Raw genomic sequence first — 69,952 nt, 5'->3', positions numbered from 1 at the left:
TATATCACTATATTTGTTTTTCTCTATGGTTTTTGTCCTTTTGGACTATGATTTTATATATTGGAATATAAATGCCTACAAGTATATGATATAATAATATGAAGCATTGACGCTGCTCCTCAACCGAACGATTTCCTGCAAATTATTTCCACTACAAACTCGTGTGAGATAATAATCAACAGTCTTTTTTATTTATTTATTAAAAATGCCAATAAACAGACAATTTATGGAAAATGAATTTCCCATTCTACATCCTCTCTATTAAGGGAAATGTTGGAACACTTTGTTCATGCCTGAAGAAATTACCAGGATCAACCTTAGTCTTGATTTGGACCAACCTTTTGAAGTTACCCTTAAAGTACTTGATCCCATAAGCACTTCCTTCAATGTAACTTGCCTTTCCATGGTGGTTGATGCCCAAGTCAAGGTCCTTGTAGTTCAGAAATGCAGCCCTTGGATTCTTGGATACAAAGGGAGTCATGTAACGATAGAGCTGCCTTGCCAAATCAAGATGATATTCTACTGCTTCAGTCCCTTCTTCATTCCAGTTTATTTGATACTGAATCTTCCACAAGTTCCCAGCTCTGTGTGGAAAGGGAGTTGCTGCTGCTGAAATCTCACTCATTTTACCACCATAAGGATTGAACCCCATTTTTGGAACTTCTAGCTCTATCATTTTCTTCCAAATCCCCTCCAAATCATCCTTTGAAATTGGTTCTTGCACATAATCTGACTTCCTCTTCAAGTAGACGAGTGATGGAGGTGTTCGACTAAGCATAACATCGATCGGTGTCCCAACGGGGAAGTCTGCCCAAAACAGGATTGATTCAAGCCAACTCGTTTCTATGCAATCTGATTTCAGCAAACCCAATTCCGGGAAGCTTTCTGCTGTAATGGACAGAAGCCTCTCAGAGTCGCCGAGAAAGAAACCTATAAATGAAGCCCTCACCGTCTTTTCTCCACTTGGACTATCTTTTACAACATCCAGGAGTAGCCTGATGAAGAGGTCTTCATCAATCTTATGTGCAACATGTTGCCACTGAAACACAATATCAGTTGCATTCTCTTCAAGTGTTCTTTCAACTCGAAATACAGTGACAACTTCTGCAACTCGAACAAGGTTTAGTTTATATGAAACCACGACTCCGAAGCTAGCTCCACCGCCTCTAATAGCCCAAAAAAGGTCTTCTCCCATTGATTTTCTGTCAAGAATTCTGCCTTCAGCATCAACCAATATTGCATCGGTAATGTTATCGACACTTAGGCCATATTTCCTCATCAAATTACCATATCCAGCTCCAGTTAAATGCCCACCAACACCTACTGTAGGACAGACTCCAGCTGGGAAGCCGTGAGTGCTGCTTTTTTCGGCAATGCTGTAGAAAACTTCACCAAGAGTTGCCCCAGTTTGAACCCAAGCAGTCTCGTTTTCGATATCAACATCAATCGATCGAAGATTGCACATATCGAGAATGAAGAAAGGGACATCCGAAACATAAGATGTGCCTTCATAATCATGGCCTCCGCTTCTGATTTTCATTTGCAATCCATGTTTTTTGGCACAAAAAACAGCAGCTTGCACATGAGACTCATGCAACGCAGTCAGGATAAAGAGTGGTTTTGGTGTTGTTGATGTGTTAAATCGAAGATTTCGAATATAAGCTTGCAAAATGGACGAGTATGAAGGATTGTCAGGATTGTAAATGGCTTTGGAGATTGGGTAAGAAGGGTCAGAATGGCTCAAAAGGGATAGGTAAAATGTTTCATAGGATAACTCTGGAGCTGCCGCCATAGGCCTTAAAGCAACAATTCTTTCTATTGCTTTGAAATATGCTTTACTAAGATATGTCTCCGCTCCTCCTGCGATGTCGTGGGATGGAATTTATATGTAGAAAAGGTACTGGCTTGAAAAGCTAACCATTTACCGGGTGGAAAAGAAATGAATGCCCGTTTCATCTAGGTGTCTGTATCAAATTATTAAAATCACGTTGTCTAGTCTTTTTCCCATTTATTGTCACTGCCTCTTGTGGGACACCCTCCATGGCCATGCCATTCTGTTTGATATTTGACAAGTGGGCAGGAGCCCAGCAATTGTTTAAATATAGACTGTCATCCACGTGCAACAAGAAGAGGCCGGCTATTGAGAGATAAAAAAAAGTACGTGGAACCAGTTAAAAGTACAGTTGTCAATTTTATTTTTTTTCGATTGAAATATCTGAAATATTTCATATCAATTTTAAAAATAAAACAAAATAGAATAATTTTCATCTCATTTAAATCTTGGTCCATTCCAATTCTTTCGGCTAAATTTCAGCCGGAACGTTCCGGTTTTATTTCACATGTTCCGTTTCGCTCTTGAAAAGCCATTGAATCAAATTGAATCTTGTTTAATTTAATTAATTAAATCACCCAAGTATAAAAATCACTTTTTCATTACTATTTTCAATAACAATGATATTAATAATAATATTGAAAATTATTATTACTATTTTTATTAATAATGATATTAGTTTTTTTAAAATTAGATTTATCACTAATATATATGGTTTATATTCACGTTGTTTTTTTTAATGTTTATACTTTGTAGGAATTTGAACAAAACAATGGATGCTTTATATTCCATTAGCCTTGATAACATTGACCTAACTTTATATTTAAAATATTTGTATTAAAACATTTTACTTTCATAATATTTTGATATTTTGTTTAAGTTGAATTACTTTAAGTTAAAGATCTATTTAATCTTGACTATTTAGAAATATTTTAAATTTTGAAATTATATTTGTTTGGCATTGTGTTTGTATTGCTTAATTTATAATTAATTTATCTTGAATTTGAATTATGTTTGTTGAATTTATATATGAATAGTATAACTCCGAAACGGCACGCCGAAACACTCCGAAACTGAAACATTCCATTCCAATTGAAAAAACAAAACACCTTATGAAGTACAAATAGGTAATGAAAAAAATATAAGTTAACTCGGGTTAACTCATAAACCTTGTAACCATGGAAATCATGAAACCCTTGAACCGGATTCATTCAAGAAGCTTAATTCCTAAAAAATTTACTTTTGAAGGATAAAAAAATATCAATTGAAAAAACTTTCTAAATAGAAAAAGATAACAATAAAAAGAAAGGAGATCAAATTTGATTAAAAAAAACATGAAGGATGAAATTATGTATATATGTATCCTTGTTTAAAAAAAAATTGAATCCTTGATTAAAAAACATGAAGGGTGAAATTGCATCCTTGTTTGTAATATATACAAATTCTGTACGCACAAAATGGAAAGGGATTTAAGCTCGAAGAGATCTGTTTTGTTGTGTGCTACAATTCTTGTGCCTCCCAATAGAAGCTCTTAAATAACTCTCTTAAACCATAATTCTTGTGTCTTTTTTACTTTCATTCTGTTTTTTAGAGATTTTTCAGCCTTAAGCAATATAATTGGTTTAGCTCTTCCATCCTACTTAAATTATTTAATTGTCAATTTAAATTGATTCTTCATAAAGAAAATCTTAAATTGATTTGCCTAATGCTAAGTGACTCTGTAAATTATACAAATTATCACCTGTAATCTTTTTCAAAATTCACACATGGCGGCTTTTCGTAATTGTTATCTTTAACTAGCTATACATATACTAAAAGAATACGTGTTTTTATGTAGAAATGATATACTTATAATTTTTTCTATTTTTTTTATTATAACTGATGCTCTAACAGTGATAAATTTGTATTTTTTTTGTTTTTTAAGAAAAATATTTTCTTACATTTTTTTTCCCTTAATATTTGCTATATTTATCACTTTATACTTTATACTTTATACTTGGCCTATTTCATTTTTTATTTTTGTTTTTATCTTTCTTCTTTTGTAATTTTTTTTATTTTTTCTTATATTTTTTTTGAAAAAAAATATTATTTTTTATTCTTTACACTTAGAATATTTATCATTCCACACTAGACCTATTTATACTATTTGTTTTTGTTCTTATCTTTATTATTTTGTAATTTATTCCTCACACTATTGTTTTTTTTTTGAAAAATTATTATACAAAAACTAAAAAGAAATGATATTTCAATATAGCAATTGCAACATTAAAATTTAACTTGAGATCTTACATGTTTTTTTAAAACATATATGGTTTTTGTTTTATTTTATTATATGTAAGTATTGATTTTTTAATTCACAATTATATTTTTTATTCGATGTCAAAAGAACTCATTAATAATACCTACACATTTTGTTTTTGTGTTAAAAAAATATTTGACCCACAATGACATGAGTTGAATAGACATGTTAATATTGTTTTTTGCATTTCTCGGCATGAATAATTTTAGATTTATTTAATTAAATATATTTATTAGCTTTTTAATTTATGATTATGATTTTTGAAACAAAAAAAACAAGCATGTAGATTCGTTTTTTTACAAATTTTTTTTTATATCTAACCTGCGGCAAATTACATGTGAAATAGCTAGTAGTTTCTAAACCTGAATAAGTACGACATCAACAATTATTATATATATCTACTCATCAATTATACTAATTGTTCTTACATAATATTTTTTTTGTGTGGTTTTAAACATTATCATATTCAATTGTCAATGCGGGTCGTCATGTTCTTCAAAATCAAGAGTTGTAAGGTCTTCTTCGGCCCCATTCTTCAAGAGCAAAAACTTAGGTGGGCAGTATAGTATCTTGCAAGGTGGACTTCAGAATATGCATAAAGTTTGAATTCTAGAGATATTGAGCCCGACATAGTTTTTTAATAGTTGGGCCGAAGTAAAATTAAAATGGATAGATTGGATTGCGATCATGGATGGACATGGTAATAACTATATAATTTCTTTTATTATTTTTTTTTATAAGAAGGAAAGCTAAAACAATAAGGAAACAAACTATATAACCAGCACAAAAACAAAAATATTTCCCAAAAAAATTGAAACATATTTTTACTAACCAGTCGGTCGTTTTTTTTTTCAATGTGTAACGCAACTAACAGGATACATGAGCACTATAAATTTTTTCTAGGACAACAAACAAATTAATTTAATAGTAAACACCTAGTCAAAACTAAGCCATATGGAAGAGTAGGAATATTTTGTTCATTCCTGAAGAAATTGCAAGGATCAGCCTTAGTCTTGATTTCAACCAACCTGTTGAAATTCTCCTTAAAATATTTGATCCCATAAACACTTCCTTCCAAGTAGCTTTTCTCCCATATCTTTCCTCCATTAGGATTGAAACTATGCCACAGGCACTTGTAGCTCGACCATTTTCTTCCATATGCCCTCCAAACCATCCCTTGGAATTGGCTTTTGAACATAATCTGATTTAATTTTCAAGTAAGTCAGTGATTGCGGTGTTCCACTTAGCAAAGCATCAGTTGGTGTCTCAAGAGGGAAGTTTGCCCAGAAAAGGACTGACTCAAGCCAACTAATTTCGAAACAGTCTGACCGAAGCAAACCCAGTTTAGGGAAGCTTGCATTCATGATAGAAAGCAGTCTTTTCAAGTCTCCAAGGAGCAAGGCTAAGAAAGTAGTTCTTACAGTCTTTTCACCGATTCGAGTGGCACTGTTTACCTCATCCATGTCAGTCCTAATGAAAAAGTTCATCATCAAGATTGTAAGCAACTTGTTGCCACTGCTCAACAATATCTGTTGCATTTTGGTCGACTGTTCTTTGAACTCGAAAAACAGCGACTATTTCAGGAACGCGAACAATGTTGATTTTATTATATGCAAGAATAACTCCAAAGCTTGATCCTCCCCCAACCTGTTACAGCCCAAAATAAATCTTCTTCCATAGATTTTCTATCAAGAAGTCTTCCATTAACATTAACTATTTTCGCGTCGATAACGTTGTCAACCGATAGGCCATATTTTCTCATCGTATTGCCATAACCTCCACCACTGAAATGACCTCCAACACCAACTGTAGGGCAAACACCAGCAGGAAAGCCATATGCTTCGCTTTCTTCAGCAACTCTATAGTAAACTTCTCCAAGGGTTGCTCGGGTTTGAACCCAAGCGACCTCATTTGCAACATCAAACGTCAATTGCTCGGAGGTTGAACATTTCGAGGAGAAAGAATGGGCTATCGGACATATAAGAAACTCCTTCATAGTCATGGCCTCCACTTCGAATTTTCATGTTCAAGTTATGTTTTCGAGCACAAATGATGGCTGCTTGGACATGAGATTCATGCAATGCCCTGAGAATATGAAGTGGTTTATGGGTTGTGGACATGTTGAACCGAAGATGTGGAATATAGGATTGCGAGACAGATGAGTAAGAATCATTGTTTGGATTGTAAATTGCGTCGGAGATTGGATAAGAGGGCTGAGAAAGGATTAAAAGACATTGGAGAAAAGTTTCAAGAGGTAAATCAGTTGAACTCCTTTTTAAGCCAACTTAAATTAAACCAACTTATGAAACTTGAACTTCTTTTTAATTATTAAATTGAACCAACTTACAAAACTTGAATTCTTTGTTCATCATCTCCTTCAAGTATTTTTCAAGTACTTTATAAACTAATGAAGTCTAAGTAATACTTGAACTTGACTATGCAGAATTATGAAGAAAAATAGAACCCTTGCCTTCCCAACAGGTGTTTGCCCTACAATGGGAGCTGTGGCCACATTAGTGGAAGAGGAACTAGCATGATAATGCATAAATATGGCATCGTTGTAGATCATATAATTGATGCACATTTAATCGATGTTAAGGGAAGAACCCGTCATACCCTTTCGGCGAGAACACGATGTTGTGGCGACAATTCTCAAATGGTGTCTTTTAAAATGGTTTGTGGTTTGGTTGGGGGAGTCGATACCTAACATTACGGTTATTAGAAACTCTAACTGGTTTTTTAGAGGTTCTAGGTAAGGGACTGGTTGCGTAAAGAGAAGATATTAACACCTCTAATATGCCTTACCTGAGATAAACTGCATTATTTTTTTATTTGTTTGCTATGATTTGATGATATCTATCTCCACCGACTTACTATGACGGGTCTGCTACGATGAACAAACCCTAATTTTCTAGGTCAAGAACTCGGTCTGGAGAGGTAAAATATCATCAATTATTGTTAAGGCTTTTTTTTTTTTTGATAATCATCGAGAGTATATTGAGAAGGCCATAAAGGTAATAGCCAAAAAGAAATACAAGAGATAAAAAAAAAAAAAAAAAAACAACTGATCTACTACAGCAAACAACAAGAAGACTACCTAAGATTTCTTATTACACCATAATTTGATGCCATCAGAAGATCTTAAGAGGTCATTTCCTGTATAATTGAAGTTTGAATCTTGAGAATGCAACCAAATAGCAACCCGATGAAGGATGGTGGAGAAACAATCAAACAAGTTTATAGTTCCCTCCTCAAAAACAATTTTGTTCCTCAGCAACCATATACCCCAAATAGTACTACTTGAAATTAATCTCCAAGCTGATCTTTGGAATTTGCCATGAACCATTTCGGGCCACTGCAGAAGCAGCAAGTCAATTGTTCTCGGTAAACAACATTGGATACCCTACCAATCCAAAACTTTCATCCAAACACTCCTAGAAAAGTTACAATGTATAAAAAGATGCTCTGAGGTTTCCAAATTTGAGCTGCAAAAGACACATGAAGCTTGAGTGGCAGACAAAACAGTCCGTTGATGGAGAAAAGCTCTTATTGTTAAGGCTTCTTTCGGGGGAAAACATGAATTCTTTTTTGTTTTTTGTCATGCCATTCCAAATAATATTTCAGATAAAATTTTTTCTGGATTTGATTCTTATATTAAAAGTGAATGAGTTGTATAATTCATAATAATATTTTGAATATTAATTTTATATATATTTTTTATTTTTATATTAAAATAAATAATAAAATTATTATCCTTAATAATATTTTAAAATTTGGTGCTGTGACGAATCCACTTGAAGGGTATTAGGGCTGCCCACTTGCCATACACACTAACAAGTTTCTTCTAAAAAATATTTAACATTTATTAAGATATAAACATGCCGTGAACTAACTTGATATTACACAAAAACCAAAACCATGATAAAAGACCAAAAAGCCTTTGCAGGAGAGTATTTTCAATATTTTTCAAATATTTTATTTTTTTCTTGTTCAAGTGATCTATGCTCCAAGCCATATTTTTTAAGAATTTTTTTAAAACATGCTTACGCTGCTCAAACACTTTTTTTTCTTGATAAATAAAATATTCCGGGCCGCGACAGAGCATTTACCCACAAATCTAGTTATTATCTAAAAGGAAAACAAACCCATTTATCCATCCAAAAATAATCACTTCTCTGAAAATCCTCAATTCCATTCTCAGAAGAAATAATAATGATTAATAAATCATAAATCATTCCGTAAAAGTGTACATTTAACTGTGTTTTTTCATTCAATTTCTTAGCGAGAGGCTTCAAAAATGGACGTCTATATATTATATTCCCCAATAGTAACATCATAAATCCATCACCCAAAAAAAGAGAAAGAATTGCTCTTGAATTCCTCTAGCGTGTTTTATTTTAAGAGAAAATTCTTCGGCATCCGACATTCAAATTTTGGCTGTTAGGTTATTTGACATAATCTTCGATTGACTCCATGTTAGATTAATCCCCCCTGAGTGCACGTAAAAAAGTTTGTCGCACACAACATAATCCCTTGAGTGCACGGCAAGATTGACATACACAACATACATGGTGTTAGTTTAATATATTTTGTAGTTAATTGGTTAATTACACATGATATTATTATATTCATATAAATATATATTTATTAGTAATAAATATTTAATTTATCTTTAATATTCATATAATATTAGATTAATTAATTTAATATTTAATTTATAAATCTAGAGTAAATATAAAGTTCATGAGACAAAAATATTTTGTAAAAGAAATTATAAAGTTGTTATAATTATGAGATTTTTATTGCGTCAAAGTATTGTCCTAATATACTCTTGGTTGATGCTTGTTAGAGAATAATATAAATCATATTTTGAAATCTCACATAATAGCTTAAGCTTTTAGGTTGAATTGATTTTTTGACAAGGTATAAAAGTTTTGATGACAAAGCGGTCACACAAAGTAATGTGGGCCTGTGCATGTTTCAAGTCCAAAAGACTTTCACTTGAGGATATGTGTTAGAGAATAATATAAATCATATCTTGGAACCTCACCTAATATCTTAAGTTTTTAGGTTGAATTAGTTCTTTGACAATGTTCTCTTAAATACTAGATATTTATTAGAGCCGTAGAGACTGATACATATTATGTTATTCCCTTTATAAAAGAACGCAATTATTCTCATAAGCTAAGGTATAAGGGATACTTAGAACAAATATGTAGGTGTTTGTCATAAGACATATACACTAAACTGATTCACGTGAAAATTCTATATGGAGAGATTATCTATGTCTATGAAAATGATCACATGACAGTTGTGTAAATGATTCTTAAACTTGAAATCACTAAGTTATCTTTATATTGAGAATGTTGTACTTTAATCCTATTACATATTATCTTAATCGAGGTAACAAAGTGGAAAAAATTGAGTATAACATGACCTATATAAAGATACTTGAGTGAACAAGAGAAGATTCATCACCTTAGGTGAGTTAAGAAAAATGTTTCATATGTTCTCAAATAGTATTGACTGAAAAATCCTTAGCCAATATAGAATAATATTTGAAAAGAGTTTTAAATCTTATTCAAACAATTAATGATTATTATGTAGAGAACAAACATGATTTAATATAGGAAACATACTCTATGCGTTAAAGTTAAATCAGAATATTATTGATGAGAGGATATTAATTACACTGAGAAACATGACATGTACTGAAAGGTTAAGTCAAACCAATAATTACTTTTCTAATATATGGGAGATCATGACATGTTGTTAGATTATGCATTTGATATTCAAACAAAAATTAATCAATAGTTAAATTGATAATAAATTAAATTATTAAATTTATTTATTTCTATTTAATTAGAATTAGAATTTATATTTAAACCAATATATTAGGAACTTAATGAATCACACACATTAAAAATCATTAGTCAGAAATTAAACTGGGATGATTTAATTAAGTATGACTTGATTAAAATATATTTTAGAAATTAAGACTAGAATATAATTAATACAAAGATTATATTTCTAGACGTTGAAAAATCAAGTAAGGACTTGATTGAGTTAATTTCTAAAATTATTTTAAATTAATATATGGATATTATTCATGTGAAAAATTGATATTTTACCAATTATAGAGTTTTTCAGATTTCCCTATAAATAGTAAGTTATGCCTCTTATTTTTTTAGTGATTGTCTGTTAGACAAAAAAATTACGTAAGTCACAAAATAGGAAGTGTCGCACGTGGATGCGTGGTGTCATGGGGGTCGTTAGGAGTCGCTATCTAGTTGTTTGGTTCAGGGTCGCTAAAAAACCCGAGTGTACTAGTTTTGTCCTAGATTCAAGGGTAAGAGAGTGATTGTGGTTAGAGAAAATATTAGCACCCCTAGCACACTTTACCTAAGGTAAGCTGCATGTATGTGGTCTGAATGTGATTTAGTGGTTTTGATGGGCTTCTAACCGGTAGTCTATCGATGACTTAGGATGAGGATTTATTCATGTGAATAAATTTAGCATTTTGAATTTATTATGGGCTTGTGTAGTCAAACAAATTCTTATGAAAATAATTTTCTGTAATTTATATATTGAGATGAAAAATACTTCTAAAAATTGATGAATATTCAGAATAATTCTTAAAATTTTCTAGTCAATCCCTGATATATATAGATATCCAATCAACCATTTATACCAAACATACCATAATTACATGTTTACAAACAATACAAACTCAAAATTAAAAATATTTCAAACAACACATTAAAATCTTTTATAATTTGCAAAATAAACCCCCTAAAATTAAGGAATAGTGCTGAGAAGCTTTTGGAAAGTGGAGAAATAGTGGATGCGTGTCTGCTCAACGCGCCACCTTTTCTGTCAACGTATAGCACCATGTGCCGCTGTCAATAAAACTAGAAAGACGGGTGGATCTGAAGTGGTTAGTCCTCTTCTTCCTCCCTAGGCCAGCGGTGAACATCACTGTCAACTGCAAAGTAAGGAAAAACACACAAACAATAGATTTTATTTTTTTCTTCTTTCACATATTTGTTTCACTGGTCTGTTTTCTCAATTCCTTTTCCCTTTCTTGTTGCTTCAACCTTAAAAAAGTGGAGGAGAGGCGTGGTAGAGGCCGACGTTAATGTGGGTAGTAGCTAATTGCTACTGGTCTTGTTTCTACGGTGACAATATTAACATGGTACTGTCACCTGCAAAGTAAGGAAAAACACACAAACAATAGATTTTATTTTTTTCTTCTTTCACATATTTGTTTCACTGGTCTGTTTTCTCAATTCTTTTTCCCTTTCTAGTTGCTTCAACCTTAAACAGTTGAGGAGAGGCGTGGTAGAGGCCAACTTTAATGTGGGTAGTAGCTAATTGCTACTGGTCTTGTTTCTACGGTGACAATGTCATGGTGGTCTGAAGGAGGGACGTTGTGCTGATGATGAAGGAAAACTGATTGCTATGGAGATTTTGGGGGTTCTGGAGGAGTAGGTCCTGGTGTGGAGAGAATGGCGGCTCAGAGGGGAGAGGCTTGAAGATGATCCTTTTTTCCAGCAATCCCTGGTTGTTTTTCTTGGCTGGAACAAATGGACGATGTGGTTTGATGGCTGTGTGACTTGCGGTCTGAAACAGAGGAGGAAAAATGGTCTTTCGTGTCATTGTTTTCATGGTTGGTTTCTGTGATAGTGGTTTATGGGTTGTAATGGTGAGAGTGAGAGAAGGGAAATGAACGTGGAAGAGGCTTATTAGCTCTGGTGGTTAATTATTACATCTTCGGTTAATAAATTTTTAAATAATTTTAAATTTATTTAACAAAATTATAAAAACTTTCAAATAATTTTATTTTATTATTTTCATCTATTTTCTCTCTCTCTTATCCGGAACTCTTTTTCTATACCAACTAGATTGTCATTAACTTATTAGTAATTATCTGGTTCTTTTTAATAAAATCTTGACTATTAATTAAGTGTTGTTTGAAAATTAAAACTGCAATATTCAATTTAGCAACAACAAATAAAATGAACCACTATATCCCTTGTGTTGAATTGATTTAGTTTGAGTTTGACTGGTTCCAATTCAACACAAAGGACAAATTTATCCATTTCATTGCAAGCATGCAGCATAAGAAATCATTGTGTTTTTTGAAGTGTCAAAATATATTATGATGATATGACATGCAAATTGAGATATTGGACTGTATATTTAAACTCAGTGACTTGGATAGGTTTGAAAATGTGATTTTAATTGTTTTTTAAAGTATTTTTTATTTAAATAAATATTAAAGTTTTTTTTTGAAATGTAAAAACAAGTGGATGGTCTATTTTAGTAATGAAAATTTAGAATTAGTGATAATATTTTCAGTGTTCTTAAACTCCAGACCTTATCCTTGAATACTTGATAATACAATTGTTGACGAGTAGTGCTCTTGAGTTTTTTTAATCAAAGGAAGTTGGTGTTGATTCTTGGTGGTGCCGGTTTAGGAAAGGCTTCTGGTAGTGTTTTTATTTTTATTTTATTATTATTCAAATTGATATTTGTGGAATATATATATTCAAGAGGCGGTCAATCATAAACTTTCTTAAATAAATTTTTTATTGGTTAAACTATAAAATATCATCTTTAAAGTTTATCCTTCATGATACATTAAGAAAATAGTTCTTATCAAACTTGGAACGACATTAATAAGAAATTTACTCATGCGACTGGTCAGAAGATTTAAATCTTGAATGATAATATGATAAACCGACAATCATCCTTCAAATTAACTTGTAATTCAAAAAACAATTATAAATAAACTATACATTAATATTAGAGAGTAATATATAAATATTAATTGGACTTCACTTAACAATCTATATTTTTTTATTGAAATGATTATTTTATAAAATAAAAAAGCTTTAATGACCCAACAACAAAGTATGCTATATAGTAATATATAATCATTTATTATGCTTGACATAACAATTCAAGCTCTTGAAAGAGATAATGTTTTGAAAATTAATAATATAATCATTCTTAGATGAAATTTATGTATCATGTTTTAGAAAAATATAGTTTGGTGCGACAATCCCACTAATTAATAATTATATTTGTAAGTGCATTAAAAACATAATTAAAATTTTAGAGTCGTTTTCATACCATAAACAAGTGACTCGGGCTATTATAAATTTCAATATTGTTATATATTTAAACAAATTTAGTTTCCGATATAATCTTGCCTACCATTAAAAAATTAGAAATTAATTGGTACGAATTTTTTTGTTCAAATTGAATTCATTGACTTGAGCTATTGTTGAAATTCGGGAACACTGAATTTTAAAAAGAAAATTTTAAGCTTTAATTTATCATTTTAATTATCAATTCATTGGTTCAACCATTAATTACGTACCCAACTATTAAATCAAGAACTAAATTATGATCTAATACCATGTTTGGGACAAGATATGAGCCATATCTAACAACTATGTTCAAATGAGCTTAAATATCAATCTTAACATTGTTTGTTATTTCTTTTTTCCTGTTTAGAAGGTCCACCAGACCTTGAATTAAACAATATATAAGACTAATCCTTCTTTATTATAATTAAAGAAACCACAACCATTTGATAAATAATCGTCAGAATAAATTTGCTTATATGCATCATATTATACTAATTAAAGCATGCAAACACATATGTAGAAAAACTAGCTAGAAAAATGAATCTAGCAGAACAGTTCTTCACATATCATATAGTTTTTTTCACACTACAGTAAGGCATAGAAAACGAAATCTATATCAATCATATTTTGTTAACATGTATAGGAATGAAATGCATGCTATAAATCATTAGCAAGGATGCTTTTATTTATTTGATTAATTTGTATGTGCTCACACTTGATAGACACTGAACGTGCAATTACATTACATTACATTACATTGAAAGATCAAAACAGTGCGTGGGAGCTTTTATTGATGTCTAAGAGAGACGAAACACATCCTTTAATTTATCATATATGCTGTTTTGTACCATTTTGTAACTCTCTCCTATCACCAAGATGAGAGAGGAGGAATGCTTTGTTCATGCCTAAAGAAATTAGCAGGATCAACTGCAGTCTTCACCCGTACCAGCCTATCAAAGTTATTCTTGAAATATTTCCTGCCCCAGATGCTTGCTTGTTTGTAACTTGTGTTGCCATCAAGTTTATTGATTCCAAGGTCAAGATCTCTATAATTCACATATACTTGTCGAGGATTTTTTGAAACGTAAGGAGTCATGTAATTGAGTAGCCTTCTTATCCAACTTATATACCGTTGGGATGCCTCACTACTTTCTTCTTCCCAAAGCACCGCGTATTCAATTTGATATATAATTCCAGCTCTATGTGGAAATGGAAGGCTGGACTCTGATATCTCATCCATCTTGCCTCCATACGCAGTAAATTGCAATTCAGATATCTGGACCTCTAATTGATCCATCCTTTCCCAAATACCCTCCAATGCGATTTCCGGTAAAGGTTCCTTCACGTAGTCTGATTTTATTTTGAAAAATACATCAGATATAGGAGTCCTATCAAGTAAAGCATCTAAAGATGTGTTGCTTGGGAATCCGGCAAAATAGAGAACTGACTCGATCCAGCTCATTTCAATGCAATCTTCCTTCACCAAACCGAGCTCGGGAAAGCTCTCTTGCATCAATGAAAGAAGCCTATCTACCTCACCAATAAATAAGGTAGTGAATGCAGCTTGTATTGTAGTCTTTCCTCTTTGGCTAGATTCAACCTTCCTTAGGAAAATTCTTGTGAAAATATCTTCATGAAGTTTGTTTGATACGAATTGCCACCGGTGGACAAGCTTTGTTGCATTTTGTTCCAAGGTTCTTGAGACATTGAAAGCAGTCACAATAGGTGGAACTGGAACCAAGTTTAGTTTCCATGCAACAACGATGCCGAAGGTGTTTCCTCCACCGCCTCGAATGGCCCAAAATAAATCTTCTCCCATTGATTTTCTGTCATGTATTCTACCTTCAACATCAACTAATACAGCATCGGTGATATGGTCTGCGGCTAGGCCAAATTTACGGAGAATCATGCCGGATCCTCCTCCACTGAAGTGCCCACCAACACCCACAGTAGGGCTAACACCAGCAGGAAAAGCAAGAGTTTTGCTTTTCTCAGCAATTCTATAATAAACTTCACCTAAAGTTGCCCCAGCTTCAACCCATGCATTGCTATTCTCAACATCAACGTTGATCATTCGAAGATTAATAAGATCAACAAGGACAAAGGGGACAATGGAAACATAAGAAAGACCCTCAAAGTCATGGCCACCACTACGCACTCTAATTTGCAAGCCATGTTTCTTGGAACAAATAACAACATCTTGAATCTGGGAAACATTCACAGGGCTAACAATGACTAGTGGTTTCGGGGTGGCGGTTGTATTGAACCTGAGGTTTCGAATAGAAAACTGCAGGACAGATGGATATGAGGAGTTTATTGGGGTGTAAATTACCTCAGAAATGGAGTCACTGTTTTTGTTATAAAGGCAATGAAGAAAATCGTCATGAGTGTGAGCTGAAGTTGCCCATGAGAAAGAAAGCAGAAAGATGGACAAAAATGGCAGAATTGAAGGGATTAAGGAATTCATCTCTGTTAAAATCTTATTTGCCTATAGAAGTGGGCTTGAGGCTCCCTCTCATTTATAGTACTGGGTACAGGTGCCTGGTTTTCTGAACAGTGTGCCTCTATCTAGAGTAGGGATACAATTCAACTATCATCTAGCTAGCTAGGATAGAGTTTGTTGACAATTTGGATGTTGAAAGTTCTTACCAAGAAATTAAGAACAACTTAATTTAACAAATTCACCAAGTTGTCAACTTTCGGATGCTCATGTTGAACATCCACCCCATTGCTTCGTGGATTTGCCCTCTCTATTTTTTTCTTCTTCGATTACATGGACAGTGATTTGAGCATTTTATATTAGGACGGAGAGAAATTCAACTGATCATGTTAATTACTCCAATCTATTGTTTGAGTACAAATGGTAATTCATAGTTTTCAGCTAAATTCATTTATTTAAATCCTGATAATAATCCTCCTTCTTATCCTCTGTTAAAGAACTGTTCCAACTCAATTATTTAAGCTGTTAGGTGAGGCCCCAAGATGTAATTTATATAATTTTTTAGCACACCCTCTCAAGTAAAAGTCCTTTGAACTTAAAACTTGCACAAGCTCACACTATCTTGTGCTATTAATTAGATTTTAATTAGAAGAGAAAATAAGGATGGTGAAATTCAAACTTGTGACCGTTTGATCATCAAAACTCTGATACCAAGTTAGAAACAGAGAAGCAATATATTTGTATGAATAGTAATGGATTCTAATTAGAATAGCAACCATCCTTTGTGTGTGTGTGTGTGTGTGTGTGTGTGTGTGTTTGGATGTTTAGGATTGTATACAGTAGTAATAATGGAATACACTACACTTGATAATTAAACACACACACACGATAACTAAACTATACATGTACGATAAGTCAATCCTTTCCATAATAGGCCCCTCAAGCTGAAGAAAGAGATTCCACCCGAAGCTTGGATCCAAGATGAGCAAAAGGAGCATGAGGTAGAGATTTGGTAAGAACATCAGTTAGTTGATCCTTCAAAGAGATAAGTCAAACCTGAATCTCTTTCTTAGCAACTTTATCATGAACAAAATGATAACCAACCTCAACATGTTTAGTATAAGCATGAAATACAAGATTGACAGATAAAAACATGGCCCCTAAATTATCTCACCATAAAGTTGTCATTGAAGGAAAGGGAAGACAAGGTTCTGATAGTAAAGAATGAATCCATAATATTTTAACAGTGCCATCAGCAAAGCCTTATATTCAGCTTCCGTGAAAGATCTAGCAACAATGCATTACTTTTTAGATTTCTAAGAAACATGAGTATTACCGAGATACACAAGATAACCACTAGTAGACTTATAATTATCAACAATTTCAGCCCAATCAACATCAGTAAAGCCATAAAGAGACAAGGATGACCCTCGAGTAACATGTAACCCATAAGACATCGTAGCCTGAAGATAATACAAAATACATTCAGCAGTCGCTTAATGATCTTTAGTGGGAACATGCATGAATTGACACACCTTATTTATAGCATAACATATATTATGCTTGGTACATGTAAGATACTGTAGTGCATCAACAATCTATCTATACTTAGTGGGATCAGAGTACGGAGCACCCAACATGATGACCAACTTCGATGAAAAAGATGAAAGAGTATTAACCAATTTACAAGAGGATATACCTACTCGTCAAAGAATATCAAGAGCATACTTCTTTTGACTTAGTAGAAGTCCTATACAAATGGGTTTAACCTCAATGCCCAGGAAATAAAGCAAGAGCCTAAGTCCTAAAGCTTAAACTCTGAGCTCAATAAAGTAATCAATCATTGAAGCAAGTCTAAGTTACTCCTAGTCAATAGAATATCATCAACATACACAAGTAAATAAAAAACAACACCACCAAAGGATAGGATAAAGAGAGATGTGTCAACCTTGGATGTCTGGAAACTAATGGAGAGCAAAAAATCACTCAACCATTTGTACCATACTTGATGAGCTTGCTTAAGACCATACAATGATTTATAAAGACGACACAAATGAGTAAAAATAATATAGTGAACAAAACCAGGTGGTTGTTTCATGTACACCTCTTCCTGAAGTATGCCATTTAAGAAGGCAATTTGAACATCCAATTAATGAATCGGCCAACCATGAGAAACAACAATAATGAGTATTAACCAGACTATGGTAGGCTTTATCACAAGACTAAATGTCTCTGAATAATCAATCCCCTCCTGCTAAGTGAACCCACGAGTAACCAACCATGCTTTGTATCTCTTAACACTACCATAAGCTCGTTGTTTAAAGTCTACGTGCCATTATTGCGTAGGGCCTGAATTTCCTCCTGTATAGCTTTCCACATGCCAAGTAACGATTAACATCTTGGAAAATGGATAGTTTATTATCAGAAAAGGTAGAATCCTACGAGGTAGAAGAGACACTAAAATTGGCAATCTTGGGCTGTCATGGTCAAAGAACCATGAAGTGCTGATGAGAAACCAAAGGAGAGAAGTTAGCACCATTGTTCAAGACCTACTAAAAAGCAAATTTCAAGAGATCAATGACTAAATTCAAAGATGGAGGTGAAACAACAAGTGAACTTGTTGGTGATGCATCCAAGACTAAAACAAGCCAAGAGGAAGAACTTGCAGGAGAACTATCCAACACTAAACTAGATCGTGGCAAGGAAAGTAAAACAGATGAGACATGCTAAGATGACAAGGAAAAACATGTACCTGGACATTGATTAAAAGAAGGGCATGCATATAGAGATAATTGATGTGGGCTAGTGCTCATGAAATTAGTCAAAATAGAGGCAGTAGTGGTAGACAAAATAGGGGCAGTAGATGCAGGGAAAGGGTATCGAGAAACAGGTGATGGAGGGGTTAATTGGGGTAGGAAAGTATTGGTTTGTGATGTGGGAAGAGGGTGTATTTGTTTAAAAGTTGCAAGAGAAAAAATATTTGTCAATATAAATGCTTGAGAAGATAAATCAAGACATCAATAACCTAAGTAGGAGGTGTTATAACCAAGAAAAACACAACAACAAGAGCAAAAATCTATCTTATGAGCATTATATGAACGGAATGGAAAGCTTAAACATCCAAAAGTGTGAAGTAAACTATAATTAGGGGTCAACTTTAAAAGACATTCAAACGGTATTTTGTAATTGAGAACAAGAGTTGGCATGCGATTAATCAAATAAATAGAAGTTTCAAACACATAACTCTATAATTTTAAAGGAACCTTACATTGACCCAGAAAGGTGAGGCTAGTTTCAACAATTTATCAATCTCAATGGTCAACCATGTCATTCTGTTTATAAGTATGTGGACAAATTAGATGATGGTAAATACCAATAGTTTTTTAAAAAATGTATTTAATTTGTGATACTCAGCACTCCAGTTTGTTTGAACAAATTTAATTTTTTAAGAGAACTGACATTCAACTTGAGTTTGAAATTGGTGAAAATATTGAAAACATCAGATTTTGCAACCAAAGAAAAAAAAATATACTTCGTATGAACATCTACAAAAATAACAAAATACCAAAAATCATCAGAAGACAACATAGGGGAAGGTCCCCAAATATCACTAAAAATTAATTCAAGAGGTGTAGAAGTTTTGTGACCCATAGGTCCCAATGACAAACGCAATGATTTTCCTAACGAACAAGTTTGACAATTAAAATGAAATTGTTTTGATGTACATGATATTTTTTTTATTTGACACTAAAACACTTAAAATGCGCAAATTAAGGTGCCCAAGTCAACAATGTCAATGCCAGATATCAATACAAGTAGAGAGACATGCAAATAAGAAGGCTTGGGGCAACAAGGTTGCAGAAGACTCATACATAATGTAAAGACCACCTCTACTCCGACCGGAAAGAACCACCTCCTTGGTTATTAGATCTTTAACATAAAGCATAAAAGGATGAAATTTAAAAAACACATTATTTTCTAATAAGAACTTTTGAATAGATAATAGAGGTTTTTTATTATGCGAGACATGTAAGATATTAGATAAGATTAGGGGTGTTCAAAAAAACCGATTAACCGAAAAAACCGAGAGAACCGATAAAAAATTAACCGAGAAAACCGAACCGAGAAAGAAAACCGATTAAACCGATTTTTCAAACCATAAAATCTTGCCGGTTCGGTTCGGTTCCGGTTTGACCACTTAAACCGGTGAACCGAACCGGTAGTATAAATAAAGAGTAAACCACTAAGCTGCCTAACCCTAATTGACATTCTGAAGCCGCCGCCCTTCAATTTTCATCCTTCCTCTTCTCCCTTCTGCATCTATCTTGCTTTTGCCCTCTGCCCCTGCATCTTGACTCTTGCCCCTTTAATTTTCATCCTCCCTGCGTCTTGCTTTTGCCCCTTGGCTTCTCTCTTCACTTGCAGTAGAAAGAGAGGACTCTTCTATTAGAGAAAAGGCGACAAGGTAAAGTTTATTTTTGTGTGCTTGTAAGTTCAACTTTTTGTTTCAAACTTTGATGCTTCTTTGACGTTTCTTGCCATTGGCTTCGGAAGGCTTGGACCTTTTTCACTCCTCTTGATTTTCTGCTTTATTTTTATCTTCCTCAGGTTTCGCCATTGTTTGTGGTCCATCTCAACTTTCAGGACCTACGTTGTTGTTGCCTTTGGCTTGCCCTGTCAAGGTAAGGGAACAATTTTTTTGCCAGAATCCTTTTTCCTACTGTTACGGTTATTGATTAGTTTGTCCTAATCAATTCAGAGAATGATTGCATGATGGGGTGAACACCATTTCTGTTGTGTAATGGATGCATGCTCAGCTAATGTAGAAATTCAATTGGAAGGCATAAAATTTATCAACTGACTTGCAAATGAATTATTTTTGACAAAATAGAATTTAAGTAAAACATAGGCCTAACCTGAAAGCAATGAGAGGACATTTGTATGATGCATATCTATGATTCGTCCACCAGTTAACATTTTGTGCTAGGTGTCCAGATTAGTTACTGTGAAACCTCTTGATGATCAGGGGATGTTACTGTATTGTTCTTGAAATTCTTAAATATGGAAGAGAACCCCTCTTTGATGTGTTCTTTCTGTTATCCTTCGTTGATACCTTTGAGAAAATAGTAAGATATTCCTGAATGTTCTCACTGTCTAAACTCTATTCTCAATATTTCTGCTTGATTCTCAATCTGTTTTTTGCCTAGTCCATCAGCAACTACATGGATTATATTGAAAATTTTGAGATGATTGAGTCAGGTAATTTCTTTTACAAATTTAAATGTAATTATTTTATAATATCATTTATTTACATATGTTTAATCTAACTTTTTAATTTATGTTTTTGTAGAATTTGATGAAAGTTTAAAAATCTCAACTGATTGTTTATAAGCAGTATTGGTGGCTTGGTGCAATTTTGGAATATAATTGTTCTGGGTAATTAATTTACTTTACCTTGTTAATTCCCCTTAACATTTTGCATACTTAATTTAATTCTTTCAATAGTTGAACTCTAATATGTTGCTAATTTGCTAGTTTTTTTTTTTATAGCATCATCCTTACTGGAATTTTTGGATGCCCATGCTGCTGTTGCTGGAATTTTTGGATGCTGGTGTTGCTGTGTTTTTTTCTTCAAACTATGCTGGATGTTTATGATAATTTATTGTTGATTGCTAATGTATTCGCTTGTTAATGTTAACTTTTCTAGTGCGAACAAACTTTTAATTTGAAGTGTTCAAATTTTATCATGCATCTTGCATATTGAAATTGATTTATTGCATTGCATGCATATTGAAATTAATTTATTGCATTGTATCTGTCAGATTGAATTCATGTCTAAATTCGTGTGAAGAATTAAATGGTTTACATTCCTTGGATATATGATTTTCTCAGCATAGCTCACTGCCTGTAAACCATTTGAACAACTTCAGGCTTATAAACAAGACATGAAAAATAAATTTATTTGTCATCAGTATTGGGATGCCCCTTGAATTTGAAGTTGTCTGCATATGCCTTAACCTGAAAGGAGAAGAAAAGTTCGGAGTGACCAGGAGAAGAAAGGCTTGCAGATGGCTAAGCCAATTTTAATTCAGGTTTCTATAAATTTTAAAACTCAATTTACTGTAAGGCTAAGCCAATTTTAAAAAAACCGAAAAAAAAAAAACCCATAAATGAAGGGATTTTGGTTTCCCGGTTTTTTTCAAAAAAAAAACCGGATTTAATAAAGGGATTAGGTTTCCCGGTTTTTTCCCAAAAAAACCAGATTTAACTGAACCGGACCGGCTCGGTTTGAACCGGTTTCCGGTCCGGTTCGGTTAATATTTCTCCAAAATAATGAAATTCGGTTCGGTTGGTTTTTTTAGTCTAAACCGAACCGAACCGAACCGTGAACACCCCTAGATAAGATAAATGTAAGTTTGGGTGCGTGAATTTTAAAATGAGAAATATGAGAGATAACAAGGCCCTTACCATCGCCAATGCAGCTGATCAGTACTAATATAAGGTTCTGAGCTAGTCATACCTACAATGTCGAGTGTCACATGATGATTAACACTTGTATCAAATAGCGCATTGGCCTTATACAAATAGACACTAACATAATCATCATTTTTCCTAAGGTATTGGAAGGCATCATAAAGTTGTATAACTCGTGAGTTAGAGGGTGAAACAAGGGCAATTTCAAGGGTTGTCCAAAGGTTGTGGGATATCTAGTAATCAACTACTAGATGTAACACTTTAGTAAATAAAGATGATAAAATATAGCACTTATAATCAATTGATTTTATTGCTTTCATGACAAGAACGTTAGATTGAGAATAAACATAGACATGTCAGCGCATGCAATATATACAAGAGAGTATGAGAAAGAGCAATCAACAAAAAAGTACACTCCTTGGCCTAACAAGTAAGGTTTCATCTGCATCCTCCAATACAAGAAATTGGTGTTTGATAATTTTAAAGAGATTACGTGTTGAGTGTTTGATGAAGGAATAACAACCCATGAAAAGCAGAAATGGTAGCAACCATGAAAGGCAGAGAGACAGTAACAAAGGTGTTGGTAATGGCCACAGAATTAATCACAGTAGTAGAAGAAAACTCACCAGAGAATAGATATGCACAAGAGGAAGGAACAACAACAAAGGAAGGGATCGGTGCAGCAGAAGAAGGAGTCATTGTAGTCATGTGAGAGTCCATGGTTTGAGTGTTTGTAGAGTCCATTGCAGGGAAGAACACCAAGTAAGCTCTAATACCAAGTTAAATAATTATCTCAGTCTAATAGCTTAAATTGTTAAATAAAGCTCCAATATATAATTTATATAATTCTCAAACATCCTCACACACATTTGTCTAATGAACCTTCCTTTGAACATCTACTGGGACAGGATACAAGTATGGAGAAAGAATATCGATCAATGTTTAAGGTGCAACGAACCTTATGTTGAATCCAAAGAAAATAAAATCGTAGATAAACATTTAAAATTGATCTAGGGATTGTTTTATAGTATATCAAGTTATTTCAACCTTGTGGATTGGCCTTCCATTCAATGAACGAGGTTTTTAAAAAACAATTTAGTATAGTAGGAAATTACTTTTTTTTAAATGATATATCTAAAAATTTATTTGTAAAAATAACATAATTTCTTAAGATAAACTTGTAAACATCAATGTTTTTTAATTGAATTGGATAAGCATGTAACACATGCATATCCTTTTAAAATAATTGGACGGTGTCATTTTTTAAATTGAATCTGCTTTTTAAAAACAACAAAAAGTGACAAATGCTCGTTTTTTAAAACAAATGCGTTTTGTTTTGTTATTTTGAAAACAAAACCAATTAAAGTAGGTTCATTGCATTATTTGTACAAATGGACACGTTCGCATTTGTCTTCCACAATCTATCTCATCCTTTAAAACATGCATATCCTCACATACTATGCTATTTTTACAATAATTTTTTAGTTCTGCGATCTTTTTTAAAAAACTCTTCATGGAATTGCTTAATTTGTAGTGACATGAATACTTCTTTTTCTGGGATGTTCTTTTTTTAATAGAAAAATAATTTAGTTTGAAAACAAATAATAAAATAATACAATTTATACATATCATAATTGAAAAATATAATTTTTTAAAAGATCATGTTCTGAATGACAATAAAATAAGTATAAATTATATTATTTCACTCTTTTAAACTATGTTGATTTTCTGATTATTTATTTTAAAAGACAGCACCGCAAAGTAAAAATACCCTTTTTTTAGTGTTGTAAATGACGTGATTTGAAAGTCAGTGAAAGCTATGATTTGATGGAAAGAAGAGCATCAACAAAAATAAAATAAAATAGTTAACCTCAAATTCCGCCACGTGTTTATTTGAAAATGACATGATTTGATGGAAAGAAGAGCATCAACAAAAAGAACCACCCGTGGAATTTTCCATTACGAAACATGCATGGGTTTCATTTATATAGACACGGTAAGGTAAGCCAAGTCAAGACACGACACGACACATGGCAGAATTCAAAGAAGCAAATCAAACAAGCTACAATCTAAAAAAATAATCCAACACAATATAATCGGATACATTTTAAAAATAAATTCAATAAAAACAGGATCTAAAACAAAATAAATAGCATAAATTTAATATAAAAATATAAAAATAAAACTAAATATTAAGGGATGAAATTGAAAAGCAACTCAATTAAGAAAAGAATTTAAAATAAATTAAATGGTAATTAAAAGAATATGGACCAAATATGATAAAAAATGACATGAGATCTTTCAATTTTGGCATGTCTAACTCAAATTTCAAGAAGAGAGGAGAGAAAAAGTTAAAGGAAAAAAAATGTTGTCAGAGACTCATCGTTGCTCTGTCGTGGACACACGTCTCACCACCAGATAGAGCTCGCTGAGATGGTTTTAACGCCACTATAAAAGACAAAACGATGACATCTTAAGAGGCCACACATGTCACCAAAGCACGATGGCCTCTTCTCATGCGCCAACCGAGTTGCCCTGACCATCTTTTCAATCCTTACAATATATTTGTTTTTTCAAACCTGATCCATCAAGTCTTAATTATTTTATATAAATAATATGTTTTACAATATGTTTTATGCATCAAGTGTATGTCGGAATGTTTCCTCGACAACTTCGAATCCCCATATTCAGGCAAACAAAAAAAAACTATTAAGTCCAATATGTGTGTGTGTGTGTGTGTGTGTGTGTGTGTGTGTGAGAGAGAGAGAGAGAGAGAGAGAGAGAGAGAGAAATCTTATTGTAAAATGATCAAATTGAAAAAACAAAAATTGAAGGATCAAAAACTAAGATCTAAATCTCTTCCATAATCATGCAATTTAGTCTCAAATGTTTGCAAGAAAAAGTGGCTCAATACTTGTCCAGAGTTAAAATTTGGTCCTCATAACTTCAACTATTTTAATTCAATTTAATTTCATTTAATTTTATAAAATTGAGCATCAATTAAGAGTTGGTTTATTTTTCTGACATCGTGAGAATCAATACCAAGGCAATTAAAATAAATAACAAAGTCCAATTCCAAAATAATCTAATGTAAAAGGATAAAAAACAATAATGAATAATGTCATAACCCAATTATTGGTTATTTCCCAAAATTCACTCTTTAAAAAAAATAAAAAATAAATAAAATAAAGGCTGACAATATGAAAAAAGCATGCTAGGGAATACAGCTGCAATGTTGGAGGAAATTCAAGGCCTAATTGTACCCCATTATGCCCAAAAATTGAGAAAAAAAATGCAAATTCAAGGTCAATTATATTTTGGATAAATTTGCATAAGAATTAAGTCCAAAGATATAATTAAATTTTTAATAGGCCAATTTGATTTAATCATAGGCCAAATTGAATTTTAATTATGTTTAAAAATTAATTTGGGTCAAATTGAAAGATTTAATTAAGTGCAAGGACTTAATTATACTTTCAATGGGTCAAATTAATTTTATTAAGGGTTTAATTGGTGAAAAATTAAGTTTGGGAGCCCAATTTGGGCTTAATTAAGAATATTGGAATTTTAGAAGACCAAATTTATTTTTTTACCATGTTAATTGATTAAAATCAGGGGTAAAATCACAAAAAAATTAAATTTTTTGGGTCAATTAAGGGTCAAATTGAACAATTTCACAGCCAAGAACCAACCTGTATAATGCGCCAACCTATAGGGGCTTAATTGAAAAACATCGGGTGTGAAATTGAAGAACATTAAAAGTTTAATGGTCAATTAGGGCTTAAATTGCATAAATCCGTTAGAAGAACTTTTTTTTGTCTTGGTTCCAATTCAACACTAAACAAGTACAAACTAATTGAATACTTGTGTTAGAAATTCCCTGAATTGGTTAACCATTTCCATAAAAAATATAATTGACAATTCGAAGTTTCAGATTCTCTTTTTCTTGCAATAAATCCGGGGGGAAAAGTCTTTCTAAATTTATACCGTCCCCTCTTTCATATATGAGAGGACCAAAGTTCAAAAGACACGTAAATTAAGGGTTCCAACTAAAGTTTCGCAGGGGCTACATTGCACTAAATCAAAAGTTTATAGTCAATTAGGGGTACAATCGAATAATAGTGAAAGATTAAGGACTAAATTGAAGTTGGACAAAAATCCCTATTTTAACCCTAAACGACGCCGTTTTGCATTAAAGAAAAAAGGAACCAGATGACGTGTCTAATTTCATTTATCCTTAATTCACTAAATTTCACTAAATTGAAGTTTAGGTTTCGCTCTATTTTATCCTTAATTCCTCTATTTCTTTCTAATTTCATGCAATTGTATCCCTGTCAAACTTCATTTATCACCCCCAATTTCGAGCACCTTCTACAAGTTATTCCTTGGTTTCTAATTTGTTTAATTACCCCCCTAAATGACTACTAAACTTTTAATTTTTTTAATTTAACCCCTAATTCCTCATTGGTTTCAGTCCTTGAAGTTGCACGTGTTTTGCAAGTTGATCCTTGGCTCACAGAAAGTTTCATTAAACCTCTATTTGCTCACTAGACTTTTATTTTTATGCAATTAAGCCCTTAATTTGACTAAATCAAACTGTTCAAGCTTCCAAATAAGTCCCTAACATCAATTATTTCAAAATTAACTTTCGAAATTGATTTCCTTTGCGATTAAATCATCAATTAAATAATTAAACTTTTTTAAAAAATATAATTGAGTCTTTAAATAACAAAAATAAATATTTTTACTAAAGGTTTTTTGTCAATTAAACCTTGAATTGCTATTTTAGCCTATCAAACTTGCTTGGCATTCTTGTCTTTCGTAATTAGGCTTAGGCATTTCTTTTCATGTTTGCTTCAGGTGTATTTTCTCGTATTTATCTTATTATCATGTGTGTGTTTTTAAAAATTAGATAGCAACAAAAACATTAATAAAGCATGTACATATTACTCTAATATATTAAATTACGCACCCCACACATGAATGGTGAGGATACTAGTTATGAATTAATTAACATTTCTGACTAACATCCATTTTTCTTTTTGGTGAAAGAATTTATTGAAAACAATTAAAAGAGTTTCATACAAAAGTTAGATTATTTAATATCATTAACAATGAATGTTTATTGATTTAACCATAATACCATTAAAGAAAATCAGAGAAACCATACAATTGTAATTAAATCTCTACTTTTAAATTTAATTAAAGAATTAGGGTAGAAGCACATAACCCATTAGGGTTATATGCAATTCACATGTCAAAGTATCAATGAACTAATTCAACCCAGAAAGATATAAACTTTTAAGTGAGGTCTTAAGATATGATTTATATTATTCTCTAACATATTCTTTCAAGTGAAAGCCCTTTGGGCTTGAAACTTGCATAGGCTCACACTACCTTATGCTTAATTTTTATCAAATAAATAGGGATGATGAAATTCAAACTTGTGACTGCTTGATCAACAAGGCTCTGATATCATATATATCAAAGAACTAATTCAACCCAATAACTTAAGTTTTTAAGTGAGATATCAAGTTATTATTTATATTATTCTTTAACACAAAGTATGTTTGTTTGGGATATAAAAAAAAATACTAACTAGAGACTTCGAGATTATTTATTTAAATTTAAAATTTTAAGATCCTGACAATCAAACATGCAATCTGATCTCTTCTATCCTGCATAATGATCGAGATAAGGGATGCTTTGTTCATTTCTAAAGAAATTATCTCGATCAACCGTTGCCTTCACTTGAATCAACCTGTTAAAGTTATTGACCTTGAAATATTTGAAACCCCATATACAAGCTTCTTGATATGTTGAGTTGCCATTAATATTGTTGGTTCCAAGATCAAGATCTCTATAATTGACATATGCTGTACGAGGATGATTTGAAACATAGGGAGCCATGAAATCATAAAGCTCCCTAATCCACTTCATATGCCAATTGATTTCCTTGATGCTCTCTTCATGCCAAAGCAATGCATAATGAATTTGGAATAAGTTCCCTGCTCTATGTGGAAATGGAATGCTAAATTCTGAAATCTCATTCATTTTCCCTCCTAAAATAGTAAATTGTAATTCAGCCATCTTGGCATCCATTTTGTAAAGCCTTTTCCATATATTTTCCAAAGCATTTTTAGGTATAGGTTCCTGGACATAGTCAGATTTTCCTTTGAAAAATATTCTTCCTTGAGGATCCCTCTTGAGCAAAACATCCAGGGATGCACCATTTGGGATTCCAGCAAAGTAGAGGGTAGAATTGATCCAACTCATTTCAATGCAATCTTTTTTTGTCAAACCAAGCTCAGGAAAGTGCTCTTGAACTATTGGAAGAAGCCTATCAACTCTACCAAGAAACAAGGAAGTGAATGCAGCCTGTATTGTTGTGTTTCCATCTTGGCTAGAATTAACTCTCCTTACGAAAATTCTCAATGCCAAATCTTCAGGAAACTTGTCCACCAAATATTGCCACCGATGAACAAGATTTGTGGCATTTTGTTCTAAGGTTCTTGTGACATTGAAGACAGTCACAACAGGTGGCACGTCGACCAAATTTATCTTCCAAGCAGCAACAACTCCGAAGGTATTTCCTCCACCACCTCGAATGGCCCAAAATAGATCTTCTCCCATTGATTCTCTATCAAGGATTTTTCCTTCAGCATTAATTATTTTTGCATCAATTATATTATCTGCGGCAATGCCATATTTACGCATCATCATTCCCTCCCCTCCTCCACTAAAATGACCACCAACACCTACAGTAAGTCCAACACCTGCTGGGAAGGCAAGTTTACTACTTTTCTCAGCAATCCTATAATAAACTTCACCTAAACTTGCTCCGGCTTGAACCCATGCACTCTTATTTGCTAAATCAACAGTAATATTTCGAAGATCGATTAGGTCAAGAACGACAAAAGGGAGAGGAGAAACATAAGAAAGGCCCTCATAGTCATGGCCACCACTTCGAATTCTAATTTGCACGCCATGTTTTTTGGAACAAATAATGGTGGTTTGAATGTGGAATGCCTTCTTTGGTTTGATAATGACTAGAGGCTCTAGGGTTTTGGTTGCCTTAACCCTAAGGTTTTGCGTATAATTTTGCAAGAGGGATGAATAGGAGGAGTTGTTTGGAGTGTTAATGAAACTAGAAATGGAATTGGAGTTTTGGGAGTGAAGGCATTGAAGAAAATCGTCACGAGTATCCTTAGCTGAATTTACCAATGAGAAGGGAAAGAGAAGAAAAAACATACAAGCAAACATGGTTGAAGGGCCTAGAGAATTCATGTCAAGACTCTGGAAAATTATTTTTTTTTGGTGAATTAGATATTTGGATTAATTAGAAAAATAAGACTTTACAAATAGCCAACAATTAGATGGCAAAGAACCCGAAAAAAAGTCTATGAACCAACAAGCAAGAAACTGAAGTGTGCCCTCACCAATTTTGAGAAGTCAATAGTTTTTCACCTAATTTCACCTACCCTTTTTAATTGATTTTATTGACTTCAGGTTTTTTTAAAAAAAAAACAGTTTTATAAAATTTAATTTAATGTTTTCCGTTATTGTTATTGATAACTTGTATTTAAAAAAAAAAAAAAAAACCCCTCAAGTCCTGCCTTTTGTGTTATATCTTTGATCTTCCATTTGTGTTTTTGAGTATTTGTGAGTCTCATGTGGGCTTCACACACACAGACATATATATATATATATATATAGCAGCCGCTTTCCCTTTTTTTTTTTCTTTTTTACTTTTTTTTAAGCTGTTTTGTTTTATTTTTTTTAAGCTGTTTTTTTCTTTGATTTTTTTAATGATTTTTTTTGTTTAATTTTTTTTGTTAATATTAAATTTTTTTCTATTTAGTTATCAAACTTTCATGATACGGGTTCCGGGTTTGACGGGTTAACCCAGATTTTTTTTCTGGTTTACTTTTTAATTAATTATTTTTTCGAGTGCAGTCCAAAGTGAAACGCTGAGCTCTTTTTTTTTTTGCTTTGTTTTTTTAAGCTGTTTTTTTTCTTTGTTTTTTTAATGAATTTTTTTTTGTTGATGTTAAATTTTTTTCTATTTAGTTATCAAACTTTCATGACACGGGTTCCGGGTTTGACGAGTTAACCCGGATTTTTTTCTGGTAAATAGCTAAAAGGAATCAGTGTTTTACTGTGGACTGCACAGTGCAGTCCACAGTAAAACACTGATTCCTTAGGTGTTTTTTTTTAAAAAAGTTCTCTAAGTTTTTTTAGCTGTTTTTTTTATGCTTTTTGGGATTTTTTTTTGCTTCTTTCTTTGTTTTTTTTAATTAATTTTTTTCGTTTAGTTTAGTTTGTTAATATTAAATTTCTTTCTATTTAGTTATTAGACTTTCATGACACATATCCCGAGTTTCACGGGTTAACCTGGTTTCACGGGTGAACCCAGTTAATTCCGGGTTGACCCGTCAATTTTTTATTATTATTATTTTCATAAATATTTTTGTTTAATTTAGTTTGTTAATGTTAATTTTTTTTATTTAGTTATCAGACTTTCATGACACAAATACTGGGTTTAACAGGTTAACATGGTTTGACGAGTTAATCTGGATTTTTTTTCTTTTTAATTAATTTTTTTTTTGTTTAGTTCAGTTTGTTAATGTTCACTTTTTTTTTATTTAGTTACCAGACATTCATGACACGGATCCCGGGTTTAACGGGTTAACTTGGTTTGACGAGTTAACCTGAATTTTATTTTTTTTTGCTTTTTTTTTTCTTTTTAATTATTTTTTTCGTTTAGTTTAGTTTGTTAATGTTAAATTTCTTTCTATTTAGTTTTTTTTCTTCTTAGAGGTTTTTTTCTTTTATTTTTTTCTTTTTAATTAATTTTATTTAATTAATTTAGTTTATTAATATTAAATTTTTTTCAAAGTAGTTCTCGGCTGATACCTTTATTTTTTTTTTATGCCTTTGACTGTGGACTGCACAGTGCAGTCCACAGTGAAAAGGCTGATGTCTTTTGTTTTTTTCTTTTTAATTAATTTTTTTCATTTGATTTAAATTGTTAATGTTAATTTTTTTTTTATTTAGTTATCAAACTTTCATTACACGGATTCCGGGTTTGACAGGTTAACCTGATTTGACGAGTTAGCCCAGTTAATTCTGGGTTAACCCATTAATTTGTTTTTTTCTTTTTAATTATCAAACTTTCACGATGTGAATTCAATGTATGACGGGTTAACCTGGTTTGAAGGGTTAACCCAATTAATTCATATTTTTTTTCTTTTTTTCATTAGTTTTTTTTCTTCCTGTTGGTTTTTTTTCTTTTTAACTAATCTATTTAATTATCACACTTTTATGACACGACCTTGCAGCCAGACCCACGTCCAATGCTATTGGGTCTGGTATTGCAGTCTAGACACTTTTATGTTAAGGGTTAACCCAAGTTTAATGTTATTATTAATATTATAAACATTACTCTTGGGTTAGGCGTTGCAACCAAACCTGAGACTCTTGGGTATAACTTTGCAAAAAAACTTAACACTTTTAGATCTTGGCTATTTTTAAAATACAAAAAATAATTGACACGCGGCATCGCGGGGGGCATGTAACTAGTATATATATATTAGAGATCAGCTTTGTACCTCATCTGAAACTAACTAATTTTTCTTTTCAGAGAGGCTTAAGGACTATGCCTCTTCAATATATGAATATTCAAGTTACAATGAAAGATGTAGCCAACAATAAGAGTACCGAAAATTTTCTCATGAATTTTTAACCATTGAATATCGTAACAAAATTAATGTGTGATAGAGTTTAACCATATCTTTTACTTGGGTTTTTTTTTTATTTTGGAAATATGTTAATTGCTCAATTAGCCTTTATTGTTTTGGGGCTTTAATTAGTTTTAACATCTCTGGAGTTTCACTAAAAGGGGGTAATTAAATGGTAAGTTTCTTACTATTCCATAAATATCATTTAATTTTTATTTTATTAATGTATGTGTTTATTGATTTTTATTTTTTTTAGGATGAATTGATTATAGAATATATATGAAATTGCACAAAGCCACTATAAAAGTCAAGCCAAAACAAGATCAAGGCAGACATAAGAATTAGCAAGCGTACGGTAGTGATAATTAAGGTCTCAAAGTTGCAATTCAAGGCCATCCAACTGAAATGGCAACAATCAATCGACTGCAAAGGTAGAAAAGAGCTTGATTAGAAGACCCTCCAGTCTAGTAGAGACGAAAGTTCACTTTAGTGATTCGATGGTACCAAGTGGAAGGGTTATACAGATAAAAATTACTCTTAAGAATAACACATTGGTCTTCTCCAAGAACTCATATCGACAAGAAAATATGGCACCTCAATATAAACTCTTCGCCACCAAAGGTTGTAGTATAACCTAGGTTGAGTTATTTGCCTATTAAGGCGAGGCATGAGCTGGGTTTAGAATATCATTAGATAGTTTGGTTCATATCCAATGTGGGCATTCGAGCATCAAGAGAACCTTTCCCTAATATTAGAGGACTGAGAAGGACACACATTTGGTGTACCACTTATTGTACCCACTGTAAATATATATTAAGTAGTCAAGTGCAAAGTAAGTAGATAACTACTGAAAGCATCTAAGTAAAAAACTCATCCCAAGATGAGTGCTTTTTTTATTCAAACTTCCTCGAAGCCTCAAGTAGAAAGCAGAGACAACAAAGATTCCTTACCTCTCCGGGGATAGAGTTATAAGTTTTGAGAAATTAAGAAAAGAGCATGGTGAGATGAGCCATTTATATTACCATAGGTATATATCAAGTGGAAGTATGCATAGATATTACTTATGATAAGAGTTTTATTTATGTATCATCCTTTTATGGTCATAGACACTCTAACAAGTTGTTAAGTAGTTAATGCCTTCTCTAATACGAACCTCGTAGATAAAAAGGTTAAAAAATTCATAATCAAATTAACCCTTCCTAAGAAAGCTAAATTCAAATTTGTGATTGAGCTTCACACAAATGATAACTTGTATCGAAGCATCAAAACTATATAAACAAAACCCTCATCCAATGCCTATGAAAAGACATGAACAAGAAGTGTCGAAGATGGCACAAAGCTTGCTTAAATTAAGTTGAAACAAGATTTGTGATAATTGAGAATCTTAACCTAATGAGATAGCCACCTCTTCTATTTATATAATTAGAGCAGTACATGTGTTATGGTGTAGCATACTACACACGATAAGTCAATAAATTAATAATAAAATATTTTCTATTCTAACATATTTCATAATATACCCCCTCAAGCTGAAGGTGGGTTATCCATATGAAGCTTGGAACGTAAAAGAGCAAATGTAGAGTAAGAGAGTGGCTTAGTAAGAACATCTGCTAATTGATCTTTGGAGGAGATGAAGCGACTCTGAATCTTCTTTTTGGCCGCCCGATCATGAACAAAGTGATAATCAACTTCAACATGTTTTGTTCAAGTATGAAAAATCAGATTAGCAGACGCATAAGTAGCACTCAAATTATCGCACTAGATAGTAGTAACAGAACTAGGAAAAAAGCACAGATCTGTCAGAAGATAGCGTAACCAAAGAACCTCAGCAATACCATCAGCCAAAGCTTTATACTGTGCTTTAGTAGAGGATCGAGCAACAGTGCATTGCTTCCCAGATTTCCATGAAACAGGGGTGGTACCAAGAAAAACAATATATCCACCAGTAGATTTTCGATCATCAACACTCCCTATCCAATCGACATCAGTGAATCCATGAAGTGATAAAAAGGAGCCACAAGTAAGGTGGATGTCATAAGATGACGTACCTTTCAAGTAGCGCAAGATACGTTTAACAGCAGCTCAATGACTCTCAGTATGAGCATGCATAAACTGACAGACCTTGTTGACAGCATAGCAGATGTCTAGTCTAGTAAACGTGAGATACTAAAGAGCACCAATAATTTGTTGAAAGCGAGTGGGATCCGAGAATAACACAGTAGACGACAGATCAAGCTTGACGAAGCAACAAATCATTAGCCTAATTTGAATTTGAGACATGATATATTCCAGTAATGTTCAATGAATCATGATTTTATACGATTTGACATGCTAGAGATGGCTAAATTAATCTCAAGTTGGACCAAATTATATATACCTTACCAAAGATTATTCACTACATTCAATCCCTTAAAAGATAATTCAAGAAATTAAACTACAAGATTTAACTCAAGTAATTAATAATAGACTGCAAAGAAATTTCTTTTTTTTGACCAACTAAACTCAACTTGGAATAATCTTGTACGTTTTAACTTTGAAAATCAGCTGGATCATTTTGAAGGACAATAATCGCATTGGACGTTTATAGGATTATCTTAATGGGAAATCTCTTGTTTTGGCAAACAATGATGAGAATTTCGTGCATAAAATTGACTATAAAAAAATTCTGTTCGGAGAGAAAGATTTTTTGATATAATGGAAAACAAACAAGATCCTATCAAACAGAAAATTTGCCTGCCAACCATGCATGCATGGATATGGAAGCTTGGGGTTATCTACAGAAGTAATTAAGAATTAATAACAAGAAACTTAGTCTATTCGATAGTTATAAAAACCAATTGATTATTTTCTTAGTAAATTTACTTGAAGCTTGAACCACCCAATTTTTTCGATTGGATAGTTGATTTATGATTTATTATTCATGAACATTGATAAAATCTCTCTATTTTTTTGGATAATTATCAAGAAATAAAATCTTTCTATTTAGCAGGCATTAGGATGACATAGCTTTAAAATTAAGGGCAGGGTTCAAACAAGAAATTAATGGTTTAATGTAGATACCGATCATTGCCCATCAACTTACAATCTATAAATCCAAAAACAGTTTATTGAAATTTCGATGGCTAGATTGTCATTGCCCATGTAATAGAGCAGGAAAATACTAAGCAAGCCAATGCTATAACACAAGTGGTCAACTTCGTGTCTTGTCATACAAGTTGGCTATGATCCGTGTTTTGGAAATTTGATCGTGGTTGAAATGTCACCATCTTCTCCATTTATGGGGCAAAAGAATTTCACAAACAAGCACGTTAAGAACTATATAAATAAGGGAGCCTCTAGCACCTTTCTGTGTGCACAAAAGATTATCAGAATCATGAACTCTCCAAGTTCTTTGATGATCCCTTTCCTACTTATCTTTCTGTTTTCATTCTCAAGGGTAGCTTCTGCTGACCGTCATGAGGATTTTCTTCAATGCCTTGAGTCTCAAAACTTTAACTCCATTTCTAAGGTCATTTACACCCCAATCAACTCCTCATATTCATCAGTCTTGCAGTTTTCTATACGAAACAGCAGGTTCAACACAAGTGCAACCCCGAAACCACTTGTTATTGTTACAGCTTTGAATGTAGCTCACATACAAGCTACCATTAGGTGTTCCCAAAAACATGGCCTGGAAATTAGGGTTCGAAGTGGTGGCCATGACTATGAGGGTCTCTCCTATGTTGCGGTTATAGTACCCTTTGTGGTCATTGATCTAATCAATATGCGAACAGTTACTGTTGATGTTGCAAATAAAACTGCATGGATTCAAACTGGGGCCACTCTAGGCGAAGTTTACTACGGAATCGCGGAGAAAAGTAGAACTCTTGCCTTCCCAGCAGGTGTTTGCCCTACAGTGGGGGCTGGTGGGCACATTAGCGGAGGAGGAACTAGCATGATCATGCGTAAATATGGCATCGCTGTAGATCATATAATCGATGCACAATTAATCGATGTTAAAGGCAGAATCCTTGATAGAGCATCAATGGGAGAAGATCTATTTTGGGCTATTCGAGGTGGTGGAGGTAATACCTTTGGAGTAGTTGTTGCATGGAAACTAGAATTGGTTCCAGTTCCAGCTATTGTGACAGTATTCAATGTCACAAGAATACTAACAGAACAAGATGCAACAAAACTCGTTCATCGATGGCAATATGCGATCGAAAAGTTCGACGATGATTTGTTCTCAAGAATTTTCATATATAGAGCGAACTCTAATCAAGAAGGAAAGATAATGATACAAGCCGCATTCACTTCCTTGTTTCTTGGTGGAGTCGATAGGCTTCTTTCGTTGATGCAAGAGAGCTTTCCCGAGCTTGGTTTGGTGAAAGAAGATTGCATTGAAATGAGTTGGATCGAGTCTACGGTTTACTCTGCTCAATTTCCACGAAATTCATCCTTGGATGTGTTGCTTAGTAGGAGATATTCCTCGAGCTTTTTCATAGGAAAAAGTGACTTTGTTACGGAACCTATACCTGAAATTGCATTTGAAGGAATATGGGAAAGGCTCAGCCAAGTCGGTGTCCACTTGGCTGAATTGCAATTCACTGCCTACGGAGGAAAAATGGATGAAATTGCAGAGTCCAGCACTCCCTTTCCGCATAGAGCCGGAACTCTATTCCAAATTCAGTATGCAATCATTTGGTTTGAAGAAAGCATAGAGGCAGATGCTAAATATACAAGTTGGATCAGAGAGCTTTACAGCTACATGACTCCTTATGTTTCGAAAAAACCCCGACAAGCATATGTCAACTATAGAGATCTTGACCTAGGAGTGAACAACCTAGGATACACGAGTTATAAACAAGCAAGCATTTGGGGTACCAAATATTTCAAGAACAACTTCGACCGGTTGGTGCATGTGAAGACTGCAGTTGATCCTGCTAATTTCTTCAGAAATGAACAAAGCATTCCTCCTCTTCCATCTTGGTAATGGTAGATTCTAAAAGATTACTGAATATTTATAGATATAAGATATGATGTATAATAAAAGATGTGCTTATCGTATGTAAAAGAATTACTGTGTATCGAGTTGTGCCATGAGATGTACTTGTCATAAAAGATTATTGCATATTCTAATAAAGAATATGTCTGTATAAATAAATAAAATAAAGATTTACTTTGTATTTCACTACTTGCATTACTTCAAATTACGTGATCAGCCCATACGCTTCTCTTCAATGAAAATTCGAAATCCTCCTCTTAGAGGAGCTTAGAGAAAAGGGAGATTTTTTAATTTACCCTTAGGGTTTAAAGGGTGTCAGTTTTATCCCATAAGTTTGGTTTATATCAATTTGGTCCTTGGTTTCAATTTTCTCCTTCATCCATTCACATCTGCAATAATAGGAAAATATGTGAACAGCATAATGGAGGAGTAATCCCTAGCAGAAATTAGGGCATTATTTGTTTCAGTTTCATACATTACGTAATGATTTAAGTTGTCATTCTTAACTCTAAATGGGCTATCAGTATCAGGCAAGTAATTGATTACGAAGCGGTAGTTTAGATGTCTGTGCAACGCTACGGATCATATCAAAATAAATTTTGAATATAATAAAAAATATTCATGTTATGAATAATTATTTAATATTATTATTAAATTTATTTCAGGGTTAATTTAAAAACTTTTTTGCTTGAATTTTTATTTAATTTGAATTTAAAATTAAATTATTTAAAAATTATCTTAATATAATTTAATTGAATTGATCAGTTCAAAAACAAACCTAGCCGATCGATAAAAAAATTATAATGATAAAATTGATACAAAAAAATCTCTTAATCTATTTTTTTATCTTGTTCAAGTTTAAAATTAAACCGTGTGAGAGTTGTCTCGATCTAATCGAGTCAACTTGATCTATATAAAAACAACTGAGATGATTTTAAAAAAAATCAATTTAGAAAAAAAATTGAAAAAAAAAAAGCTGAATTGAAGAAAAAAATTACTTTTTACAAAAATATTTGTGGCACGTTTGAAGCAGGTGAGTTGATATTGGTACACATCTAAGGCTCGGCATTTCGGACAGTGCATCATCTAGCAATCATACGCCAGGATGACACAAATCTTGAAAATATAATGACTATGTTTGGTACTATGATATATATGATATTTTAGAAAATATTTTTTATTTAAAAATATTTTAATTTTTTTTCTTATTTTTCATTTGAATTTGTGCCGGTTTGTTTAAAATATTGCCTGTGTTATTTTATGAAATTTTTTATAAAAAAAAACTATGTTAGAAAGGAAAAGATCAGCGAGGTAGAAAACATGTTTTAAATGATTAGTGGGTTGTGTCTGTTGTTGCCTACTTGTTTATTTTATTTTTACACATGCATTTTGAGAAATTGAATAAAATGATTAATTAATTAGTTAAGAAATTAATTAATATTGGTAATTATGACACGTAAGGGCTAAATTGATAGGTTGAGGATTGCACTGAAATAACTGCGATTAGAAATAACAAGCAATTGACCAAAGTACAGTGATAATAGTTTTCCTGTCAGCAGCTGAGGCCAAGTGGATATTTTGTCTTTGGCCCAGTAAAGTAAACATGGGAAAGATTGAAACTTTTGAGAGATGAGAAAACAGAGAACAATAGAACCTCTCATAAACCCCAAACAATGAAGAAAGATCAAAGCTTTAGCTTACTGTAACGTTCTGTCTCTCGACAAACTTGTCTTTGATAAGGTAAATTGTTCATCTTTCACTTTATGTTGCCTTTTCTTTGATGCTACACAAAGTTCGTTTCTTTGTTAGAGAAGGATTTGACAATATGGGTTAGGACTAAGCTTGCAAAGATTTCACCTTTGCTATGTTTGTGTCTGTGTTTTTTTGTTCAATTGGCATGAAATAAGAACATTGTTTGCAGGGTTGGTTCTGTTTTGTCTGTTGTGATGGAATTTATAGCTTTAGCTTAGTACAATGTTTTCTCATTGCTGTTGAATTGTTTTACTTGTGTTGTTTTGGGCATTTCAAGTGTAGTTTTAATCTTAAATTGAGGATGATGAAGATAATGGACTTTTCTCTGTTGTTTCTGCCCTTAAACTTGGGGAGATATAAGGCAAGTAACTTGCTCTTTGAGATGCTCCTCCCACCCTTTTCTATATTCAGTTTCAATGGCTAATCTCATGTCAATTAAAATTTGGCAAATCATTGTGGCAAGTTTACCCTCATTATTTAGTGAGTTATGAGGTGTTGACCCTCTTGTTTTTTGTAAAGATCCCCAAACCTGAACCCGACTGTGGCTACAACATTGAATTATCTTAATTTGAAACCTAACATTGTTACCAATTTTGTTAACTGCCCTTTCCGGTTTGAATGGTATGTTAGGTGATTAGTGCCACTTTATTAACCAAGAATTAGCATCCCTTCAAATCTGTTACATTTCAGTTTGTGCTGGCTAACAATGTTCTGCTATTACCAGGATCATAAATGTGTCGCAGAGCTCAAGGAGAACCTGCTCACAGTATGCCAAGAGAAAGGGCATAAAAGATGATCTGAGAGTTCTTTTGGGAGAGCAAGCACACAATGTGGTTCTCTTGGTCTCTCAACAAGTTGTTAATCTTCCACGCCAGCTTTTTCCACCTTTTTATGATGCTGTGTTTGATGAAGTCTCAGGGCTATAGAAGATGAGGTTAGATGAAATATGGGATGGGTGAGCTTAATAAATATCTCTTTCTTTACATGCATGAGAGAACTTTGCCTGTCTAGCTAACTTCTTGTTTGTTTATTTGAAGCCAACGGAGGAGCTCCAGAATTCATTCCTCTTTAAGTCATATCTACTAGTTAGCAAAATTTACAAGGCATGCTTGCCCCAGATTCTTCCTCCTGCTCTCTCTCTTTGCAACTCCATTACCTTTTACTTAAATCAACACTCGTCTCTCATGACCAGCACAAGAATGCAGAGAAGAAAAACAGGTTAAGTAATGATAGTGAGGAAGCAATTATATACGTTAAGCCTGAAGATGAAATTTTTCACAAGGTATATATTCTTTTTGACATCTATAATAGCATCATGCCTCTTCTCTTTTTACTGATCGTTTCCTATCACATTTCAGCTCTGTTCATGGTCCTTCAACTTTCCTTTTCATGCCGAGCAGGTTACAGCTCATGAGGTAAGTAGTAATTTTGCTATTATCTCGAAAGGGGTTAATTATGTTGGTGATTGTATTTCAGAGTCAACTTCAAACTGAATGCTAGTGATTTTGAACTTAAAGATGGAACCAGTGGAACTCCTGTTTGTAAAATTTATGTTTTAAACTTTTTGCCTTCATTTCCTTGCATAGTTGTTTACAGCATTCTTTTGCTCAAGTTCCCTGGATGGAAAAACCTCTAAATGCCACTATGTCACCGTAGACAAACCTCCATTTGTTTTGTTGTGATGTGTAGGTGACCCAGTCTTTTGGCAGTGCATTATTGCTTCCCCTGGACATTTACTTGTGATGGCTTTAAAAATAGAAATGTTTGCTAATTTTTGGTTTCGATAATTTACAGTAAAAAATTACCAGCCAATGGGATTGGTAATGGCTGTTGAGGCAGACAAAATTTCTACATTCCGAGAGCAGCTTCATTCATTGATTGATGAGCCCTGAATTCCTATTAAAGGTGCATTAGATTTAATTAAACAAGTCCTTTATTTATTATCATTATTTTCTTATCTTCTAATGCTTGATCTTCATTATGTGTAGGTATCTGAGGTTCCTAGTTTTGATTTCTTCCCAGCTGTAAGCAATTTTGTAGACTCAACTCTTCTTCAATCTTGTTTACCGACAAGTTTATAGGAATTTTGTTTCAGATAGGCAGGATGACATTTGTTGTTGTGTTTCGAACACGTTGTGTTATTACTCTCTTTTATATAGTTTTCCCATTTCTCGTTGCACTTCTCGGCCACAAACTGAACAGTATAAATGTTTTACAGCAAAGAGGCATGTCTGAACAATACAAGGGTAATGAACCTCATGTTGGAACAACATAAATTCCATGTTTTATACACAGTGCCCTTGGAGAGAAGCAAATCCCAAGTCTTTTATATGTGCCCTTTCTGCAGAACTTTAAAGCAATCTGAAGGCACCAGAAACATATCCACCATGACCTCTAAGCCATGGTCAGAGCGCACACAAACATTCGACCATGACTTTGAGCTTTGACTGGATCTTTGCAACTACTGGTCATGGCTCACATGATCATGGATGTGCTTTCAGAATTCAACGGCCGGTAGCCATATATATGAGAGCGCTGGGGAGTCAAAGGCACCAAGGATAATGGCCATGTATACTGAGAGCATGTGGCGATCAATTCTCAGCATGGGAATTCTAGTGAACTTGTCACGTATATATACTAGGCAGCCTTAACTAGGAAGATAAATATTTTGCATAAGTCCTATTCTTTTCTAATTTGATTGAAATCACTAAAGTTATCTAAATTGTGTTGACGAGTTAACCAGGTAACTCACCAACATCAACATCAAGCTTGGTTGTTTCATTTCAAACTGTTTAGAAGTTAACATGATCTAACTTGATTGATTAGGGTAAACTCAAATGAAACTTGATAGGGTTAATTTCAAAAAAAAAAAAAAAAAATTATACGTGATAACATAGAAATGACATCGTTTAGAGGTTGGAACTCCTAGATTAACCGAGCAGACCATGAGTTTTCCACGTCACCCAACAAGTAGATTCGTGCTTAATAACTATGCTTAATATGGCCTTTGTTTTTGTTATAGTAGATTTTTTTCTCCCTGCATCTCTTTTTTTTTTTTTTTGTTATTTTCTTGTATTTTATTTTGGTTTTATGAACTTTTCAATATACTCTTGATCTCGATGATTATTTTAAAAAAAAAATAACCATGCTTAATACTACTAATTATTATTAGGGATTAATCCTTGATGCAAAACAAATTAAATCAAGAGTAACCGCAAGGTTAAGTAATGAGGTAGTAAAATGTAGCAGCCGCCATGCATGCAAAGTAACGGTTTATAGAGAACAAATGGGAAACCCTAGCTAGCTTGCAGCTAAAGAAAAAAACCACCCCTATGACGAGCTATAGTTTAGTGCTCCCCAATAATTAGGAGTTGGTTACTCCATCTTCCACCCATAATCCCCCCCTTAATCTCCTACAAATACTCTAACTTCCCACTCCCCCCACTCCTCTCCCTCTCCCCCTCTCTCTCACTCACACAGTTAACAATATTCAGCAAGTCGTCTACTTTTCAAGCTGTTTGCCTCTGTGTCCTGTTAAGTGTTAGTTTGATAAGGTTTGTTAGTGAGTGACTTTAGGTCTACCTGAATTCAAAAAGACAATATTATATCTACAAGTATCTTAATCTCAGGTACCATATCTTTCTGTTTCTTTATCTCTTAATGTCTTGTGGATTTCCTTATATATATAGTATATGTCTTTCTTAAGTATCTTACATTTGTCTTTTGTCCCATGATTTTGTCTGTATAATATTCTCTTTCTTGGATCTTTTCTAAGTTGTTAGCTTCTTGGCTAACTTCTTCAGCTTCTATCAATTCTTCTGTGTGTGTTTTTTTTCCTATGCTCAAATGGGTTATGCTTCTCCACACTATTTCTTCTTGTCATTTCATGTGTCTTCTTGTTGTTCGAACTCGAGATCTCTGAAGATGAGGAGGGCATGGATCTATGTTCTAGTTGAGCTATAGGCTTGTTCGCCGGCCTATTTGTCTTCCTTTCACTCAAGAATTTGTTGGGTTTTTTTTATTATTGATTGCAATAACTAGCAGCACTCAAGCTTAGTAATTAGTACTAATTGTTGAAGTTAATGACAACTGATACATATATAATGAATGATAGCCGTAATTCAGATAAGTAACTGCTTTTTGTTGGCTTTTGTACTCTAATTAGTATAGAGTTTCTCTTTAGCTTATGATTTCCCAAATTCTGATGGAGTTTGTGATCTTTTTTCTTTTCTAGATTCTATCTTCCATGGCTCTAAGCTTTTGTTCAAACTTGGGCTCATCGCTTCAGCATCACAACCTTCAAGAGTTGACAGAATATCCACAAGGCGACATAGAGATAGGAAATGATCAGCTCTTTGCTTGCAATGACAACATGATGTTTTCAGATGCTTTCATCAACCCTTTGTATGAGGTTGAGGAGCAGCTAGTTTACTCGGATAGCTACACCGATCTCCTCCCATATTTCTCTTCTCCTTCAGATAACATAATCTCTCTCTCCCCCGAAATCTTTCCTCTCCAAGATTTTGAGTCCTACCACTACCCGAAACGCCCAAAAACCTACACAGATCATTTCAACTCAACTTTTGAACCGAATTTCTTCGAAGGATATGCTCCGAATCCCAATCCAGGACTCCCAGAATTATTTCCAGAAATCCCAACCCCGGAACCTAAGTTTCAGGTTCCAATAACGTTCAATGTTGGGAGGACTGATCAGAGTGTGATGAATTCAAAGAAACCAAGTACTGGAGTGAGCTTGTCTACACAGAGCATCGCTGCGCGTGAGAGGAGAAGGAAGATAACCGAGAAGACACGGGAGCTTGGAAAGTTTATTCCTGGTGGGCATAAGATGAACACTGCTGAGATGTTCCAAGCTGCTTCCAAGTATGTCAAGTTCTTGCAGGCTCAAATTGGAATTCTTGAACTCATGGGGTCAACTCAGGTAAAATCTCATTCTCTTTCAAATTTCTTGGCAGGTACTGAAAATGTTCTTCAGATTTAGAACCTATGTGTTAAATAAATGTTACAGGAAAACAAAGGGCCAATGCACACACAGGAACTTCAAACTCTCCTTGTAACATCTCCAGCAATTCAAGAGAAGTTGTACTCAGAAGAGAAATGCTTGGTTCCAAGAGATTTTGTCCAAACCATTGCTAACGATTGCCAAATCCAATCAAAACCCTTGGTCATTGAGGAGATTGATCAGTTGTTGGGGGGTCAATTGCTTGGATAGTTGATAGCAGTTGGATCAGTCAAGAGGGTGCATTTTTTGTGTGCTTTTTGCTCATGTCTAAGTAGAATCTGTTGATAATTTTTTTTCCTGCCCTAATTATATATCTTCAGTTTAGTTGCTAATTGTTAACTTTCCTTGTTGTAATGTTAGCAATAGGTGCTGACTGTCAATCTTCCTTTTAGTTTTAGGTCCTAATTTTATCAATTTCTTGTAAATTTCTTGTTTTCATGAAATGTATTGATTAATTTCCTTTATTTTAAGATTTTTCCTTTGATTGATGTAAAATATTAATAATGTTGATGTTGATGATTGATCACAATTATAAATACATATGTTGTGTATATGATAAAAAAAAAATACTAATTATTGAAAAAATATGTCAACTATATTAATAATAACAATGTATTTAATACAACATATCATAACAAGTATTAATAAACTACTTTCCATCATAATTATCATTATCAAATCTTGTTTGGAAATGAATTAAGTTATTGAGTTCAGATCAATTATTTTTATTAAAATTATATTGTTTTTTTAATTTATCATTGTTAGGTTAACCGAGTCTTACCATGTAAATATTTTTTATTAAATTTGAAACCCAAGTTAATCTTCAAATCATGAGTTTTGTATTATTGAATCTGATCAAGTTTAATAATTATACTTTTAACAAGCTAAAGTTTCAATGATTTATGTATAATTAAGTATCATATTCTAAGAATTTTTGTTAATGATCAAAGACAAGTTGAGTTTGTCAGGTTAATAAAAACATGATCAGTTCAATCGAATTTCAATCTTTTCCAATTAAACTTAAAACTCGACATAAATTAATTTATGTATTATAGATTTTCTAAGTTAACTTACTAGATTAGATGAGGTTTAATAACTATGTTTTTTTATAAACCAAAGTCTCAATGATGTATAAACAAGAATTATATTGTAAGAATTTTTGTTCATAAGAATGCTCAAAACTTCAGTTTTTTTTTTATTGGAAACACATTACTTGACAGTTTTATAAAATTATTGGGTCATGTATCAAAAACTAAATTGATTTTTTTTTTTGTTATAATATCATTGAATATTTTTTAATCCACTAAAACTATGTCCAACTCTCCAATTTACTTGTATCAAGACTATAGAAGAATATTTTACTTCACCTAAATCATTGAAGGTTTGAATTTTTGTTTAAATATTTGACCCAAAACAATTTGATGAGATACATTTGTCCTCTCCCTGGCATGGTAACCACCAAATTTGGCACTACAAATTCAAATAATAAACCTTCCAAAACTTCCACATTGCAAATGCATGCAAACCGCTTGAAAATTTGGATATCTATCTGACTTTCAGAGACTTCTCTCAACTTCTTTCATGGCTTCTCCACGTTTTCTCCTTCTTCTGTTCACAACATTATCACTCACAGTTTCTTCAGCAATCTCAGGATCAGTAGTAGAGGACCTTGCAAACTTGCAACCCCCGTCAGATTTCAACACCACAATCATGAAAAACTGTCAACACAATCCTTCTCTCAGATACTGTAACTCCTCTTCTATGGACCTGAAAGAAATCTTCAAGTTCACCATTGTTGCAAGCCATCTTTGCAATGAGTCAAAGAATCCAAATTGTGTCCATTCTTTCGACAACATAGACCTGCGAAACAGGCCGAAGATGGCACCACTCTACTTGTCATACAGTTTCTTTTGGAAATACTGCCCTTTAACCATTCTTTCCATTGATTTGTCAAACATTTCTTTAAAGGGTAGTTTTCCTAAAGAAGTTATATGTTGTGACCAAATCCAGGCTCTTGATTTGAGCCTTAATGGCCTTACCGGAGAATTCCCAATCGAGAGCTTTGCTCCTCTTACCAACCTTACATTTCTCAACCTGTCATATAATTATTTTTCAGAGAGTAAAATCTCAGATTCTCAGTTTTTCAAAAGGTTTAATTCTTCAAGTTTTATTCATTCTGGTATCCTTCCAAGTGACAGGAACTATACAATCAAGGCCATATTTTTACTAGTTGGATTTCCAATCTGTGTGATTCTAATGGCGGTTTGCTTTGGATGGCTGTGTTTTCAAAGGCCGGATTACTTACCAAGAATGTTTCAAAGAAAGCACAAGTTTACACCGTCAATGCTAAGGGCAGCAACAAATGGGTTTTCAAGAAAAAACCAGATGGTCAGAAGTGAAGGAGTAGAAATTTATAAGGGAACTTTGCGAGACAGTACTCAAGTCAGGATTGAAATTTACAGGGGTTGCATTTCAAGGGAGAAACGCAAGGAATTTGTTGAGGAGTGCAAGGTTCTTGTTGAACTATGCCACAAGAACTTAGTTCAAGTATTAGGTTGGTGCAGTAACAGAAATCAGAGAGCCATTGTTACTGAATGGACAGATGGAGAGACTATTGAGATGTGGCTATCAGGTTCAGCTCCTCCATGGAAGCAAAGGTTGAAGATGCTAATTGGGGTGGTGGACGGCATGCGTTATTTGCAGGAACATTGGCCTGAAGTTGTGTATGATCTCAGGATAAACAGTGTGTTGCTCTCGGACAATCATGAGCCACTCCTTTCAAGGTTTCAGGTTGGAGATCAATACAGCAACAACAAAAGTATGTGCTCTCCTATTCATAGCTATCCCTTATTTCTCTTGTTTTTGTATGGTTTGCTTGACTGAAATCTAATTTTCTTTGTACTTCAGAAATTCACAAGTTTGGAATATTTCTGCTAGAGATCATAACAAATAGGAGGTCACAGGAATTTGAGAGAGGTGAGGCTGGATTGATTGAGTATGTCAGAGATAATTATCCTAAAAACTTGCACAAAGTGATTGATGCAAGAATGAAATTGCCAGAAAATATGTTTGATCAAGCTAAACATGGAATAGAACTGGGATTGATGTGCACTGACCAATCAATCAGCAAACATCCAAGCCTGAATCAGATATCCCATATGATAAACAAAGTCTATGAGTCTTGCCTGGAATTAGCGCCCCAGAACCATAAAAGATCTCATGGAGATGGAGGTAAAGGACACAAACATGTTCAATGAAGATGATCTGATAACATCTTGGATCTTACTAGTTTCAATTATATTACAGATTCTATAAGCAGCAAAATTTGCAAGTGACTGTGTTAGAACTTAAGTGTATCGTATATATTCTTTGTAAGCAGATGCATTTGCTATTGTTTTTTAATGATTATATTGCAATAAAACATGGAAGATGCAACCTCAGCTCTCGAACCATTACAAGACTAGGCATCTTTTCGTTTGTTTGATGAAAATTTTCCACAGGAAAAAACAAGATGATCAAAGTAAGCAGCAGAAACAGCAGAAAACCAGATCTAAAAGATCTGAAACTGGTGATACAGTCATAGAACATCACATGTAGCAGTCAATGGATCGAATACACACCTGTGCTCATGAAGATGACTTCCTCGTGACTGCAGTTGTAGGAAAGGATTCTAGCAATGGTGAGTCCAGACTCTAGGCATGAGAGGCAGAATGCCCAAACCAGCTGCAAAGTAGCATAACCACCAAGGCTTTTGTCTTTTGCTTGTCAATTCACCAAACCACATAAGCATCCCAAAGTACAAGTTATCATGCCACACAACCTTTTGATAGCACCCCTAGGCAGACTGAGAAACAATTAGGCAGTAAATAAATGGCTACTAGCTGTTCAATCTCAAGATTTCTATTCGATCATCAGTAGTTTTCATTTTATCTTTAGCCAAGACCTAGGAGGCTACTAGCCGGAGGTGAAAAATCTACTAGCGAGGTTAACATGGGCTGCTATTCTGCTGTTATTGCAGGCATACTTTATTAGCTCGGCCTAGCTAAGCAGGTTAACATGGAAAACCAATTATTTGAAGCTTACCTGATATGAATTTTAAATTAAACTAAAAAAATATTAATTTGGTGAAATATAGTTGATCCAACCAAATTTGAGTTGGGATAACTTCAATGATTTAAAAAAAAAAAAACTGATCGGATCAACTTCAATAATTTTTTTAAAAAAATAAAACAATATTATTTTGACTAAAATAATTAACCAGATTAACTTAATTATCCATGGATTAACAGTGACCTATTGCTTCCCTAAACTAGATCTATTGCAAGTATGCACTGGGCAATTCTAGTCCTCCTGTTTCCTATTGTCAAGTATAAGCTCTCTACAAATAAACAACACAGATAAAGTAGAAGTTCTTTCATTACTCAGAACCCCCAGCTGGTCAGGAATGCCTGATATTTCTAAAATCTTAGTAGTTATTTGAAAGTTTGTCATAATTTTCTTAGCAAAAATGCTTCTACAACGTAGTGGAATTTATATTGAACCTTCAAATGCAGAGAAATCTAGTCCCTCAATACATATAAACATTGATTATTTCGACGAAACAGCAAGAAAATTGAACGAAATATCATAATCATTCCTTGTGGGGGAACAAATGAATATTATAAGTATTTTGGGCACTGAAAATATTAAATTTTAAGGGTAAAATCAACTGTAAGGGATAAACTCCACTCAACAGACCTCTAGATAAGGAGATAAGAACTTGAAGCTCAAACTCCATGGCGGCCAGGTCAGTTTCTTAGTATAATTAAGAGTCACTGTTGGCTGCTGTAGAGCATCTCTAAGTGAGTTAGAGCATCTCTAAGTGAGTTCTAGTATGTCCTAGATATAAAATATAAAAATTAAGGCAGATTAGAAGTGTAATTATAATTGTTTTTTAAAATGTTTTTTATTTAAAAATATATTAAAATAATATTTTTTTTATTTTTTAAAAATTATTTTTTATATTAACGTATGAAAATAATCTAAAAATATTAAAAAAAATATTAATTTAAATAAAAAATAAAAATAAAATAACTTTTTTTAAAACCACTTTTAAAACACAAAAACATTCAGACGTCTTTAACTTGTTATTCTTTAATTCAACATTCAATTTCCCGCAGCAAGTTCATTCCATTTTCCAGCAGCAAGTTCATTATCATTTTCCAGCAGTAGGCTTGTTACACCCACCCAAAAAAGCTAAGCTGGTGATACATCATTCTATCTACAGTCAAAGGAACACAAAAATCTTGAAATATCCAGTGTTCTGTATTAAAAACATGTAGCAGACTCTAAATTAACCAGCCCATCTCGGATCAGCTATTATACTCTTGAATGTGACTTCCTCACTCAACAATGGCAGGAATGAATTTGGTTAGTTCACCGAGCCAGAATCAAAGATAGCTATCAATTCACCTGTCTCCAGCCCGTCAATTCATCAAGCCAGATTAGAATCCCAAATTACAGGCTTTCACGCTGCAGTAGCACCCCCTTGACCAACTGAGAAACAAGCAGTGAATAAATGTTTGTCAGTTTCTTTCACGGAGGTCACAATATACCAATTGATTTTGCGAGTTGAAAACAAAGCAGAACTTTAAAGCATGTCATGACAATGATAACATCTTAGATATTGTAATTAAACTGAGGAGAAGAAGTTGCAGACATCTTTTTAAGAGGATTTCAAACTCGTTAAAAATGTAGAAAAAATAAGTTCACCATCTAATCTCAAATGGTTTAAGTTACAGACATTTGTTTCTATAGGAGTAGTTACTCACCATTTGCAACAATTTAAAGCTCGAGAAATTATTTTCATTTGATTATCCCAGGTCGATTGGCTTGAACTTTGGATCTGGCCTTAATGACTCTCTTTGGAATATCAGTTGTTAACGCATACATCTTCACAGCAAATAGCTCCTTGGGAAGTCCCTTTTGTTCCTGATTAAGCCAATGAAAGTAATCAAATGAACAACATCAATGCAAAGTCTCTTTGGTTGTGCAGTACAAGCAGCAATTCACTATCGACATCTAGGTTCGACCATCAGGATTTTTTATTTTATATTTAGCTAGGACCTCGGATACTGCTAACTGGAGGTGAAAATTTTGCTAGTCAGGTTACATGGCTTAAGGGAGAGAGGAGAGCTCTACGAATCTGAATTTTTTTTTTTTTTTTCCAACTCAAATAATTGGTAAATTACTCAATTAAAAATAATAAAAATAAATCTCAAATTTTAGTAAATACAAGTACAGCAATAAAGTTCTGTATTACACAGATTAAAAATCAGTTACAATAATGATTGATGCGGCTGTTAGAGGACAGCTAACCAGAAATGTGTGCTGACCCATACTGTCATGTCCAAAAATGGGCTGCCAAATTGCAGTTCTGCACTGGGCATTTCTAGTGCAATTTCTGATCTTCAATCCACTAATATCAGTTGGGGTGCAACTTAAAGCATTGCATCATTACTGGTTTGTGCCCCAATTTAAAGCTCACGAGCTATTTCCCCACCTAAACTAACAACAAGAAACTTCATCTGTGGTGCAGGGATGCAAATAGACTGCTTTATCAAACTAACTGCAGATGCAAATGCAAATACAGCTCTAAGAGTCCCTTTGGGAACACATTCTCACATTGCTACACTTTTTGCAATGAAGCTTAATTGAGTAGGATGAGTAGAGAATATTGATAGAAAGCCATATAAGGTGAACTAGTACAAGCACCTTTAGTTGTCTATTTCAAGTTAAAATGCATAAAGCTAACCCTTGATTTGTAGAGATGCAATCCACACCGACTAAAGAGACCCTTGAAGTATGAATCAGACCTGGTTATGCTTCGATCTTCTTTGTCCAACACAAATCCTGAAAACATGCAGTTTGAGTTCAGAAGTCAATAACATTAGATCCTTGCAGCAACTGCAACTACACTTTTCTGTATGGACATCAAGCACTTCGAAGGTGATTTCAGAATCATCTTCAATGGAAAGTGGGCCAATACATTTTTTCACTATGAAATAGAAGGAAGCAAAGTACCACTTCTTGCAAGATTCTCCTTCAAGACAAAAAATCCACCAGGTTTGAGGCCAATCTGCAATCAGCATGAAAATTAAAGAAATGACAGTACATACTATGGAAATGTAAGCTCTCACCCCCAAAATGCAACCCCAGCCACCTAGATGGTGGAAGTCAAGAACATCATGTATTTGATAAAGTTACTCGTAAGCAATTAGACTTTTAACTTCAAGATTTTCTTTCTAATTAATGATAGATGTAAATCTTACTAGTTTTTTATAGTACATGTTATAATTTTCTTGGAAAAAATGGCAACTACAAAATTGGTAAAATACAAAATGAACACTTGAAATGAAGAGAAATGTAGTCCTTAATTAACACACAAGGACAAGTCATGTTATTTCAACAAAACAACCAAAAATTCAAGAAAATATCATAATCATTCCTTGTAGATGAATAAATGTACACTATAACTGTTTGGGTATTTAAAATATTAAACTCAAGGCCAATGTTGATTTACCTTAGCCCTATTGAAAAATGACACAAAGTCATCATCTGTGAGATGCCCAATACACCACTGAACCCAGATAACATCATATCTTCCTGCATCTGGTGTAAATTCCTAAAGGCAAAGGCAAGCAAACTTCATTTACTGAAGAAAAAAACAAAAGCAAAGAAAAAAATAGTGAAAGGTAAGCTGGGCTATAGCTATTAATTTACAGTGCACATTATATTCAACCTTTTAAATGTACTTTTCGAATGTAGTGTGACTAGAAAAATCCTTTCAATGTATAATATACTGTAGGAAAGAAATAAATTTGGAAAATTATATATTGAAAAAAAAATAACTGATTCATTGTGACTCTGCAAACTAAATTATATTGATTCCAATTTCATCCTAGAGCAAATCAAGCTTTCAAATCAATCTAAGAGTGTGTTACCTGAAGGGGGACACAATAAAAATTAGTGGCCTTGTGCTTATCCAATGCCATATGATTTTCTTGGACCAAGTTTTCACGGGCAGCATCAAGGAAATGCGACACTGGCTCAAGAAGATCAACCTGGAAAGAGAATGAAAAGATTAATGAGCTGCATCAGGATTTTATAGTTGTAGAAAGGCACAAACAACTCATAGTTCATACATCTAGTAATATACAGGGACATAAGGATCAATGGCCTTACCTCATTGAAAAACCTTATGAGAAGATTCTTGGTGATTCTCCCAATACCAGAACCACAATCTGCAGAGTTTCAACTTTAGAGTACTGACAAGCGATGTGCATGGCCAATAATTAAGCTGATTAAGATTCAAGATCTTGAAATAGTAGTTAAAATTTTTTTAAGAATTAAATGATATCTGACACAATAGAATCCTATGACCAAGATGCAGCTTCAAAACGTGTTATACGGGCACTACATGCAGAGACTTTTGTTTTCCTTATACGGGCACTACATGCAGAGACTTTTGTTTTCCTAGCGAGCCAAGACATAGTAGCATCAATATTCAGTGACAATTGCTATCATAATGATACCATTATAAATGTCAAAAGTGATACATGAGCTTCATTAGCATCTAGAAACAATTCTTACTCGAAAACTAGTCATAATTCTGTAGCACACCAACTAATCTAAAACGCTCTATTCACTTCCTTCTCGTATATGAAACTTTCCCAAATGCTAAATGTAAATAGACAGCCTTGTAAGCAAAATTCAGCTTCACCCACCTAAATAAATACTAGAATCATTAAAAATATGTGTTTCGCATATCAAACATGTTCCCATCACCAAATGACAGTGAAAAAAACTCAAAAGTTTGCTACTTTAAATTCAATACTCAATAACACAGTGAAAAAGAATACCAAGAGCAACAAGATGCCTGTCAATTCCTCCGTCAACAAACAGTTCAGCTAAAAGGGTCTGTAGAAACCCTTCACTTCCCTTCACATCAGCATCATTCACATGCCCATATCCACCTAACACTCCATTCACTGATGCCTCCACACCCTTCAAACCAAACCACAAAAAGTCCAAAACTTTATTAAAAACAACAAAAACCCACTTTAATTTCTGCATCAAACTTCCATTTTTTTTCAATTGGGTCCTCAAAAACACACCCATACACTTCAAAAAAACAAAACTTTTAACAGAAAACAGCAAAAACCCATTATATTACTCTCATCAATCTTTCATCTTTCTCAATTGGGAGCTCAAAAAACACAAATAAAGAAACAAACAAACAAACTTACTTCCCAATAAGCAACACCATCACGGTACCATTGAGTCTTCTTGTTAGTGTCTCCAGTGTGTTCTAACCACATTTCATCTGGATTTTTGAATTCACGGCCATCGGAATCTGTGCCCGCAGCTTCCATTGGAGACGGTATGGCAGCTGCTGTGTAGTGCTTGTGGAATCTCGTGGGATGGCAGTAATTTGTGGTTTGGAGGGAAAGATAGGATTTTTTATAGGGTTTTTGGGTATAGCATAAAGGTCCAAATCTATACGGATGAGTGTTAATTAGGTGCATTATTCAATTCAATTCATGACTTTTTCTTTTTTTCTTTTTTTCTTTTTTTTTTGAAATTCATCCATGACTTAAACTGTAGAACAAGGGAGTCATAAACAATAATTTTTTGGTATGCCGTTTTTTAGTCCTTATAGTTTTCGTAACTTCTTACTTTAGCTCTCAAAGGTTTGAGAGTCCTTGGATTTATCTCTAGTGAATAGGTATCTTCTAGGAGAATTAACAAATTTTGCTCTGTACACCAAAAAAATTAATTCCTTTGCATCTTTTCCATCAATGTTTGATGCTATTTTCAATATTTTATGCAATAAATTGACCCCGTTTGTTTGCTGGAAAGTAGTTTCCTTTTGAAAAATGAATTTCAGAAAAGTGAATTCCGGGAAAGTGAATTATTTTCCGATGTTTGGTAGTGTAATGGAAAATAAGTTGGAAAACATTTTCCAGTGTTTAGTTATGTCATGAAAAATGAGCTGAAAAATAACTTATTAATGTTTTATTTTTCTCAAGTTTATTAAAATAATGAGAAACAAATCTTACAAATTAAAAAGTTGAATAAGAATGAAATTGAAAAAAAATAATTTCATAAATTATCTCAAATAAAATAAATAATAATCAAAATAATAGAGATCAAATCTAAAAAATAAATAAAAGATGAAGAAATTAAAATAATAATAATTAACATTTCATAAGTAACAATCAAAAGAATAAGGATCAAATTTGATAGATAAAAATTTTTAATAAAAAAATGATAAGGAAAAAACAAATAATAATTATAAAAATGAGGATCAAAGTTAATATAAAAATTAAATTTTAAGAGATGAAATTAAAAAATAAATATTTAAAACAAAATATATATAACAATCAAAAGTTTAAGGACCAAATTTGATATAATCAACAAATAATATGACATTTCTAAATTTTTCACAACTTCCGGAAAGTGTTTTCCGCCCAAATTTTCCAGGAAAACACTTTCTTGGAAATCAAGCCAAATTTTTCTTTGACTGGAAAGTGTTTTCCGTTGACCAATTTTTCTAATGACAAACAAACACAAGAAAATCTGGAAAATGGTTTCCCGGAAACCACTTTCCGAGAAATAAACATGGCCAAAGTATCTTGAAGAAGATTTGATGTGATCTAGTTTAAAAATGTGATTATATTAGATGTAAGGATCAAATTGATAAATGTTTGGTTTGTTAAGGATAAAATTGATAATGTAAATTGCTTTAGGACAAAATTGAGATTATCACCATGCATTAGGTATTAAAATGAGGTTTTTCCTTCTTTCAATTACTACATCCTATAAGATTATGAGTCGAAAATAATATTTTTTTTGTCTTCCATGTGAATTGAAGTATTTTAGCATGTAATTATGTGTTGAAGATGAAATTGCAGTAAATTGTTAGATGATTGACATTCATGCTTGTTTCAGTAAAGGTTATTTAGTGTTTTTATTTGCATTTCAAAAATGTATTTGGCATAAGAAAATCTTTTGTTTTCTGTTTTGTAGGAAAACTATGAACACACTATAAGTCTTATGAAATCAGTGAACTGTTTTGTACGAAATTCCACCATGCAATCAAGATACCCACAAAACATTATAGATAATCAGGTGCCAAGAGTAGAAGTAGCAAGCCATAAACTAATTATTACTAGCCTTTGTTTTCTTATTACATAGAGGTGAGGCCAAAACCAAGACAGGCTTTGTACTGAGGTAAGTTCTTCTGATTGAAGTACTGATTGATAAGAGACACTGCAAAATATAGAAGATACAATGTGAGGCATGTTCATCAGTGCTTCTTACAATTTAGGAGAGCAAATGGCGACAATTTATGCATCGCGGATGATAAATTTTTGGATTTTGTCTGCTAATGTATTCTGTCATCTTTAAGATTGTGGTCTGAGTCTGACTTATGGTAAGCAAACATGAAAAAGGGATGCTTAAACATATAAAGTTTAGGGATTTAGATGGGTTTGATGGTTCTGAACAGTTTATTGTGAATACACTATAACTGGATGATGTGAAAAGCCTAGCAAGCTCATTTATGAATTAGTATAATAGAGCTAAGCTCAAGAAAAGACCGAATCATACTAATGATTAGTCGGATAGAAAAACTCGTAGCTTTTGAAATGCCTTGTTGAATTAGATTCAAATTTGGTCATGAGATTATAGGGGATTAGTTCTATAGAGAATTGGCTGTCCATAACTAGTTAATGTTGGAAAGTCCTTCAAACTAGTCTTAAAGGATGAAACTAGTCGCAAGGATGATGTTTTCATAACTAGTTAATGAAAAAGGGATGCTCCCAAGATTTGGTTTTGTTATTTTTTTTTTATTTTCTGGATTTCCATTTTAATTTTGAATTTTTTGTTGTTTCTTCTATTTGATTCTTGTAAGGTTCAGCCATTGACATATTTAAGTATGAATGAGGGCTTTAGTTGTTTGAGATTCTTTTGTGCTTGTTTTCTTCGGCTGCGTCAGGTTATTTTCTGGAATTTACAAACGAAGAGTTTATGATGAACATCTTGGGATTTAGATAACACAAGTGACTAACCTAGTCTAGAGTATATTCTTGTTTGTTTTGATGAAAAATATGTGACTATGACTACTTAGGTGCTTGCATGTGTGAAACCAATATGAAGATATGCAGCTCTGTCATGAAATTCCTGCCAGGTTCATCAACTCCATTGAATTTTATCCTGCAACATAATCAGAACGTATTGGACCAGTTCTTGAGGCAAGATTCCTGGAGCTTGCAACATCAAAGTTGGATTCCCTGTCTCTACAAGTGTCTAACTGTGATGCGTAAGTATATTATTGTTACCTTATAGGTTCCATTGATTCTCCTCACAGCTTGTGCACCCACTGATAACTAGCAAATGATCAATTGGACCCTGGTGATTTGCTTATGCTTTGATTTTGGTTTTGCAGGATTCACTTATATTTCTTACAGTGGATCGAAGTCGAGCAGTGACCGAGGAGTTTCTAGGAGAGTAGAAATTTACTACTAGTTGAATAAACACTTTAAGGCAATGCATGTGGTCTGTAGCCAGACCCTACTTTGTACCTCAATAATCATGCGATTTGATACCATAACAAGTTGGCTTTTTAGATTCAGATTTCATGCTTTTCATTTCTTCTTCTGCCTCCTCTTATGATCTTGTTATGTGCTGAACTTCAAATTTTGACATATTGCAAGGCATGCATTGCAGTGTTGTGCTATAATATAACTAGATCAAACCAAAAATATACTGACATTCTTGTAGCTCCATTTGCTCTTCAGATCCAGCTATCTGCCATAGCCCTAAAGACCAAGCCCAATGACAGCCACAATTGTCCATTTATTACTGACATCAAAAGAAATGCTGGCATTTGCAGACCAGCCCACAATTCAAAAGCTTCGAAACCCACAATGATGTTTGGAAAAATTAAGTTAAAAATAAGAAACCAATAAATTATTCTCATACTTTGCTGCTTGGGGTAGCATGTTGTTCGTGATGAGGATTTGCATGCTTTGCATCAGGTGAACAGAGGGAAAAGGATGGATCACTCAGTCAAATCAATTTATGATCAACGAAGAAAGGACATATACGAGTTGCGTGGTAACAAAAATAGTGACTTCAATTCAGTACAATAACCAATTACCAAGGAATTTCCTGGCCATCCCAGGCAAAAAACTTCCCATTATCATGGCTCTTTGCATTATTAATGATGCTTAAGAGCTGCTGCACTGAAAACTCTTTGGTGAAAAGCTTGCCATCGGGGACATTTCTCTGAAATGGCTTAGAAAGATCTGTGTCTACCGTGCCTGGGTGCAAAAGGATGCATATAATTGGATCCCTTTTTCGCGCAAACTCCACCGACACAGTTTTTGTCACTGCTACCATCAGCCAACAGAAGTATTACCACAAGAGAGATTCAAATAATGATGCCTTTAATGTGTATGTTTTAGCATGGGACGAAACAATAACAAAAGCTAAAAGAGACTAATTACCACCCAAAACAGATTTATGCATGCATGCATGCACACCAAGATACCATGCTTCCACGCCCTAGTAGTATTCATTCACTTCATGTGAATATGCATATTCTTAAAGGACTGCTGATCAAAGTCATTCTAAGACATTAATTAACCGAATTATATTAGTCAGAGGAAAGTGAAGAATGGAAAGTGTACTGCTTTTTTTTTCTTTTTATGATTTTTAAGGTGGAATGGACAAGATGAAGGAGGTGACATCCAGCAAGGTTTCACAATATTTGAAAGTGAAGAATGGAAAGTGTACTGCTTTTTTTTTCTTTTTATAGAAATATTTGAAAGAAGAGCATAGAAATCATAAACCAGGTGACATCCAGCAAAGTTTAACAAAAGTAAATGCCATGCAGGGAATCTTTTAGAATATTTTTCGAAGACCATGGAAATTTTCTTCACAGAGTAATTATTTCTTCACTAGTATTTCCTGCCTCGAAAAGACTTGGCTGGAAAACTTCTGGATATGCCTGTGTTTCAGGACACCAAGCATGTCCTTTGCATATGCCATCTGTAGCCTGTGCATTGGATGGTCCAAACATAGAAAAAAGGCATACCTCACATGCATGAATAGTCTCAAATCTTAGGCAACGGTGCCCTTGACAGATTCCTTGCCAAGTTGCACTCAAAAAAGTGTTGAAAGTTGACGTATAAAATATTCCTTGCAGAGGTGAAAATAAACATAAGCCAACATAGATGTCTTCACTAAAGTAACCATGATTCTTCTTGTCATATCTAATTGCAGTACTAGAAAATAAGACAGGTAGGAGCTGAAGCCAAGTTACCACATTCACATAAAATATGCTCAGGATCTGAAAGGACTAACCATACAGTAATGCAACATTTCATTGCTTGTGGAAATGATTAAGGAACAGTTAAAGAGGATAAATTGAAGCCATAAATCAAGAAATGCATGCCAAGGGAACTTTGTGGAAGAAATCATACACTGATTTAGAGCAGCCTTTGAAGATCGATATGAATGCCAACCACCTAGATGATTATCTCCAATTGATCCAACTCTGGCACTTAAATTGGCCACCACTGCAACATCCCTTTCAGTTCCAAAGCCTCCTCCAGCCTTCAGAAGAGGCCACATGTGCTGCAAATGGCAAACAACAATATTTAGCTCCATGTGAATCATTACCCCCTTGGAAGAAACAAAAAGGCAATAGAGAAACCCCTAGTGCAACAACTTTATCATTGCCTGATAATACTAATATCAAATTCGAATGCATCTCTTCAAGGTTAACACTGTTAAGGAGTTTCTGTGCCTGCAATAATTATTCTTTCAATACTAACAACAATTACTAGTAGTTATAAACAGCACTAGAAAATCAGATGCTTGTGTTTGTTTTCCTTTTCTGTGCTCTATTCATGCATTCATCCAAGGACCAATTTAAAATGAAGACTTCTTTTCTCTCATGAAAGAAAGGTTAAAAGTGATTCTTCCTGCATTTGGCTTCATGTATTGAAAGAAAAAAACTATTGAAAGCATGACTGGCTTTAGTACTTCAATACATTTGATAATTCAGCATTCATAAATATAGCTGATCTTAACCGAAAAACAGCTACGCCAAAATGAATGCAGAACTAGGTTCTTCCGAAGACATTTCACACAATATGAATTATCAGTCATTAACTAAAAACAGCATTCCCCGTACCTTGATCGCTAGAATAGGACCCACAGCATTGACCTCATAAGCCAGCATTAAGGATGACCTCTCTACTTTGCTCAATGTTGTTTCTGCACTGGAAACAAAAGAAATCAATTCTTTTGCCTACCTAAGTACAGTGGCTAAAGAAACTAGCTTCCTGTTTGCTACAATATAATACAATGCTGATGTGAAAGTCTACTGCTCAACTTCTATTCCTACCTGGTAGCAACACATTTGGTATTGAGAGGATTCCTGATGCATTAATCAGAAGGTTCAGAGAGCCATATTTCTCCCTTATGAACTTTGCAGATGCCTGAAATATGACATCATATCAGGAAATTCGAAGAAAAAAAAATAGAACAGCACTTTCCTTCAGCATGTTGGCATTTGGCAGTTGGCAGTTAATCAGGGTACACAAGTGTTAATGCACCAGATCATTGCTGTGAAAATGCTAAAGGAAATTCAGAAAAATTTCTGATCTCACAAGAGTCATTCCAACATCAAGCATTTTTGTAAGTTTAAAATAATGATATGGTCATCCCAAAGAATTTCACAAGGCAGGAAGCAGAAAAAACTGAGACAACTGAGTTCAAACGATGACTCAAAAGAAAAGGCAGAGGTAAACTTTTCTTCTGGCCTGGACTAAGGCAGGAGATATCAACCAAAAAATGAGCACCAACCTCTATAGTACTTTCAATGGTCAGGTCTATTGGCATAATGTTAAGGCGCTCAGCAAACTTATTTTTCAAATCAACAAGTCCTGTTGCCCCATTAGGATTTCGGCAAGTAGCAATAACATGCCCTTTGTCATTTTTTTCCAGAAGCTGTTTAACCTGCAGCAGGCAGTAAACAATTCAAGTTTTGCGCACAGAATTAATAGATAGTGATGAAAATTACAACATGAGTTTTTGTCATTTAATTGCCCCAAAAATCAGTTGGCATCAAGAATAGTACTAAATCAACTTGTTACATAGCAACTTCTACCTCGGAAGAAAAATGAGAATAATTACATTCTTAAATAAAGTCTACTACTCATATCCAACGGGATTCTAATAAGAAAACTGGCATAACAACCACACGATAAGCTAATCGGATTGGTCCAACGGGTTTTCAACAAAACAATGACACTAACTAAAGCTGAAAAGGCAATGAAAACTGACATGGAAAATGATTTGGCATTGTTATATTACTCCAAGGATGAATTAATCCACAAAATTTATCTACCATAAACAAAAACCAAAAACAGGAAAGCCCTTTTATTGATTATCAAGGAAATGGTCCGCATTTCCAATGCCAGATGGAAAATTGAAAAAAAAAAAAAAAAACAAACTAGCAGCTCTCTAGCAATTCATCAAGACTATGACAAAACAACAGAGAGAAACATTAGCAACCAATGTGATAGATATCAATCAATAGACTTAATTATGCATGCAGTTAATTTGATTACGCTAATCAAGAAATCTAAGCTCAATTATCAAGAACCAAATGCCAATCATTTAACTTAAATATTATTCTCCAGATCTTTCTTTACAAAAAAACACCAACCCATTTTTAGCAGATGCAAGAAACAATTGATGCAATCAAAAGACAAGAACTTTGCATAAAACAACTAAACTAAAAGCTTACAAATTCAAGGCCAATTCCTCTAGAGGCTCCTTGAACCATAGAGACCCCACCTTCCCATTTGAGACCAGAAGATGCAAAACAAGCCCTTCTTATTGATCTGAAAGCCAATGGTGTGGCCATGAATGCATGGGACTTTGGAAGCCAAAGCTTCATTCTTTTCTCTTTTTTTAACTGTTTAGAACTGGAAACAGACATCTAAATAGTTCATGCTAGATACTTAGACAATTTAGTCCCTAACTTATATTTTATCCTTAATTGAGCACTAAAATCAAAATATATTATCAATTGAGTCCTTATATCAATATTTTGTTAATATCCTCTTGCACATTTTATGCTATAAAACATTTAGGTATTTTTAAAAAATTCTGGTGAAATTATTATTAGAAATTGATGAAAGGACCCAATTGAGAAATCCTAAGACATCTGTTACCTAATTGATGAAATATTTTGTATTGGGACCCAATTTAGAGTTGTATGATACATTAGGAACTGATTTGAAGTTTGTGAATATTAATTATTAGTTAGTTAATAGCCTCCTTTCCCGGTGGAAAATATCTTTAAATGCACAAAATGAAAAGATTGCAGCAGATTCATAGCCCAGTACAAATACGGCCCAATATTATTTCACCTGGTATGGGCTTTTATAGACCCAAGTAATTTTCAAAACCTGGATTGATCTAAGAAAAACTTCATCAAAACCTAACTCTCGATTTGTTTATTTAAAAAAAACATTTAAAATAACATTGCAGTGATACTATTTTAAAAATAAAATTTGAATTCAATCAAGGACCACCCTTCGTGATTTAAACTTTACCCTGTAATAACTCAGTTGGATTTTATAAATACAATGGAGTAAAAGGAAAATACAAAGAAAACTTAAAGATGAGGAGCAGCAATAAATAAACATCATCTTGGTCGGTCCATTTGGATTATTACAGATGGAGCTACACGAAGACATCAACATATATTATAATACATAGTACAGCTTGAAAGGGATTCAAGAATTTATTTATTTTTATCTGTATCAAATATCTATTTTTTAAATCCCCAACTGAGATCACGATCGATAGGGATACTTAATAATCTATATATAATGGTACAAAGATTCTATTGTTGCTTAGTCATGACAATTGGAAATTCGTTTGTTCCAAATTTAATTTAATAATTACTCAATTTTTTAAGAATAATATGTAGCAAAACAACAACCCTTTTGATGGTATTTCATTAATTTTGTTGAATTATTTAGTTTTACTCGAACTTATATTTCTTGACTCGACTCAAGAGTTGAAGTACAGGCTTGGTGGGTTAAATCGAATCAATGATGGTTATTAATTATAATTAATATTTTAATGCATTTTACTTTCCTCCTTCCTTTTCAAAAATCATTAGCACAGTAGTCCCATAAGCCCAATTGCACCTAATTTTCCTTCTCTTGCATTATGACTATCACCCCATCCCAATCAGAGAGTGAAAAGGAATCATTCCATGGAACTTTTGACTAGTTTTTTTTCCTTAAAATATATATATTTAGATGCATTTTACGGACAATGACATGCTCAATTATTCACCTTTCATCTCCAACTTTGAAGTTAAACTTTTCCATGATATTTATAAGTTTATTTTGTCGATATCTTTCTAAAAATGCTGAAAGTATCATCATCGGAGCTCCAGTGTATCTCCAACGCATCATTTTTTTTCTTTTTTTAATTTTTTCTTTCTTCTCTCATTCTTTGTTTTTTGCCAAGCAAAAACAATTTGAGATTACTGTGCTAGTTTAAAATCTATTTTGTTTCACTGTGTTAGGGTATGAAAGAAATCAACTTTGTACTGTTATTTTCTCCATTGAAGTGACTTGATTTCAAAGGATATCAAAACTACATTAAAGGTGATGGATTTGACAGAACTTAGAGTCACTGTTTGGCATTTGGTGATCGATTGGGTAAAAGTTGCTTCCATGATTAATACAGCTACAGCCCTGAAGTTTCCAATGCTGCAACAATGCCTCGTCTGGACAGGTGTTTACTGGAGGAACAGCCAATTCTATGTGTTCGCAAGTTTTTCTCGTTTTTTAACCATTATTATTATTATATAAGCTAATTTATATCAATTTATTCTCACTTCATATAAAATCCAGACCACTGGTTGAATCTGAAGAATTTATTTTGACCCGGAAGTTAGACAAGTCTAGATTTAAAAAATAAAAAAATAATTAATCAGTTTGATCTAAATAAAAACTCGACTTAACCGACAACTCGAGTAATTAGGCTAAAACTTGGTTTATTTTTTTATTTTTTTTAAATAATATTATTTTAATACTTTTTAAAAATAATAGGATGGACCCTTTCGAATACGAACCTTATCTCGGGTCTATACATGAATCAAGTTTTGAGACTATTATCATATTTTAATTGAATTCATGGTAACTATTAATGAAACACTAATTAACCAGAAATTAACAGAAAGATTACGGGTGGCTTTATTACATGATACCCTAATAAACAAAAAAGAAAAGAAATTATAATCGTCATTGAGAGAATACTCATTAGTTTTATTTGTACCATACTTGAAGGTTTCTAAGCTAATTAATCATTCCTCCTTTAGTCATATAAATATATAATCATAATTTGAATCAATATATATTTGTTTTCACAACATTTTCAAAATGTTTGACGTAAAAGAGATGTTTGATACATTGATAAAAAAAATTCGGTTTTTATTTTGAAATGTATTGAATAATATATTTTTTATTTTTACAAATATTTATTTTATATTAACACATCAAAGTAATTTAAAAATATAAAAAAATCAATCTACCACAAAACAAAAAATCAGAAAACTCCGATTCAATCGAAAGCTCCAAGCACCCTAGCTCTTGGCCATCGCCTGATTCTAGATGGAGTAAAGCAGTAAGGCCTACAGTATATACAGAGATTTGAGAGCCGAAAGTTTTGTCATCTCATGAACTTCATTATTTCAAACTTAGCTTAATGAGAATTGTAGCTAGCTAGGGTTCATGTTCATGAAAGCCCCAAAACATGCACTAGACCCGCCTGGGGCACCAGTACTGCACCAGCTGGTAGCTTCATTGATTGGTACTCGAAGTGACTAAAATGATGAAGAAAAGAAAGAACAAAGCATATACTCCTGAACCAAGGGGGTTAGAACACATGTACAAGTTATTTATTTATTTAATTAATTAATTACTCAAATCTAGAAAACAACTAAAATGTAGGAGAAAAACCAAAATAACTATGAATAAACTATAAAAATTTAACTATGATGGGTATAACTCAACTAGTCATGTTTTAAATTTGTTTTCTATAAATCACTAGTTCGAGTCTCACAAATCTTAAGATCACTGAAGACTTACATGGTCATTAATTTCAGGGTCCGTGAGATTAATTAAGATACACACAAATCAGCTCGGACAACCATGTTAAAAAAAAAAAATTAAACTTATATAAAAGAGACATTTAGTAATAAAGATAGAGATAAGAACATTAAATAAATCTATATTTAAAATATTTTATGATACATTTATGCACTTTGTACTCATTATTTTTGTCGAGATATTTATTAAGCGCTATCTAAAAATTGAATATATAAAGTAAAATGTTTAAGAATTCTTTATTTGTATCGTACAAAGAGAATTATAAAATTAATCTCGATGTATAAAAACTATTTCGAAAATAATATGTTATAGAAAAACAAAAAGGAAAAGCATAAATATATTAATTGTATATAATACAAAAAGTCTATACGTCCATGTGGCTGGCAATTCACATGCAAAAGATTCAACGCCAACCGGCCCCCATTTGGCTGCTTATATCAGTATTGCAGTGTTTTTTTTTTTTTAATTAAATTGTTTTGATATCTTAATATAAAATAAAAAAATATTTTTAAAATTAATTTTAGTACAATCTCAAACACTGCATGGACAGAAATGATTTTTGGTGCATTCCTTAAAAATTTAATTTTTTTTTGCTAAAATTTAAATTTTTATATATTTTGAATTGTTTTGATACGCTGATTTTAAAAATAATTTTTTTAAAATAAAAAAATATTATTTTAATACAATTCAACCCAAGAAACACTTTAAAAAACAACTATAAATCTTCTCTTAAATAATCAAGACTACTGTAGATGGACAAGAAAAGAAAGAAAAAGCTGAGGAGCCCGAAGCATTAATGATATATCTCTGATCGTGCAAGCACACATCCCAAGCGATCAAGACTGAAAAGAAAGTTAAGCTTTTCTGAAAAAATTGAGTGCTTGTTTCGCAAATTGCACGGCAACAAAATCATACTTTTATTATGATTTAATTTTTGTGGTTACACGACAATGAACCTTTACTGCATATTTAAGAACATAAATAGAGATAAATATTTAAAAAATGTTTTTTTTTAAAAAATATTTTTTAAAATTCAAAAAATATTTGAAGTTAACAAAAAATAAAAAATTATTGAAAGTAGCATTGGATTATAATGTCAAACACTATCTTAATCAAATATTATAGACTATTTGTTTATATAATCGAAATTGTGTTTATATATGTTTGACATAAAAAATATTAAATTGATATTTTTTTAATGATTTTGATATGTTAATATCAAAATTAAAATAAAATCTAAATAAAAATTATTTTAATATATTTCTAAAAAAACAAAAAATATATCTTAAATTACAATACCAAACAAATATATACACACACACTCTTGTCATCTTCTTCCATTTTATTCCCATCAATGCAATAAAAGCATGTATGTATATATTTTTTTTAATTTAAGGAATGCCCACATGATGACCAGAGGGAGGGTGGAGGTTGTGCTTGAATAATTTTTTCCACTTGAAAAGATGAAAGGGCAAGTCCCATCTTGTATCAATCTCTTCACTGAGCTTTCCAGTCATGTCTGGTGTATCTACTTGTTTTAACTGTTGAGACCTTCTGTTCCACAGCTTTCTGTCCCATCCACCAATATTCCCAAAGGAATGCGGGGCTCATTAGGTCTGCTCCCAATCAACCAGCACTGACTTTTTACTCTTCTTTCTCTGGCTAATTTTCCTGGCTGTTTTGGTAAAAACACAAGAAACGAAGGAAGAAGAAGTGGAAAGAAAAAATCACCTCCCCACATGGGAATTTCAAAGCTGAAAGACAAGGGTTTATAGCAGGACCCAGAATGACATTGTTTCAGCAGCAGCAGCAGCAGCACAAACACTCAATAGGTTATTTTTAGTTGGGAAATGGCATCGTTGTTGTTTCACTGTCTTGTTATAAATCCTCCCCTCTTTGCTTCTCCAAATGAAATGCTCGTGTCCTCAGACCAGTCGAAGATACTGAATGGATCCAAGGCCTTGCTCTCCTTCTGCTCCTCTCCATTGATTCCTTGTGTAAACAACAGGTCAAGAGGGTCAGCATCTATCTCTCCCAATTCAGCAAAGAAGTCTTGATCAGATTGACCTGGCATTGATGGCCTGTAACTCTGAGAAAACCCTTCACTGAATTCATTGTCATCCATCTCCATTTGCTTCTCAATGTCATCAGACTCCTCTTTGACAGATGCACTTGCTGTTGAGCTACCACCAATAATATCGGTAGGAGACGATGTATCATTGCTACTCTCCTTCTGATCTTCCTTTGTATTTGCTGTTTTTTGTGCTTGAGCACCTGTGGAGCTCTTTGAAGCTGCATTGCTCTTTGTTGGCTGAGACCTTGTTGAGCCAGCAAGTGCATTTCTCTGTGTGGGCCATGGATGGTTATGCTCAGAAGTGTAGGTGATGACCAACATGTTAGGATCATTTCGGCTCCGCTCTACTTGCTTCCTTGCTGAGCAACCCTTAGAGCTGCTGCATCTGTAGTAACCCCTGGAAGGAAAGACAACATGTTTTAACATTCAGTGCAATTCTTAACCAAACATTTACAGACCACTTTCACAATAATAATTACTCAAAGAAAATCTAAGGTCAAAACCGAAAACTGATTAGAAAGATGACAGGAAAACCACTAATAGTTCACAAAAATATTTTATGCTAAGAAACTCAGTGTTTTGGATTCACTTCCTGCCAATCATTTGAGCATGCAAATTGGGAACTCTTTGAAGCTGTTGAGCTCAAAGAACAATAGTGCATACACATTCATCAATACTAGCACTGCAAATTACAACCAGTCAATCAATGCTTAATATGCTGTTTATGCACCAAACAACAAACTGTTTGAGCTCAGTGTCTCGGGAAGCATTACTTGGGTTCACCAGAACTTTTTCAGGGCATTACTATGCAAAAATATATTGCATTTCATGTGCAAAAGGGAAATAAGAAGAATTAAATCAAGAAACATTTTTCCAGGCAATGATATAATTTGTCAGAGAGAAGAATAGAGAAAAATCCAGCTGTTTGTTCTTTGTAATCTTATCAACTTTATATATATATATATATATATATATATTACTTACCTTGGATAAGGAGAACCCTTGATGGGTTTTTGTCCATATTTTCTCCATGCCCACAAGTCAGATGGAACTACTTCTCCACTAGACCTGCTGTTTGCAGCTGCTGGTGCTGGAATACAAACCACCTTCTTTGCTTGACTCTTCCTGAAATAACAATACAAAAATTAATCTTGGAATTTTGTTTTCATTTCCAAAATCTAAAACTCAAGATAGAAGCATTTAATGACAATGATGATGAAGAAGCAACGAACAAAGATAAAAAATTTTATCAAACTATATTTGTACAAGAATTCGATTTCCATTTTGGGGCAGCAATGAATACTTGAGCTTGAGCTATGAAGCTTGAAAGGGATGGTATGTTCTTAAAGACAATTATACATCAATCAGAACACATAGCTATCTTTTCAAGTGATCACTTGAGGAAAGGAAATTAAGAAATAAATAATAAATAAAGTTGCTTGAGAGATAGCTACTACCATGAAAGCTAAGTCTGTGAATGTTATTATGACACCAGTGAGGCTACCTTTTCAGGTTACTTGATTAAATCCCATCAAAGATTTGATGTTCTGTTATGTAATGTAGGCAGTCATTGAACAATCTCACCTGAAAAGAAAGGCTTTACCCCCCCTCCCCCCTAGCTCCCTGTACAGTCAATGAAAGACTAGTACATATACTTTATCTGAAAACCCTAAATTCCTTGGATCCTGACCATCACCATGCTTTTACTCAAGTCTCAAGTTCCAAAAAAATTCATTGATCCTCCTATGAATAATTAATTAATCATACTATATATTATCATCATCATCAACTTCAATTAATGAAGTCAAGATTAAAAAAAAAAATGAGTACACACTAAAAGTTGCATAGGAATCAAAATTCAACTATATTAAATACCATAGAAACAAGTGGGGCAACTAAGTTTAATTAACAAGACAATTCTTAATTACTCACCTTCTCTTGATCCCCAGATTCGTTGGAGATGAGATCTGCACTGATCCAGCGTTGTCAATCAAGCAACCTTTTGAGTTATTGACATTAATTACATCACTTGAAACCATAGCAGATGGCCTGAACCCTCTCGGAGAAGAACAAGCAGCTATAACCGGAGAATTACAAGGTGAAACAGGCAGCTTTGTGGGATTAGTCGTCGGTGAGATCTGAATTCTTGAAAATATATTGCGACGAGAAGTAGTGGCGGCAGCAGCAGCCTTATGCATCTCATGATCTTCAAAGACTTTTTGGTGAGCAAGAATGTTACTACAACTACCAGCAGTAGCACTATTTGCACCAACAAAATTATTACTAGTGTGATCTTGATCAACACTAGTAGTACTAAGCATGTGATCTGTAGAACTTCGGCTGCTAAAATAGCTTGAAGCAGCAACGTTAAGCTCATGAAGAAGGGGATCTCTCAGGTTGCAAAAAGGATCACCAAAAGCATTCACTCTACTATCTCCCATAATTGATGATGATGCAAGATTCATTGGATCAGAAGGGAATTCCCAGTTTGAAACAGGAACATCTGATTGGCCTAAAGCTCCACCAGTACTAGCTCGAAGAATATCCGTTAAATCACCTTGATAATTATCCATTTTGAGCCCAAAAAACCTGCATATACTAATGTAGAATCAAAGAATAAGGGAGAAAGGATGATATAACTAGAGGATGGTGTTGTTTTTCTTTCACCAAACGTGGAAAAACAAAACATGCAAGTTCTAGCTTAGGTACAAGGATTCATCTTGTGAGATATTGGGGTTTTGGTTAAAACAAGAAAGCAAGCAAAAAAACAAGACAGGTTCTTGAAGGTTGAAAGTAAACTGAGATGTGCTTCTTCTTTGTTTCATTAACAAACAAAAGAGAATGGTTTCTGAAGAGAGAGAGAGAGAGAGAGTCGCTGACTTTTCATACAAAAAGGATTCTTCTCTACACGCAACAAGGAGAGGGAGAGGGAGAGGGAGATGGAGAGGGAGAGAGAGTTTTGGGAAGTGTTTTTTAAACTCAAATGAGAATAACGTAATCGAAGGGTTATTGAACGACCTAGCTGGTGATTTATCTCATGCTTAGTAACGACAAAATTAGAGAGTTCGAGTATTATGGTTAACCAAGTATGCTAAATACGGCTCATGTAACCCTAGTTAAATTACATTGATTAAAATAATATTTTTAAAATTTTAAAATAATATTATTTAAAAAAAATAATTGATATTAATTCACGTTGTAGATTAACTACTAGGTGGATTGAGTCAAAATAAATTATTAAAATAAGTCAATTTTAAATTAATTTTTTTTCTCGTGATCCAATCTAAATCAAGGATCAGGTCTTGAATCAACCCATTAAAGTAAATCAAGTTTAATAATAGTGAAAATATGTTTTTTTATCATCACTAAAAATTAAATTTCAAGTTATATAAAAAAATTATAAATTATCTAGATTGAATGAAGATAGTATATATATAAACCATGGATGGTAAAAAAAAAATTAATAGATTTAATTAGTCTAACATTCAAACCTTAAAAAAATAATCCTTTAAACATGGGATAAATCCAGACTTTGTTTCATGAAGAGTACATTAAAGTGTAACATTTTCATTTTAGATGGGTCATTTTCGTATAAATGTTTTAGAAATTTATTTAAAAAGAGGAATTTTGAATTTTTAATAAGACTTAATCCCTAAAATAAAATGCAAAATAAAGTGGAGGACCAAGTATATTATATATATATATATATATATATATATATATATATATATATATATATATATATATATATATTAGTCTTAGTTTTGTTCTCTTGACACGATGTCTCTCTATCCTTTTTGAAGAACAAGTGACGGGGAAGTAAAGAGGCGGCAAGCAGCCGCATTTCTCGGAGGAACGTTTCGAAACGTTTTGATAATTTGCATTCGCTTTGTCTTTATTTCTTTTTATTAGAAACGTTTCA

The 69,952-nt window shown here is 33.2% G+C and overlaps 9 protein-coding genes, 3 long non-coding RNA genes and 1 pseudogene across 15 annotated transcripts; 5 read left to right on the top strand and 8 right to left on the bottom strand.

Moving 5' to 3' along the window:
* Positions 1-164: 164 nt before the first annotated feature.
* LOC18103477 (berberine bridge enzyme-like 8) lies at positions 165-1,873 on the bottom strand. The gene has a single exon (XM_006377849.3). It carries the CDS (start codon positions 1,790-1,792, stop codon positions 248-250), a length of 1,545 nt encoding a protein of 514 aa, XP_006377911.1. The 5' UTR covers positions 1,793-1,873; the 3' UTR covers positions 165-247.
* A 2,730-nt stretch (positions 1,874-4,603) lies between these two features.
* Positions 4,604-6,373, bottom strand: LOC112329125 (berberine bridge enzyme-like 8; annotated as a pseudogene).
* Positions 6,374-13,943: 7,570 nt separating this feature from the next.
* Positions 13,944-15,673, bottom strand: LOC7489112 (tetrahydroberberine oxidase). The gene is made up of 2 exons (XM_052445139.1): positions 15,621-15,673; positions 13,944-15,555 (listed from the first exon to the last, which is right to left on the bottom strand). Exons 1-2 carry the CDS (start codon positions 15,671-15,673, stop codon positions 14,157-14,159), a joined length of 1,452 nt encoding a protein of 483 aa, XP_052301099.1. The 3' UTR covers positions 13,944-14,156.
* Positions 15,674-19,782: 4,109 nt separating this feature from the next.
* LOC112326191 (uncharacterized) lies at positions 19,783-21,555 on the top strand. The gene is made up of 4 exons (XR_002979852.2): positions 19,783-20,193; positions 20,337-20,410; positions 20,936-20,987; positions 21,079-21,555. It is a non-coding gene; the product is annotated as an uncharacterized LOC112326191 (long non-coding RNA).
* A 6,320-nt stretch (positions 21,556-27,875) lies between these two features.
* LOC7485161 (tetrahydroberberine oxidase) lies at positions 27,876-29,489 on the bottom strand. Its single transcript, XM_002317047.4, has one exon. The coding sequence runs from the start codon at positions 29,487-29,489 to the stop codon at positions 27,876-27,878; it is 1,614 nt and encodes a 537-aa protein (XP_002317083.4).
* A 5,706-nt stretch (positions 29,490-35,195) lies between these two features.
* On the top strand, positions 35,196-37,112 carry LOC7485160 (berberine bridge enzyme-like 28). Its single transcript, XM_002317659.4, has one exon. It carries the CDS (start codon positions 35,199-35,201, stop codon positions 36,912-36,914), a length of 1,716 nt encoding a protein of 571 aa, XP_002317695.3. The 5' UTR covers positions 35,196-35,198; the 3' UTR covers positions 36,915-37,112.
* A 1,411-nt stretch (positions 37,113-38,523) lies between these two features.
* Positions 38,524-41,388, top strand: LOC127903964 (uncharacterized). 2 transcript variants are annotated; one of them, XR_008056763.1, is made up of 5 exons: positions 38,524-38,666; positions 39,403-39,612; positions 39,716-39,960; positions 40,037-40,583; positions 40,667-41,388. It is a non-coding gene; the product is annotated as an uncharacterized LOC127903964 (long non-coding RNA). The 2 variants fall into 2 exon arrangements; XR_008056762.1 differs by having other exon boundaries at positions 39,403-39,633.
* Positions 41,389-42,096: 708 nt separating this feature from the next.
* On the top strand, positions 42,097-44,193 carry LOC7485158 (transcription factor bHLH52). Its single transcript, XM_002317658.3, has 3 exons — positions 42,097-42,307; positions 42,913-43,617; positions 43,705-44,193. Exons 2-3 carry the CDS (start codon positions 42,925-42,927, stop codon positions 43,906-43,908), a joined length of 897 nt encoding a protein of 298 aa, XP_002317694.1. The 5' UTR covers positions 42,097-42,307; positions 42,913-42,924; the 3' UTR covers positions 43,909-44,193.
* Positions 44,194-45,150: 957 nt separating this feature from the next.
* LOC127903965 (uncharacterized) lies at positions 45,151-47,827 on the bottom strand. 2 transcript variants are annotated; one of them, XR_008056765.1, is made up of 2 exons: positions 47,319-47,827; positions 45,151-45,792 (listed from the first exon to the last, which is right to left on the bottom strand). It is a non-coding gene; the product is annotated as an uncharacterized LOC127903965 (long non-coding RNA). The 2 variants fall into 2 exon arrangements; XR_008056764.1 differs by having other exon boundaries at positions 45,151-45,558.
* On the top strand, positions 45,280-47,138 carry LOC7489111 (LRR receptor kinase SERK2). The gene is made up of 2 exons (XM_024581043.2): positions 45,280-46,516; positions 46,606-47,138. Exons 1-2 carry the CDS (start codon positions 45,280-45,282, stop codon positions 46,953-46,955), a joined length of 1,587 nt encoding a protein of 528 aa, XP_024436811.1. The 3' UTR covers positions 46,956-47,138.
* Positions 47,828-48,870: 1,043 nt separating the features above from the next.
* Positions 48,871-53,306, bottom strand: LOC7485157 (alpha N-terminal protein methyltransferase 1). Of its 2 annotated transcripts, XM_002317046.4 has the most exons (9): positions 52,986-53,303; positions 52,599-52,743; positions 51,922-51,980; positions 51,681-51,800; positions 51,260-51,361; positions 50,761-50,815; positions 50,492-50,589; positions 49,509-49,668; positions 48,871-49,233 (listed from the first exon to the last, which is right to left on the bottom strand). In XM_002317046.4, the coding sequence occupies exons 1-8, from the start codon at positions 53,262-53,264 to the stop codon at positions 49,543-49,545; spliced, it is 984 nt and encodes a 327-aa protein (XP_002317082.4). In that variant the 5' UTR covers positions 53,265-53,303; the 3' UTR covers positions 48,871-49,233; positions 49,509-49,542. The 2 variants fall into 2 exon arrangements, with proteins under 2 accessions (XP_002317082.4, XP_024467378.2); XM_024611610.2 differs by lacking the exon at positions 48,871-49,233 and having other exon boundaries at positions 49,528-49,668; positions 50,452-50,589; positions 52,986-53,306.
* A 3,272-nt stretch (positions 53,307-56,578) lies between these two features.
* Positions 56,579-60,752, bottom strand: LOC7489109 (uncharacterized). The gene is made up of 6 exons (XM_002317045.4): positions 60,566-60,752; positions 59,620-59,772; positions 59,159-59,252; positions 58,946-59,028; positions 58,230-58,383; positions 56,579-57,134 (listed from the first exon to the last, which is right to left on the bottom strand). Exons 1-6 carry the CDS (start codon positions 60,716-60,718, stop codon positions 56,899-56,901), a joined length of 873 nt encoding a protein of 290 aa, XP_002317081.2. The 5' UTR covers positions 60,719-60,752; the 3' UTR covers positions 56,579-56,898.
* Positions 60,753-65,193: 4,441 nt separating this feature from the next.
* LOC7489108 (probable WRKY transcription factor 14) lies at positions 65,194-69,022 on the bottom strand. The gene is made up of 3 exons (XM_052445140.1): positions 67,963-69,022; positions 67,015-67,155; positions 65,194-66,427 (listed from the first exon to the last, which is right to left on the bottom strand). Exons 1-3 carry the CDS (start codon positions 68,601-68,603, stop codon positions 65,824-65,826), a joined length of 1,386 nt encoding a protein of 461 aa, XP_052301100.1. The 5' UTR covers positions 68,604-69,022; the 3' UTR covers positions 65,194-65,823.
* Between the last annotated feature and the right edge of the window lie 930 nt (positions 69,023-69,952).

Source organism: Populus trichocarpa, chromosome 11 (assembly GCF_000002775.5).
Source record: "Populus trichocarpa isolate Nisqually-1 chromosome 11, P.trichocarpa_v4.1, whole genome shotgun sequence".
NCBI classification, from domain to species: domain Eukaryota; kingdom Viridiplantae; phylum Streptophyta; class Magnoliopsida; order Malpighiales; family Salicaceae; genus Populus; species Populus trichocarpa.
This window is presented reverse-complemented; position numbering and strand designations above follow the sequence as displayed.

Excerpts from the sequence above, each read along its gene's own strand:
- LOC18103477 (XM_006377849.3), bottom strand. The coding sequence starts at position 1,792 with ATGGCGGCAGCTCCAGAGTTATCCTATGAAACATTTTACCTATCCCTT.
- LOC7489112 (XM_052445139.1), bottom strand. The coding sequence starts at position 15,673 with ATGACGATTTTCTTCATTGCCTTTATAACAAAAACAGTGACTCCATTT. Across the intron at positions 15,556-15,620 it reads ACAGTGACTCCATTTCTGAG|GTTCAATACAACCGCCACCC; the intron begins GTAATTTACACC and ends TCGAAACCTCAG.
- LOC7485161 (XM_002317047.4), bottom strand. The coding sequence starts at position 29,489 with ATGAATTCTCTAGGCCCTTCAACCATGTTTGCTTGTATGTTTTTTCTT.
- LOC7485160 (XM_002317659.4), top strand. The coding sequence starts at position 35,199 with ATGTCACCATCTTCTCCATTTATGGGGCAAAAGAATTTCACAAACAAG.
- LOC7485158 (XM_002317658.3), top strand. The coding sequence starts at position 42,925 with ATGGCTCTAAGCTTTTGTTCAAACTTGGGCTCATCGCTTCAGCATCAC. Across the intron at positions 43,618-43,704 it reads AACTCATGGGGTCAACTCAG|GAAAACAAAGGGCCAATGCA; the intron begins GTAAAATCTCAT and ends TAAATGTTACAG.
- LOC7489111 (XM_024581043.2), top strand. The coding sequence starts at position 45,280 with ATGGCTTCTCCACGTTTTCTCCTTCTTCTGTTCACAACATTATCACTC. Across the intron at positions 46,517-46,605 it reads TCAATACAGCAACAACAAAA|AAATTCACAAGTTTGGAATA; the intron begins GTATGTGCTCTC and ends TTTGTACTTCAG.
- LOC7485157 (XM_002317046.4), bottom strand. The coding sequence starts at position 53,264 with ATGCACCTAATTAACACTCATCCGTATAGATTTGGACCTTTATGCTAT. Across the intron at positions 51,801-51,921 it reads TCATAAGGTTTTTCAATGAG|GTTGATCTTCTTGAGCCAGT; the intron begins GTAAGGCCATTG and ends TTCTCTTTCCAG. Across the intron at positions 50,816-51,259 it reads CATTTTTCAATAGGGCTAAG|ATTGGCCTCAAACCTGGTGG; the intron begins GTAAATCAACAT and ends TGCTGATTGCAG.
- LOC7489109 (XM_002317045.4), bottom strand. The coding sequence starts at position 60,718 with ATGAAGCTTTGGCTTCCAAAGTCCCATGCATTCATGGCCACACCATTG. Across the intron at positions 59,253-59,619 it reads CCATTGAAAGTACTATAGAG|GCATCTGCAAAGTTCATAAG; the intron begins GTTGGTGCTCAT and ends GTCATATTTCAG. Across the intron at positions 57,135-58,229 it reads AAAGGCTGCTCTAAATCAGT|TGACAAAAACTGTGTCGGTG; the intron begins GTATGATTTCTT and ends TGATGGTAGCAG.
- LOC7489108 (XM_052445140.1), bottom strand. The coding sequence starts at position 68,603 with ATGGATAATTATCAAGGTGATTTAACGGATATTCTTCGAGCTAGTACT. Across the intron at positions 67,156-67,962 it reads AATCTGGGGATCAAGAGAAG|GAAGAGTCAAGCAAAGAAGG; the intron begins GTGAGTAATTAA and ends TTGTTATTTCAG. Across the intron at positions 66,428-67,014 it reads AAGGGTTCTCCTTATCCAAG|GGGTTACTACAGATGCAGCA; the intron begins GTAAGTAATATA and ends CTTTCCTTCCAG.